General features: G+C 34.2%; 1 protein-coding gene and 1 pseudogene across 13 annotated transcripts in view; one reads left to right on the plus strand and one right to left on the minus strand.

Annotated features, from left to right (window-relative positions):
• Nucleotides 1-4845, minus strand: part of Nrxn1 (neurexin 1) — a 986324-nt gene extending 981479 nt beyond the window's left edge. For 5 of the 13 annotated variants that reach the window (XM_019206287.2, XM_019206286.2, XM_019206285.2 and 2 more), the window contains exons 1-3: nucleotides 4656-4845; nucleotides 1461-1490; nucleotides 687-698 (exon numbers count right to left, since the gene is read on the minus strand). In XM_019206287.2, the coding sequence (XP_019061832.1) occupies nucleotides 687-698; nucleotides 1461-1490; nucleotides 4656-4752 (139 nt within the window). In that variant the 5' untranslated portion in view covers nucleotides 4753-4845. The remainder of the gene's footprint in view (nucleotides 1-686; nucleotides 699-1460; nucleotides 1491-4655) is intronic. The other 8 variants (XM_010615819.2, XM_033763974.1, XM_010615821.2 and 5 more) reach the window with 3 other exon arrangements.
• Nucleotides 4846-24101: 19256 nt separating this feature from the next.
• Nucleotides 24102-24238, plus strand: LOC117286718 (annotated as a pseudogene).
• Nucleotides 24239-72089: the final 47851 nt, after the last annotated feature.

The following is a 72089-nucleotide window of genomic DNA, read 5'->3' on the forward strand; positions in this document are numbered from 1 at the left end:
TGAACACAACGTGGATGGTCCTAAATGGCAAATTAAACATGCTTCTGAGGTTTGTACGAACACCGGCAAAAGCATACATGCCTGACTTACCAAATGATGCAGGAATATATAGCTGGCTGATAATGCTCTTAAAGTTAGTGCACATAAAAAACAGGCTTGTTTTGCTTCTCTTTTTCATGATAGTGTCTTTGAGGTTACCATGGAGGTATTGTGCACACAAGACACAGCAGACAACAGATGAGGAGCCCACAGCAGTGCCATTTCGGCGCCACACATGCTTAGACTTACAGCTCACAGCTGGGGCAGGTGGGCTCCACCACAGCCAAATGTTTGCAGATGATGCATTTATGGTTACCGCATTCCACACAGAGCTACCACTAAATAATAATGCAGAAACTGACACCACGACCTGTAGCTAATTTCTACATATATTAATTATGTAAGCAGCTGACATGAAAAAATACCACTCCACAAAAAGCAAAAAAGATAGAAAAAGGAGAGGGTGAAGGACTGTGGAACAGAAACACTTTGATGAATTTTTCTTACCTTAAATGTATAAATATTCATTAATACATATACCTACCTCCCAGGGCTTATTATCAATGCCAAAATGACTAAATATATTTGCATAACTTAGACACAATGTAATTTATACAGATGATATTTGGAAAAAAATAATGTAATACCTTTACTTTTACCTATGCATTTGATGAAATGGTTCCATGAAGAAAGGTGTTCCAGACAAAGAGAGTAAAGAGGAGAAAAACAACAATAAGAATTATGAATATATGTAAATGCACTGCTCTCTGAAAATTAAACAAGACAAGAAAATACAGATAAGGTTTTAAAGACAAATGGAGAAGCAATCAGTACATTCTGAGAATTCTGCCCTTTAAAAGTCATGTGCATGCAGGAATTAGAAGCCCCATGCTGGTTATTAAACATTACACAAAAGGAAGGCACACGTAATTGTAAATGGAAGTAGTGTTGGTTCCATGGAACACTACATTCAGCATTCTAGGAGTCAAAAGCCAAAGATTCTGCATGTTTCCAAATTGCCATGCACAGATGAAATATGAACTCTTTTTGGTACTGTAGGTCAAACTAAGTATTTTCCTTCAGACACTTACAACATTTCTTAGCCTTTTTTTTACTATAACCATATGTAACTGCATATGCTAATAAATGTACAGAGATTTTCAGTCACAATTTCTTATGTCTCATTTATCTGCAGGTATTATAGTACAATAAATGAAAAATAAAAGTCACAGTAGCAAACCAAAATCAAACCATGAAATCAAAGCAAGGAAAACACATCAGAAAATATGAACAGAAGCTATGTATTTATTTTGCAGCCAGAAAATTTGCAAGCATGTGCCCATCTTTTGCAGAGATGGTTGGAAAGCAGCTACAAAACAACAAGACACTGAAGCAGAGTGGAAAAGGAACAGAGCCCATACCTTGGTCGCCCATCATCAGGTGCGCCAGACCTTGAAGGGAAACAAGAGCACAGTCAGCAATAAACAAGGGAGCATGGGAAGGCAGGTGGGTCACAGTGACAAAAAATGTTCAGTGACAGACATCTTGTTTCCTACGAGACATGTCTGTACCACAGATGCAAATAAAAAGCATTCTTTCAACCCCTGGTTGGAATGCTTTGGGGCAAAGAGTTATAGAACAGTAATTTAAACACAGGCATATGCTGCATTGCGTATTTCTTCTAAATATCATTTGGAACAAACATATGCTCATGATTTAAAATCTAACCAGTCCCTTAATATTACATATGCCCTTTGTGCCTTTTGATGACATTGTTTTGAACCTTGCCCCCATTGGACTTGTCATTCTTCAGTGATGAAATTGCATTTTTTAATATCCCAAAGGAATGCCTGAAATATGGGCTGGGTCTGATCTTTTTCCCCTCATCAAAAATGAGAAGTTTCATAATTAAATGAAAAAAAAAATCCTTAGTCACACTGAAAATGATAATGCAAAGATGTCTCCTTGCCTCACACATGTAGAAATTGACTAGGCTTATTCATATTAAAAAAAATCAGGACACATGCAGTTGTGAAGTTAGAACTTACTATAAAATATTATCTTTAAGAAACAATGCATCATTCTTAAATAGGCTCAAGTAGTTATTTAACATTTTATTTAAAGGTTAAACGGTGAATTGTTAAGTTAAACTTTAAGATACATTTCATCAAGAAATGTTTTTTATAGTATTAAAATCATTTTACTTATTTCCTGCTTAACATTTAACTTCAAAGTGAAGATCACTTCTTTTTAAAAAGTACTGCAAATGCTCCTTTAAAAAGGTCTTTCATTATCAAGATGCTATTGATTATTGAAAAGCAGTGAATATCCCTTACAGTAAGTTCATAAAGATATTTTTAACCTGCATATATGTCAAGAATTTGTGTAAATGGTGGAGCAATACAGAATGGATACAGTGTATTTTAGATTCCTAGTGCTATTTCAGATATACTTGAAACTTTAATACAGTGATAACACATTATGTATTAGTTGCACAATACTAAAATAATCTTTGCTTTTTAACAAGCTTAGGGGTATACAAACATCCTTTGGAGGCAGAAATAATTATAAATTCTCATATAAAAATAAAATATGGAAATAATTTAACAAAATAATTTGATGTTTCTGTAGTATAGTCTCTCTGTTTTGTTACTGTTTTTACCAAAAATGCACATAAGTAAACTAAAAGGTTTATAATCTGCTAATTACACACAATATTTTATAGGATGAATAAGTATGATTGATAAGTCCAGGTTTTGTAATTTTTCATTTAACTTTTAAAACTGATACACACACACACATATATATGTATACATACATATATATATATACACACACACATTTCTATTAACAATTTACTACTTTTTATAGGCTAAATGAAGGAATTATCTGTGATAATATCTAACTTTTAGAAAATACTGTTAGACATTTCTAATGGTTTTGGCATTGCATGAATAAAGATGAAATTTAATAAATCCCACAAATGCTCAACCTGCCCCTGCTGGACTTCTTGCCTCTAAGGAGAGCTCACTACATTCTCAAAGCCTTCTTATAAGCAGGAATATTAAAATTAAGACTGAATAAACTTTATTACAATAATTTATGAAACTATATTCTGAGAATCGTATCAAAACTTTGCATGGAATGAATGTGAGAACAGAAAGGCATTCAACCTAATTAGATTTATTTTTAAAACTCCTTGGAATGCAATTGGCTTTAAAGAAAAAAAATGCAACGTTTTACAGGATGGTTAAAGAAATATAAAAGAGATTGAAAAGGTATCGTTTACAAACCACTTTCAAACTCAGTTTATATGCACGATATAAATGAGACTGATTTAGAAAAATATCAGACCTGAAGGGTAATATCATCTTTATCAAGTATATGCTCACATGCCATTAAAATTGAAAGACAGAACAGAGCCATATTCAGAGCCAACAATAGGAAAGAAGATTTATTATTTCTTTTGAAGTTTTAGTCTATTTTACTTAAATAACAGAAATGGTTAGCAGCAGTTATAACACTGTCCATGAGAGAATCACAGAGAAGATATTGAACTCTGCTACTAATCAACTTTGTGTATCATGAAGTATCCTTTTATTTTGAAATATTAAGTCTTGTTAACCTTAATGGCAATTTATCTGTAACTTCAGGCAGGGGAGTCTTTTTAAGAAATCTTTTAATCTGTAGAAATCCACACATATTACAAAATGATTATATTTAAAAATATGACAGCAAAATAAAATGTCCTAAATGCTGTCTTCTGCAAAACTGATTATGGAAGAAGTGTTCATGCTATGATTATATAAAATGATAGAATGTGTGTAAGATGGAACATTCCCTTTCACAAATCTGTTGTTATATCTAGGTCCTTTTGAATGTGTATCCTCTGAAGATTTGGTGACAACACATTCACTAATGAATTTAAGTAATTTAAAATAAAAATATTGAAATGCATTTGTTGTATTCTACAAGAAAATGTATAACTGTCTCAAAATTCCTTGATAGAGAAAAATTTTAAAAGGTTAAACTAAATGTTATACTTATAATAGACACAGACTATTACAAATGTACTTACCAATAATCACACAGGAATGCTGTGTACCTTCCTTTCCATTGGCTGTGTTTTTTTAAGCTAAATTTGTGCCTCTTATTTATAGTCAGTAACTGATTCTATACTGTTTATAAATGAAACCATTTGAAACAAAGCAATAAGCCTGAAAATGATATAATGCCAAACATTTCCAACAGAAAAGAATAAAGAAAAACATGAAAAAAAGATCATGCACTATCTTGAAACGGCAAAGAAATACTTCCCCTTTTTTAAAAAGTAGCATAGTATCACTTTTCCATACAGAACACAGCAGTCAGTATATAATGGTTCATAAAAGATGGTGAAATCCACCAAGCATTGCTCTGAGACTGAAGAGTTTCATACATGGGAGGCTGACAGAGATCTGAGTGGGTGTGTTCTCTATGAAAAGTGATACATGTTCCAGAAATCAAGAAATGCTCGGAAAGAAACTGAACTTACCTTCTACATCCAAGATGTACTCTATCAATACTAAGAAATAAAAGGTAAATGAGAGTTGGAAAATAAGGTAGAAAGCACCCACCTTCCACATTGTTGTCTTCTGAAAGCACATGACAAGGAGGGAGAGAAAAGGAAAAACATTCATTAAGCAGCATGCAGACTGCACCCTGCCTCTGCATGTCTTCCGCATGCAAGGCATCAAACACATCATGCAGTGCTCCGTCACTCTCATTCAGGGCACAAAACCACAGGGAGCCGGTCCCTCTCACTGGCAGCATGTGCAGGGCATGAGACAAACTTCAGTAAAACTGCCATGTCCTGAACAAAGGGTTTTAAAGAGTCTTTCACTGCCCTGTGTAAAGTAAGCATTATTGTTATAACATGTTGCTACCAGGGACTGTCTAGGCAATTATTTTCAAGAGCTTCATTTACTTATTTATTCAGCAATTCTAAAAGGTCTTATTATCTATATATTGTATGCTAGTATAAAGTCGGTTGCTAAAATTTCCCTAAAAGTTACTCTGATTCTATCACACATTACCAGTTGGACATCACTGCCTTTTACTATTTCTAACAACTCAACTGATTTCCTTAAAGAATTTACACAACTAAAATCGACAACTCATTTGGTTTATTTTTTATCACAGTCATTTTATTGAAAATGATAATAGTTTAGTATAAATTATTAAAATGCTAACTCTTAAAAGAGTAGAAGGACTGGGGGTTTAGCTCAGTGGGAGAGTGCATGCTTCCTTAATGTGCACAAGGCCCTTGCCTCCACTCCTAGCACAACAAAGAAGGAAAAAATAAATGCTAGGTAAAAAGAAGTGAAAATGCCAAAAAAAATTGTGTGGGAGCTGTTCGTTAGACAACATTAATCATAAATTATCACTTTGTACTTCTGTTTAGGATGTGAATATTAATGTAGTTAAAACAAAACCAATGCTGAGTAGTTTCCCTTTGTACCTCCATGCATCCATGTAACATTTACATACATGGTACATTCAGTTAGTTTTATTTCCTTATGTGTACACACGTGTATGCAAAAACACATGTAAGCAGACTTTAAGTGTACTTCCTAAATCTAATCTTTCTTAAGTTTATGTCTGGTGTCTAAACTACCATTAGTAAGTATTAGAAATTCACATGTGATTTGAGACAAAAGGCTTGGCAGTTGGGCTACATAAGAAGGAAGAACCATCCTGTGGGCCTAGAGCAAGAGCACAGACTCAATATTTATGGAAAATTATCAATAGCTAGTTATATCCATGTTGACATTCTAGTCTCATCCTTGTATCATGTTTAATTGTATTTTATAAAGTGGTCATTTGATCAAAAGTATCTCCAAGAACAAAATAATATTAAGTGTAGAAACCTGATAGCAAAACCAAATATAAAAACATCATTTCATTAGATTCAAGAAATGTCTAATGGATTAAATTATTAATGAATTAAAAATCACCAATTATGTTTAAACTATATCAATTTGGAACTGAAATATTAACAGGTGTATTTACTGATGTAGTATTAGGGTACAATTGAAATCTTCTAGCCTTGAAAGGTGTGCATAACACTTTTTCCCAACACTTGGTTTGTTACGAATTTATTTCAAAAGAAACAACAAAATACTGATTGAATTATTTAGCATGTGCTCTCCATTTCTAGTTTGTTTTTGGTTTCCAATCTATAAAGGAAGGAAGAAGTAAAAAGGGGACTTTGAAATTACATAAGCACAAATATTAAAATTTTGTTTTACTGCTTTATAATGGAGTCAGTAAAACAACCTCAATGTTTAATATATACTTTAGTTTTATATTAACTGCTTTTTAAATTGTATTTCCTCTTTACAATGCTTTTCCAAGTAAGATTATTTAACGTGCAGCATGAAATAACAAAGTCTGGGAATTTTGAATAAAATTAAGGATCCAGCCAGTCTGTCAATGACTATGACAGTAATTAATTTCTGTTAGCAAAAGTCTGGCAAATAGAGCTGTGAGTAGCAGAGTCATAGTACGGGTTTTGGTAATGTGCTGAATAAAAGTGTAACAGAAAACAAAATAACTTGACATCCACTTTAGAAACATACTAAGTAGTATACTAGGGAAAGAAATTTGTCCATTAGTTAGTCACTGACTCAGCCCCAACCCCAGTGAGTGCGCTTTCCACATTAACTCGGGCACAAGCCACAAGTGGGGCAATAGATCCAGCCCTACAACCCAGCTTCTTTTCTAAACTCTTATTCAGAAAGAGAACAAACTTTTAACAAACAGGACTTCTCGGAAGTGTGTAAAGCTGAGTCCTGCCCTGTAAACCGATCCTGATCTGATTACATACGCATTAGGGTAAAAGGACGGGCAATATACTAATTTAAAAAACAGGACAAAAATTGGTGGAGAATAGACTTTCCTTGAGTTCCTATATTTTTTAGAATCACAAGATTAAAAATTTATCCCCCCAAAAAAAACCTCATTCTTTTTTCTAATTTCCTTCTGCTTTATCCACTTTTCCATTTTAGTTACTATTTGCTGCCTTCCAATAACTTAGGTCTGCTTAACCTAAAGACAGCCCTTGCAATGTTTCATAATTTGAACTTCATCATAACTGGTCATAGATCTAACATTTACAATCATCCTCCAGGTATTTTTTTCTCCTTCCGTCTAGTCATTTCTAGAATAAATAATGAATGGTGAGTGGGAATAGAATAGTTTTTCCACCATCACATCAACTTCTGGCTTCAGTTTGTGGATTGGTAGATTATCAGATGCTATTTTGTTTTTGCGCAGCTACGAGGAGAGGAGCTGAAATTTGGCACGCCAAAGTTAATGGAAAAGGAGTACGCTTTGGTTTCATGGAAGGAAGAAAGCAATACATCTGGTCTTACCTACAGACATTGTCAAATTAGGAAAAATTAAGTCTTAATTTGCAGAAAACCCTGGCTTCCTTCACTCTTGTGGCCTAATCCTTGCTGAGTAGATGAGTGAGCCTCTTTAAAAATCAACTTTACTATGATGAACATGCCACCTATAAAGACCACATTCTTTTTTTCTTTTGACTACCATAATGAGCCCAAAGCTATGGAAGGGCTACTTTAAATTTTCTTTCTTTCAGACAGTCATGCTTATGCTTCCCTAAGTACCAGAGTATCAGGCATGGTTACAAATGATGGCTGTGGGCTGACGTGAAGAGAAGCAGCACATTGTCAGAACTGTTATCCTTTTAAATTACTGCAGAAGAGTATCTCTGTATCTTTTTCTTTGGCTCTCAGCTTACAAGTGTGGAAGGACAGTAATTAAAGTTTATAATGACAGTGTTCTTTGCACATAATCTTAATTATATGTTCCTAGGAAAAGAATAAGAAAATGAATGTACTTGTTTCAGAATAAAGAAAATCAGAAACAATCATGCCCAATACACAAATTAAAGTTCGGAGTAAAAGGACATAAATAACTCTTTCAGTATAGTCAGTGTTTAAGTTTAACAATATTAAAGTCTTATCTAAATATATAGCAGTGGGCAATTTGGGTGCTACAGGTGACGTTAAGAGCTGGGCAAGGAGTGGACAGCCCCCACCCGGACATTCTTTGTCTGTGACTGTCTCCTTTCATTTTCCTGCATGCTCCTTCTCTGCACCTTCAAAACTGCCACTATTATAGGTATCACCCAAACCCATGTTCTCCAAGATGGCGTACCTGGCAGAAAAAACTAGTGGTAGCCACGGAACAAAGTTCAGATTCTTTCTAGGCCACTGCACTGCTTTTAAGAAGTTAGCAGAGATTTGGGAAATTAAATGCCAGAATAGGAGTCTCATTCCCAGGGCAGTACAGGATGGAGCTCTGGTTCACTTTATTTTTCTTTTAGTGTTAGCAGTGAAAGCCTTTAGAAACCCTCAATAGTCTAGGATGCTTCAAGCTCTGGGAAATGGAGGAAATCATTGAGATTGTAGATTGATACAGCAGTCAGCCAGAGGAAGAGAAACACTAGCCAGGAGCAAGAGGAAGTTCAAACAGAAAATGAAGCATAAAGGTCCATTATGCAGGAAGACATAGGGGAGGAAAGAAACAGCCCTGGGCAGAAATCTGGCGAGTTTCAAAGTATTTTTGTTTTGTTTTTTAATAGGCAGCTTCAGCTCCTTGTTCCAAATCCATTTAAATGAGATTCCAAGGCCTACCCACCCTGTCTGCTTGGAGCCGAAGTCCTAAGGAGTAGTTAAGGAGCCAACTGGAGCAGCCAGCCAGTTTACTTCTCCTTCCCTGCTGAAGAGTAAAAGAAGGGGCATCTGCATACGGCAGCAGCAGAGTGTTGCTGGCGTCACACTTGGAATTCTAAAAAAAAATTTATTAAAAATTTTTAACAAAAGTGTTTGGGTATTGAATTTAAAATGTTCCAGCTTGTTAATGGCAATTACGTAAATGGAAAGAGAAAAAGAAAAGAGATAAAAAGTAACACATACAAAAAGAAGAAATAGAAAGGATGGAGAAAGAGAGTGAGGCCTCAATGATAGGGCAGATTACTCTGGTATTTAAACAGTCTATGAGTTTGATGGAATTTAATAATTATTCAACAACATATTATACACTGACTGATTCACATAAACTATAATTTAAATTTTCATTTCAGTACTGATTATTGAAAGGATTTTTAAGTATTAGTTTGGTTTTTAATGCTTCAGTTTTTGCCTATAGCTAAACCTCAAGAGTTAACATTTCTATATTCATTTCAGTCACTGGACTTAGGAAAGGAATAGTGCTTTTAACAGTGACTGTTAAAGAATGACACAGTCTAATGAGTGCGTTCACGCCGCTCGGCTTTGTTTGTATTGCTGGCTGAGAAATGAATGCTTTCTGATACGGAGCCGACAGACAACATCCCGCGCTTACCATGCGCTCTTCCAGCCATTCTCAGCCACCAGGACACAACTCTGCAGAGCAAGTGTGTCAAGTGTACAGGGCTTGCTGTAAGACCTAAAGACTCCCTTCTACTCCGAGGAGCTTGAACAGCTGAAAGGGACTTCACGATGCTGAGTCTTATAGGCCAACGATGGCTCCTTATGCAAGACCCAGGGCCTTACTTCCGGGAGCCTTGAACAGCCCAAAGGGCCTCCAAGATGCCGGGACCTATAGCTCAGCGAGGCTCCGGGAGCTCGACGAGCAGCCAGAGTCACCCAGGAAGGAACACACAGGCTCGTTGGTAAATAGACCTTTATTAGTCTGGCCAGACACCGCTCTCAGAACTCAGCAGCTCAGAGAGGCCCCGTACAGGGGTTAGCACAGTTTTTTAAAGGCAAGGGAAGAGGACTGCAAGCACAGCAAGTGGGCCAGGGGTCAGGGGGTTGGTTTTCTGCCATCTATCTAAAGGAGTCAGCTCTAGGGTGCACCTGGCCTTTCATCTCCAGACCTCAGGCTGTTCTGTTCTAAGGAGGTCTTGAGTTGCTATCTTATTTACCCGTACCAGGCTTCCATACACTCTGTTTTAATCTTATCTTGGAGCTGGGTAGAAAGAAATGTGTGCTGCTATATACTGGCTAACTAGGGGTTACATAGCGGTTAGAGTCCCACATTGCCTTTCTAGGAGTCTGGAGGAAGTGTGCTTTAGAAAGTAGAACAAGAAAGTACTAGGACTGGAGCAGGGGAATAAACTTAAATATACTCCTGGCTCACCTTCTCAACCTACCAATCTTCAGTTCCTGGGAATCCCAGCACTGAGAACTGACTTTGTCTGTGGACAAATGAACAGCAGACACTCCCTGTGTATATATGCAGCAGAGAACATTCTGCAGTGTGTCCTAGTTTCTCCACCACAAAGATGGAGAGTAAATGTCTACCAAAGGAGAACAACAATTTGGCATTTGAAAGAAATAATCAACATCTACTAAGATGTACCTTTCTGTTTTTTTTTTTTAACAAATCACTTTACTACAGAGATTTTTCAACTAAACACATTCAAATACTTCTAACTTTATTCTTCTTGTCCTTAAATTGTCAGATCAGCCCCAAGCACAACTATTTAATTTCTCTAAGAAAAAAACAGAACTATTTTGAGATGAAGTTCAGAGAAATTTGCACAAAATATGACTAAATTAGGATCCAAAAAGTTCAAAGTTTAATACTTAACAACCCTAATTTACATACACTGTATAAAAAATAACTAATATGACCTTTCAATTATATATTCTTATATCTAAGAAAATTGAATCTCATTTCAAATTAAGGAATATTTCCTGTTATCTTCTATTTAATAAGACCATTGCATATGCAACAAATCATTTGGAGGAAAATATGCACTGACTAGAGTAAAGAAATTTTCCAGTTCTTCAGTTTTAGTTTCTCATGTTTATTTTATCAAACTCAAGATATCTGTACACTTAACAGTTTATGGCTAATTCAATGTTTCATAAAAGTCACTTAAAGAAAATTTTAAGGAAATAGTTTTAAAATTTTCTTGGCTAAATAAATTAGATCATTTCCAAGAATCTCTCATTTTATTAAAATATCATTAATAAAAAAGCAAATTTGGTAACCTGTTCAGTAAAGGTCATTTGTAAAGGAGGAAGATGGTTGTGAAAAAGTCTTTCACTTTTCCATCCAAACACTGAAATCATTTAGTTCAACCGCCTGTGAGATTAAATAACAAGGAATTATTGTTTTCAGGTCAAAATCAATCCAGTATCAACAATTTTATACAGTGAGATCTTATATTTTTAAGTTGCTGGTTTTTCTAAGAACTGTTATTTTCCACTGCCTAAAAGCAATGTTGAAATGTCAATTTAAACCAATTTTTTACTGTATCTTTAGAATTAATCAACAGAAAGCAGGAAACAATCGATGTGAATATAACTTTTTTCTAGCTTTAAAAAAATTGATTTTATTGGTATATTTCAGATATACAAAATGAACACATTCATCATAGGGGATATGTACCGGTACATGATATAACATTATTCTTTTTCTCAATCCTTTCCACTGCCTATAATCCCGCTTTCCCTCATTTACAAAAGCACTGTTTCCATTCTTATAAAATATGATTAATTGCTATGAAGATCTAAAGTAAATTGTTTTAAATGTTCTAGAGAAATAAAACTAAAAACTGCATTAGAACGTGGTTATTCTTGTCATTTTTCAATATGCTCTCATAAACATTATTGTATTTAAGCTTTATTAGTTGCCTCAGAATGGTTGATGCACTTGCCCAAGTTAACAAAATATAAATGAGAAGGCTCTTCTTGGGTTACACAGCCTGTTTCAAGGCTACTTTCCCAGGTATTTGCATAATTTCAAATTATATTTTTTAAAATGAACATGAAGAGTTTGACTATGGCTGGAGTGTGCTCCTACAATTATTAGAGAATACTGTACAAATTACTACCAGTGGTTTCTGTTTTCTTCCAGGACTCAAGGTTGGACCTAGGGCCTCCGTATTATTGAGCTTTTATTTTTGTTTGTTTCTTTTGTTTTTATAATAGGGTCTTGCAAGTCACTAATTTGCCCAGGCTGGCCTAAACTGGTGATTCTCCTGCCTCAGTCTCCCAGAGTGTTGAAATAATAGGCATGTGCCACCAACACTGGCTCTTTTTTTAAGTCAAAAGAACAAGGTGTAAACTATAAGGAGACTGGATGACTTTGCTGATCCAGTTACAAGAATGCAGAAAATATTGGGGAAAATAATTCTTTAATTTCACTGACTTCTGATACTACAAAAGTCCAAGAAAAGCATTCTTTCTATTTACTTGAATGAACTGTTTTCAGCACATGGGCACATCTAGAAAACCTGCGACTTACATTAACAGTAAATATGAGGCTTAGGCTTTAAAAAGTGTTTACCCAGCCAGGTGTGATGGCACACGCCTGTAATCCAAGCACTTGGGAGGCTAAGGCAGGAGGACTGCTGTGCGTTCGAGACCAGCCTGGACTACAAAGTGAGTTCCAGGTCAGTCCCAACTACACAGTGAGACCCTGTCTCAAAAAAACAAACAAAAAAAGTGTTTACCCAGTGTTATTCTAGTGGCTAAAAATAGAGAGGAGAGTTATTCCATAAAATCTTTGCTGCCTTGAAAAATAAAAAAAAAAAATGTTCATTGTATTCACAGCATTATCAAAATATCTGAAACAAAGGACACTTTTATTCAAAGCCACATATTTTAGCAGGTGAGGCAATATAATATAAAGTTGCTACATAAAGTGTTCTTGACCTTTCATTTTAGTTATAAAATGAAAATCTGGTAAAAATACTTTTTATTTTTTAAATTTAAATTTTAAATTTGAATCAATTCATAAGTTAAAAAATGCCCCAAGTAAACTGCCCAAAGTATAGCTTTCTTTTTAAAATGAAGTATTTTCTGTTATTAAACTAAGAGGAAAATAGCTTGTCCATAGGCGCAACCACTGCTGTCTTGGAAGATGTTATTTGTAGACTAGACTAGTATATGATACTTAATCCATGAGAATGGTAGCTCATGTGGTCGATAATGATACATAAAACCAAATCATCACTCATACAAGCTTTTGAGGTACTTTTGTAATTCCTTGTCTAATGTTTCCCTAAAATGATTAGGAACTGCTTAAGAAAACATATGTAACCAGAGAAAAAAATTCCTAGGATCAGATCTTATAAATCACTGAAGTGTTAATCCCATCATTTAAAGCAGTTCATTTTATGTTTAAAATGGCATAATGAAAAGATGATATTCCTAATTACTTCTTGACACTTATGTAAACTGTTTCTTATGATTATCAGAAAATCTGCACTTTTGGATAAAACATCCAAGGTAAAAAAATAATTTTCAGAATAACATCAGGTTATGACTCACTGTATTTTTCCACAAGATTCTTGGCAATACAAAATAATGTTATCACTTTAAAAAAATACTTCTTAATGCCCACCACATACACACAAAAACTCCTTCCTGCACATCAATACAACTCAATGTGCCATTTTTTACACGCACATTTGCACATATACATACCCAACTACTACTTAATTTCATAAGTAAATTAAAGCTTTTTTCCTTAATAGAAATATTTTTCTTCTATAAAAGTTAATATTAGTAGAAATAGAAAATGATGTATAATACCTTGATAATGTCATTGATAAGACTACATCACTGCAAATCTGTTAGTCTATTAATAATAAGCATTAAATAAACTTCCCTCTTAATTTCATTTGTACATATTAGAATCAGAGAGAAGCATTCTCTAACTACATAGCCTAACATGATGGCCAGCAGGCATATGGCTGACCATATTTCAATGAAATAAAATGAATACTTTCATTTCTTAGCTGCCCTAACAAGCCACATTCCACATTCCCGACAACCAATGCAGTCACTGGTTATCTGCATGCATGGCACAGATGAACCCTGGTGTCATCACAGAAAGTTCTAAAGGGCAGACCTATTAGGAACTTTTAAGGGAGCCACCAACTTCCCTGACTATATTTTTATTATAAAGCTGTGGATGGTCTTTACATTCTTTGTATTGAGGGAAATATTTAAAATTCATAGTGATGCTTTAGAAGAAAACATCAGTCCTGATTATAAGTAGTTACTGCACTTGTAAAATATGGAGACTTGTGTAATATTTCCATTTTAATTTTTTTTTTTTTGGTACCGGGGTTCAAACTCAGGTTCTTGTGCTTGCGAGGCAGGCGACAGAACCACTAAGGTAAATCCCTGGCCCCCATTTTAATTTTAAAAACAATCAGAAAATCACCCTAATAAAAACAGCACTGTGTTCAGTTTTTAAAGCCTTGGACTAATTCAAACTTTGGATAATCTTTTCGTCAATCCTTTTCCTGAAACACCACAGATAATAAGAAAATGCTGTCTTGATTGTATGTTAAATTTAGCAATCTAACATCTTTTTTATAGGCAACTGCCTCTTGCCTTCTCCCAGTGTTCATTAGGTTGCTCTATGTTACTGTCTTAAATTTACAGCCATCTTTAGAAAATAACAGTTTAATAACAGCACAAGTTTTATAATCAAGAAAAAATACCTTATACCCCACTGTCTCCTACAATGAATTTCCTTGCATAATGAGAAGTTAAATAATCTTTTTATAATCCTGAGTATTGCACCATAGGCAAATAAACTAAGTAGAAGAATAAAGCAATTAGCTTTTCTGCAGGACAGAAACAAGGAAGTCTGGGTGCCTGCTAATGGGCTGCTCCTGGAAAAAAAAAATCACCAAATAAAAACTGTGCATGAGAAAAGTAGAAAAATAACCTTGTATATGAAAATATTAATCAAGAGGCTGAGGCAGGAGGATTGCCACAAATTCAAAGCCAGCCTGGGCTAAGGAGTGAGTTCAAGGCCAGTCTGAACTACAGAGTGAGACCCTGTTTCAAACAAACAAACAAAAACATAATTGTGGGATAGCAAAGAAAAAAATGGCAAAAAAAAAAGTTGGATGAAATGACAGACTAGAGCAGGGATATTGCTCAGTGGTGCTGCAAGTGCCTTGCAAACACAAGATCCAAAGTTTGATCCCTGGTACCAAGAAAAAAAAAAAAAGCTTTGAAATTATAGACTAGAAGGCTCATATAAAGAATTAACAAGATGTACTACAATAAAAAATGTAAATGACCTCAGGGTATGTCCAGAATTTAATAAGTGTAAGCATGTTCCTAAGAATAGATGTTATTCACTGATTATAGAAAAGTACTCTTTTTCATCACAGATCAGTGACATCAAATCTCCACTATTACACAGTAATGGAAATGAGGCAATGTCAAATGGAAATGAAAATATATTTATAGCCTCAACCACTTACAGAATGGTATTTAATCCAGATACCCCTCACATATGTGCTGTTTTCTAGTAAATATACTAAAAATTGAGAAGGCCTGATATCGCCCAAGAATACTTCAGGTCATCTGATATTTTAGCTGAGCCACAGGCATTAAAGTGTCTTGATAGAGATTTAACAACCTAATCAGATGTTTACCTTAATTTTAGAAAAGAATGTATGTGGTTAAAAAAAAAAACAAGACTTACTGCCTTAGAACTTATACTACTAGCAAAGCTTACTCACATATAAAATTTAAAACATGACACAAATTTAACAGATTTCTGATATTATAAGAACAGAAAAGAAATCTTGCTATACAACATGTACAACATAAGGCTTAGCTAAGAGCTGCCTCTAAACATAACTTGTGGCAGTTCCTACCAGCTTAAGTAAGGGGTATGTTACAGCTGTCACAGAAAATGATGTTCACAATGTACACAACAGAAAGAGTAAAAAAGCTACCACTTTCTGAAGTAATTATCTTCAATTAAGAAATACTAATATGTTTCTGTTGCAGTAGAGGGGAAAAGAATTCTGAGCTAAGTTTGAAAGTAAAGATTTGGTCATTTTAAATGGATCTAGTACCAGAGAAAAAGAAATGAAATCAAAGTTTATAAATACATGAATAATATTAGTGGAACATAAAGGGACTTGAAAATTGTCACCATCAAAAATATATCATATCTATAAGATACTAGATTCTCACAGATCTTAGGCAATAGTAAAAATTATGTACTAATTAAATATTTCATCTTACTTTCCTTGAAGAAGGAATTGGCAAGGACAAGAACCCTGGAGTCAGGGTCCATGTAGAGTGTGCCGAATCAGTTTAAGGAATCTAAGTACATTTTTAAAACATTTCCCATTTGTAATGTTTAACTTGCTCCATACAGAGTCTTTGGCTCACTGCAAAATAATATAAAACCACTTATTCAATAACGATTACAAAGCATTTTATGTACAGATAATACCTTCTTCATGATGTCAGCCATGATAGTATTATAATTATGCTTCCTTGTATAAATTACATGCTGCGTAAGACCAGTACCTTCATGACTGCTCTTCTTCTGTTCAACTCAAAAGTATAGCCAGTACATGTACGAGGTGCTTAATAAATATGTTTCATTGACTAATTAATTTCCTATGCTAAGCTTGTGTTTGGCTTCTGTGAAGCCAGCAGTGGTATGGGGATTCTTTTCAAAGGCAATATTTCCTTGCCACAACAAATCTTGTGAAGTCACAGTCTCATGTTAGATACAAGGAACTTTACCAACTGGAAGTATTATTTTGGGCAAAGTAAAGATAAAGATTTACAGCAGAGTTCCCACTGAAATTATCAGGCAATTGAAGACTCATCAGTTTGGCTTTTCCACACACTTTTCTCCAACTATCATTCCCAAAGTAAATCGGATGATGATAAAGATACAATGGGTATACAGAATACAGTTATCATTTAACGCACAAAACATTTCCTCTTGTGTAACTTCATTTAATTATTAAAATGAGCTGAGTGATATCACTTAAGAAGAAATTAACTGTAAGATCCAATGGGGTAAAATAATGTTGTATTTTTGACATGCTACACTTTTCCAACACAGTGACTGTCTGCCACACAGCAAATAAAAAATATGAAAGATTATATAAAGAATGACTGGTAAAATCATGTCTTCTGATACCAGGTCCTATGTTCTTTATATTATTGAGGTTTACATAATTTCTAATTAACCACATATACCAAAAGGCTCATCAGTATTTTTGCAGAAAGGAAATTGTTAGAAATTTCAAATGTTTAAATGCAGGAAATTCCATTGAGATAATGAATGAAGAAGAAGGTTCTTTACAAAAGCAAACATCTGTGACTTCCCAAATGCAATTCTATTGTTCCATGATATATTTAGTAAGATACCAATAAAAAACAATTATTTTAACAAATTAAATTATCTTAATGAAGTTCTAAGAATTAGATTTATTTTTCATAATTTTAAAAAGCTATAAAATATATTAAAGCATAATGAGATGTATGTGGTAAAAGGAAACCTTTAACACAATTAGTAAAATTTTTAGTAGTATATGTGTTTACAGTACACAATGAATACATTTATCAAGAAATCAAATTATAATAAATGCTGGACCAAGGGGAGGAACCCCTTTCACATTGTTGCTGGGACTGTTACCTAGTACAAGCAATATACAAATCTGTATAAGATTCCTCCAAAAACTAAAAACTAATTTTATTTGACCCAGCTCTTCCCCTACTAGGAAAGAGTTGAAGAGATCATATTACAGTGATACATGCATATCAATATTATAGATCTTAAGATGATCTCAAAGTTTTAGTATTTCATCAATTTTACGTTATAAATTTTAAAAATCATAGGGGTAGGCAAAATGGCATTCTTTGCATTTTGGTCTAGAAAGTTAGCTTTCATTTACTTCTTGTTTGTTTCTTTTGTGTGTGTGTGTGTGTGTGTGTGTGTGTGTGTGTGGTAGTGGGGATCAAACTCAGGACCTTGCACTTGTGAGGCAGGCTGCAGAACCACTGAGCTAAGTCCCTGGCCCCTCATTTAGTTTTTTCTTTTTCGTACCAGGGATTGAACTGGAGACCATAAACTTGTGAGGCGGAGGCATCACTGAGCTAAATCCCCAGTCCTTTTTAGCTTTCATTTAAATTAGTCACTGTGGTATCTGCTATATAAATGTTAAACTTAATGTTGCATCCACTTAAAATGATTCAAAGCAACTACATAAACTACATAGAAGAGAAACATATAATTTAAAATTTTTCTGAGTGATTTTTAAATACTATCCTGATAAATACAACAAATGCCGCTGATTCCAGAGGGGATGTTCATTAGATTTATTTTAATTCTGTAGTTAAATTGGACCTGCAGAAGCAACTGAAGCATCATTTGTATAGACTCATATAGCTATGTTACATTTTTAACCAAAGTAATACTTATTTTGACTACACACAGATAAAAAGGGCTTATTTCTCTCAACAAAGCAAGCTTTGTGTTATTATCTGTTTTTTTTAAAAGAGAATCATTTTTGTCTCTGATTAACTGGAGAATAATAGTACGTAGCACATTACTGCCATTCTCATATTTGTTCTAAAATTTCATTTTATTTTTCATAAAATAGAAAAGGGTTTATGTCTTATCTATTATTTAATCCTATTTATGTCTCTGAAAGTGACTGAATTTACCTGTTTTACAATCAATAAATATAAAAGTACAATGGTATTTATAAATTTAGAGTTATACAATTTTAAAACTGAAACAATATTATTATGTTCAACAGATAACAAAACCAAAGGCCCACTTGTATACCATATAACTTTGGTCTCTGGATTACAACTTTGACCTTAACTCCAATAGAAAACTGCAAATATTAAAAACCAAATTACTTGGAAAGCAGACTTATTTTTGTTGAGCTGATAGCTGTATTGGGGGAGGGGGAGCTCCGAGGATCAAACTCAGGACCTTGTACTTGCAAGGCAGGCGGTGAAACCACTGAGCTAAATCCTTGGCCCAGGTGGCTGTTTTACTGGGGGGAGCAGTTTGAGGTATGATCTTGCGTGTAATTCAGTCTTGAACTCACTATATATAGCCCAGCCTGGCCTTGAACTGGCAGGGATTCTCTTGCCTCAGGCTCCAGAATGCTGGAATTATAGGCATGCACATCATGCTGGGCTAGACAGCAGACTTCTAGTAAACCAGATTAAAGTGGAATATTTATTCACTAGGAATAGTAATCCAAAATTTGCTAAAGTGTTTATTTTCTTCTCACATAAATTTTAAAACCAAAAATTAGAATTCAAACTATCTTTTTAAAAGATTTCTAAATTAAAAGGTAAAAAAAGGAGGGAAAAAAGGCAATTAACCAATATCCATGCACTCCCAAAAACATCTTAAATGACATATACCCAAATTTGCACATTAAAAAAAATCAACAAATTTAAATTTTCCCAGCCACAAAAAGAGACGGAGCTCATATATAATTTCCTTTCACAAATGAAAAAGTTGTAGCCCCAAATAGTTAAACTGCTGGAGGTCAGACAGCCCTTCTAAGAACACTGATATGCTTCTTCCTAGACCAGTGCTATACAATAGAGCCTGAATATAAATTATATATTTTATCAAACCATGAACCAAGTTAGGATCCTAACCAAGACTGAACCTCTCCACGTAACTGTTTTCATTTGAGAACCATATCCTAAGAAATATCCCACAGGCTTTGTAAAGGTATGAGTGAAAAGCAATTGTGACAGTAAGATTTCTGATCATGCAGGAGTTTTATGTAATTTGGTTGGGGGGGGCGAGCGAGAGAGCTCATGACCTAGCTCAGACCAGCCATCCACATAGGAGTAAAGACAAATGTAATGTGAAGCAATTCTCAGAAATTGTATGTGTTTTAGGGACACTCGGAACACATTAATAAAAGTGGGGGCAAAAAGTCCTATAGCTACATTACCTAATTCTTCCAAGGAACTCTTGCGTTAATGAAGTAAATTTTACTTGTGGAAGGCCTTGGAACTTGGCTTCTGACAATGAAAGAACAAAATGGACAAGAGAAATGAAGATCACCTTGCATCTCTGACAAAATCAAAATTAGCACTTAAAATTCAGCACTTAAAATATTCAGGGATTTGTTGCTTTTATTTAGACAAATGAAAAGGAACTTGCAGATCTTATTTCAGAATTGATTTTTTTGTTTCGATAAAACAGTAACCAGGTTAGTCTGGTGCTATAAAACCAGGGATATTAATTTAGCTTGCCAATTGTTATAAACAAGTATAAACACATTTTGAGAAAAAAACAGGAAGACCTACTGGCTGCAGAAATTACATTCAGTGGATTACAGTTCTCCTTTGGAAGGAAGTCAAAGCTGTATCTTGATTTACAGAGTCCCAGTTGGGCTCTATCACACACTGGCCTCAGTCCTGGCAATGGGCAGTCAGTTGACCCTGTGAGCCTTAGTGTACCTGCTTCAGAGATGAGAATCATATAAATTATGTACACCATACATCAAATTATTTCCTACTTCCATTAACTCCTTTTCTGTGAGAAAAGAGGACAGGAAAATATGTATGTGAAACTGAATTTTAATCTTAACACACGTAACAATTTTCCTATCCTATATACTACTTCTGTCTGGCAAAAGGAAATTGTATACTGAGTAACAGCAAGAACTTGAATGCCAACTGATTTCCAAAATGGTGCAGTATAATTAGGAAATTCATGAGTCAAATTCCTGTTTATGCCTGTGCTGTAAAGGCTAATCATTTGTTTGTTTTCTATAAGAAGGACTTGATTAAAGGCTCTAGAAGCAATAATTAAATAACTCTATGCTTGAAGGATGCAGGCTCAGCTAGCACTGTAGTGTGCTACAGCCCATAATTAATGCATAGGAATCCATATAGATTAACAGATGAGTTTCATTTACACCAATCGCACAGGCTTCTTCTATTTCAGTGTTGTCTGTACCCTTTACACATACTCAAAAGCAAACAGCATTCCAATATCTATATACAGTCTTTATACAGTCCATGGTCTAGATCAACGAGTTGGGAAACTTTTTTAGAAGGACCAAAAAGTGTTTTAAGGTTTGCAGGCCAGTGATCTCTTTTGCTTCTATTCAACTCTGTCACTGTACTGTGTAAGCACAATATAGAAACAAATATAGACAGTTGTGTTACAACAAAATTTTATTTTTAAAAAAAGCAGTGGGCCAAAATTGGCCTAAGGCTATAGTCTGCCTAATCCTGAAACATACTTTGCTGGTTTCTAATGTAAAACCTAATTTTTAGTAGTACAATTTATAGTATTAGCTTAGAAAACTCAAATATTATTAGATCAGGTTAGGGCAATGGAAGAGAAACATGATATGAACACTTGACAAGTTTCCAGATCTAAATTACTCTGCTTCCCTGTATATGAATTAGAAAAACTGTAACAGATTGAATTTGCCAAGAGTTTAAGAATCAAATGAATCAAAGATTGGAAATTTTTTAAAAGGTATACTTGTACTTGTGAAATATTATTTTTCTTATAATATTGACTATCATGGTTGCTCTATTCAGCTGTTATGTTTTTAAACTTATAGAAGTCACATCTTCTCTAAGATAACCTCATAATAAAACTCAAAATTGATCTAGTAACTTAGAAGCCTATGACTCCAGTTCACAGCACCACTTCTTAAAGTCCACCCCAGGATACCCCAAAGTACACTGGTTCTGAGAAATGTTTGTCAAGAAGTCCTTGACTATGAGTTTTAGAAAGGCTTTACAAGATTCTAAAAGCATGAATTTACACTGTGAGGATTAGCACTACAGAAATATTTGTTAATTAGTTCTTGATAAATATGTTTGGAATGTTTACCCTCTCTTTTCATTTTGATTTAACCTCTTCTTTCATATTGATTCACAATAGATAAATACAAACAAGTTGTCAAGATGACCTGAATAAACTAAGTATGTGTCTTGATTCAACTCACAATTTCTCACATTTATTTCTAGAAGGATTCTTTAGTGTTGGGGTATGGCCTATTAATACAGTTTCCCAGAATACATATTGGAAAAAGCTTTCATGTAGATTATTTTTGAGTAGTGCACTCCTTCACCCTGGGTGTGGAGAGCAGGAACAACTAAACTCACATTTAACAGTATATGAACAGAAATACTCAGCTGCTAACTTACATTTCATTTGTGTATCAGACTTGAATTTTTACTTATAATAATTACACAGAAACCAACCAAATCTGAAAAATGATTTATGCAGTATGAAAATCACACTCACCTCAATCAATATCCTTTTTAAAAGATGTAAAATATATTCTAAACATCAAATATGTCTGATTTGAACTTTGAGAAATGAGAAGAAATATATGCACTAGAGACACTATCAAGTCATAGAGACTTAAATAACTTTGTGCCGAAGGCAGTGAAATCCATTAAAATACAAATGCTGCTCACTTTTGCTGAATACTGCTTAAACTGTCCAGCAAGAAAGAAAATTGAAAAAAAAATGCATAGTTCATCACTTTCCTATACATATGGCTTCCAATGGCTGGCTTTCTTTGCATGTTACTTAATCAAAACAGGCCATCCTGGTCTCCTGCCAAAAATTTACTGGGCAGTGATTATCTGAGTTATAATGGGTCCTTTATGTTGCAGTTTTTTTTAATTTGAAACTAGAAATTTCCTCTGCAGCAAACATTTTTGTCTAACTATGTTTGTTTGTTTGGTACCGGGGATCAAGCTTGGGACTTTGTGTTTGAGAAGCAGGCCCAGAAAGACTGAGGTAAATCCCTAGCCCCTAACTATACATTCAGACACCAGAAAATGCTGATTGTAGAAATAACATATAAATTAACCAAAAATCAACTTAAACTGTATCTACAGAAAAGAAACACAACATTCTTTTTTCTAGTGTCTAATGGTTTAGCACAGTCCCTAATGTGCACTAAGCATTCAATAAATTTTAGGGGAATGAATGAAAAAGTGAATCAAAAACATTTTTCAAGTATTTGAAATCAAACATATAAACACTATTATTTCTATATCATTGATGACAGACTAATTTAAAATATCTTAACATGCATATCCAATAATTCAAAAGTACTAAAACAAAATAATAATCTCTTATTACAAATATTCATTTCAGTATCACAACCACTTTTTGCCCATGCACAGTAATGAAGGACTAAGAGAAATATCCCAATCTATGATACACATATATGAAGCAGAATAAAGTTTTATTAGAATGTTTTGATTACACTGTGAAGTCTACTCCTCTTCTCTGAAGCATTAAGAACCATCAGTGCAATCCAACAACATAAAATTCCCTTGCAGAACAACTGAACAATTCCCCATCAAATGCTTGGACCCACTGATATAAAATCTAAAAAGGACCTCCTACATTTATATTGAAATATATAAGCATAATATCAACCACATAGTTGCTACATTTCTTTTCACATTAATGAAATGAAAAGAATTGTGTTTTCATCCATCTAAGTATCAATTTGATAAGTTTATACAACCTATCATATATTGATTTCATTTACTCAGATAGATAACATGGTCAGTACCATATTCCATGCTGATTTATGAAACATTCATTTATCTCATAATATGCTAAAAATCATTTTCATGACAGTTTGACAAATTATTTATTGTATTTTAAAATTTATTAAATTGCAAAATACACTTCCTCAGATGGGCTTTTAATGCATATGGTGAGATACCGTATTTTTTTTTTTTGAGTGGCAAAAAAAAGGCATTTGTCTCAAAGTATACTTTAAAAGATTTCCTAACGTGATTTTGTTGTCTTTTTCCGTAATACACTTCTTAGCATTTTAATACTGAAAGTATTTTTGTCATCATATGAGTATTCTCTACTATGATAGAATTAAACTCTTCCATGGAAATTTAAAAAGATCCAAACTTTCACAAAATTAAGACAGATATATAATTTCTGAATATTTGTATACACTAATTAGTACTAATTTATAAACACCCTTTATAACAAAAATGGCAATGTAACAAATGAAACAATAAACACTTTGACCAAATTTTACAAAGAACACAATTACAATTTAAACTATTTGAAAATACAGTTTTTCAATACCTAGAATGTAAATGTTTTAAATACAGTTATGAGGAATAAAACTATGGAAATCAAAATTACAAATATTAATAAGCAGACTAATATGTTCTGTATGTGTTTGTTTCTGTGAGGTTCATGGGGCTTCTCGGCCTTTTGGCTAAGATCAAGTGTAGTATCTGTGAGGTTCATGGGGAATTCTCCATAGGGCAGTGTGTCTTTTTCATTACCCCTACTTATAAATCATCTCCTAGATTTTTATGAAAATAGACCTCTAATACATCACGTATACAGTTTTCCATCTTGAAAATTGGTCTGGATCTATTGGAATCCACTTCACTGCCTCAGAACTCAATGGCATCAAGAAGAATTCTGACAAGTAACAACCTTCCTTATATGGGACAGTCATATAGTCATTTTACAGTAGGCTTCTAAGGTGAGAAGTCCAACTAGTAACTCTTGAATCTCAGAGCAGCCACACACTCTACAACTCTCTCAGGCAGTTGCTAATTGAACCCAGTTACTTTCTGTCTATATTAGTCAAGATGGCAAATTGCAGTACTCATGAGTTAGAGCTTTTGTCATAAAAAGTAGTACTGCAAATAATTTACAAGTAGGGGTAATAAAAAAGACACATTTCCTCCTTGAGAATTCTCAGAAAACTGAATAGACATTTCTATGAATTCAGTATGGCATGTCAACCAATTTTAGTTCTGCTATTGGAGGACACCAAAAAAAGAAAAGTATTAGTAGATGTTGTTAACAAGTGAGCAGAGCAAAAAAAAATACTAGATTTATTCCACACGAGAGTAAATAATAATCAGTCAAGAATTTATTAACAAACAGACTTGTGTTCAGGATTATGCAAATAAGAACTGAGAGGAAACTGGAAACTTTCAACTATTATTGCTATCTCTTCCAGTTTATTTAAATTACAAGTAAATAAACTGTAGTTCATATTCCATATCTAAAATAACACTTAGGGCTTAAAAAAATGGAAAATATCACTATATTCAAGCATACTATACTGAATTGAAGGATACAATTAAACAAGGTGAAAGTGTGTTTTCAAATGTGTCTAATTTAGCCACTTACCTTTCAAATCAATTCAGGTGTTTCCAAGAAGCAGAAAACGACATCAAGAAACAGACAGGGCTGAACAGTGTACACATACACATACTGAAACACACTCTCTAAAAAATTGTTAAGATACAGTTAATAAAGTTGAATTAAGGAATATAAGGGTTGCAGAGGGCCACCTTTCTGATTTCATAACCCCACTGTGTCTCCAGGACAATAAATCTTCCTGACAATCCCTTTTTCCTGATGCAATACAGGCATCCTGCAGTATTCCCCTGAGAACAGGATTCCAAACAGGATATATGATAGGTTTTCTTCCACTAAGGCCTTCATTCTCACTGTTTCTGCAAGGAAAGAATTTTCTGACATCTTGGAAAAATTAGGAGCTCAGCATGAAAACTTCCCTGCAGAGTTTTCACTTGCACAGCCAGAATCCACCACACACTAACGTGCTCACCTGCACTTTGCAAGTCAGATGATCCCACAGACCAGTGCTTTCAGGAGAGCCACAGATGGGGACTGTTTGGTATTATTTATGCGTATTTCACCCGTTTCTCCTCAGAGTGTGTAGGTACAAGAAAGATTCTGAGAAAAGTACAATTCATGTGGAGTTGCACCACCCCCTGCGTACTTTTCCCATTTACATAAACCCAAAGACATAGAACAAGGATTTGCATACAAGTCCTGGTTACTTACATGCTACGTAGAGTAACAGTACTGGAACCATCACCTAAACTAATGTTATGAATGGTCCCCCAATTTTCTCTCTCTCTCTCTCTCTCTCTCTTTTTTTTTTTTTTTTGGTAATGGGCATTGAACTTGGGACCTTGTGCTTGACAGGCAGGTGGTGGAACCACTGATCTAAATCCTCAGCCCTCAAAATTTCTATATTTATTTCTTTTTTCCAAAGTGATCTGAGAAAGTAGCTGTATTGTATCTTTGTTTATGAAACCTACTGACCTAAATGTGCATCAAAAATTAGCTTCATAAATAGTTCAAATAGAAAAGCTATACCAAAGGGAAATAAATGTATAAGCTTTGACACAGTAACACAAAACTAAAAATTAAAAATTTACAAGTATATCAAATTATATACCTTGTTCTCACCAGTTTCTCAGAATATTCTTTTGACAGTTTAGACTGGCTTTCTTTGGAGAAATACAGGTAACTGTGAATCTTAGTGAACCCCGACTTCTCCCACATGAAGGGTAAAAGAAAGCAAAATCTGAGCAGTAAATGTTAACAATTAATACCTCATATGTGTGTTTGAATATAATTATCAACATTTTGGGATGAAAAATTATTTCTTGTATGAAGTGCTATATACATTTTATTATATTAACCTGTAGCCCTCCTCTCTATTTACTAAAAGCCAATAGTATTCTACTTCCTAAAGCACCTGATTTGAACCTGAAAGACAAAGACTTCTGGGTAACAATAAGTATTGTCATTAATTGTGCTCTTGTGATAAGCCAGAGTCTATCTTAACAACTTTACATAAAGCACATCTGGTTTAATAACTATAGACAAAATAACTTTAATTTTAATTATAATTTCTATTTTACAGAAGATAGATATGAAATAGCCTGAGAGATCTGGACTCTATGTAGTAGATGTTCAGTGAAATTCTTTACTAGCTACTTGCAAACCCAGCAAACATAACAAAACGTTTGTTTCACAGATACATGGCAGAGGCCTGAAACTTAATCAGGACCTTAGTTGGGAACTCAAAAAAAGTGAGATCTCTATATGTCAGAAGTTATATACTGGGGGTTACTAGATTTTGATAAAATGCTCAGTAACCACAGTTGGAAATGAAGCTTGGGGAATTATAGTTTCATAGTTCAGGATATTCCCTAGTAGGTGTACCTGGTGTTCATCATTAATACTGAAAAGGGTAGATGAAAAGAGAGGCTGAAGCTGACCAGTGCATGAGTAGTATGAGTTTGAATATGAGAGGAAGAATCTGGTATCTCAAATGAAGGCAGGAATATAATATATTTTGCTTAAATTATGATTTATTTATAACAGTATCTCTCAAAGCAGGGGGTTTGGGTAATAGTAGCAACTCCGAGGCACAAATCTTGTCAATTGGTGCTCTATCTGTATATATGGATTCATTCAGTGGGCAGAGAACAGAGGTTGTAGAAACCCCACAGTCCAAAAGACAGTCCCCACTAGGTACCCATCTAATTAAATGATTTGAGAACCTAATTCAGTAAATATTCATCAAGTATTTTTTGTAAAGTTTTATAGTTCATGGATTCCCTTTTTCAGAATGTGATCACTACGTAAACTTGGGGAGGCTTAAATTTTATTTGGTTTGAAAATTTACCAGGAGTTGTTCACATATATTTCAAAAACATATGTCATCAATGTAACACCTCTCACAGTATGAGTCACGAATATAACCTACCTCTATTAGTGTGCAAATGTGACTTCATATTCATGATGCTTCTACATTTAGGCACAAGCAACTGACAACCTCTTTTGTCTTCTACTGCACTCATGCCTGTACTTTCATATATTGTAATACAAATATTTTTATTAAAATACTTTGCATATCTATCATCAAATTATACTGATCTTAAAAGTTCTGTTATAGGGCTAGGGATTTAGCTCAGAGGCAACATGCCTGCCTCACAAGCGCAAGATCCTGAGTTCAATTCCCCAGTACCGGGGGGGAAAAAAAAAGTCTATGGTGTATAATCTCTGCTATCTATGTAACTATATTGTTTTTCCTATGAATTTCATTTTTAAGGGCCAGGGATTAAACTCAGTGGTTCGGTGTCCTGCCTTGCAAGCACAAGGACGTGAGTTCAATCCCCGGTACCACCCACGAAAAAAAAGAATTTCATTTTTAAGATAATAAAATGAGACCTTCGTGACCTTAATGTACTTATTCTGAGACACTGGTTAACATCTATCTTTTCTCACACAAATAAAAAAATCAAATTGATAAACTTAATACCCAGAGTTTACAGCACTGGATCAAATAATTTAGGAAAAAATGAAGCCAACAATGTAAAAGCTTTTTAACATGATCTGTTTAATTATTGGAAAACAGAATGAAGAATGCTTTTGCCCACTGTGTCCAAGTTCTTTCCAAGATTTTATTAGCTGTTATATGCTAGACACAGTTATGGGTGTAGGAAATGCACAGGAAAATGAGTCAAACATGATTTATGATGTCGTGGATTTCTCATTTTTAAAAGGAGAAATGGGAAATAAATTTAAAATATACTAGAACAGCAAGACCTCTGAGAAGTGCAGAATCATGCTTCAAAGAGCTTACTGTGAGATAACAGAACAGAATTCAATTTGGCGCCAAATCTCTTTTACTAGTTGTCCTGTTTGTCCCTTTCCTCATTAATACCAGATCACAGTGAACTTCAATTTAACTCTCCCATTTGACCTACTCTCCCAGTTTAATTATTTTTCCAGGAGAAGCTGACTCATCAACATGATAGTAAGCACCCAGAAAGGACCTTGTCCTATGTCTCTTTCTTCCCCACTATGTGCCCAGCAGATCTACAATGATCAATGTAAAGGAGGAAAGAAAACTAAGAAAGTTGGCACTGTGACCCTAGCAAGAACAGGGGAGGCAAATGGGAGAATTAAGAACTAGAGCCTGAGTTTCCCTAAATAATTCATTTCCATTTCCTGATAGAATATATATCATGGTAGGTAAGGTCCTATCATGGACATATGATTCATTCAACCAGGTTCAGAAACTGATTTAGCCATTTATTATTGTAACAAGGCAAATTCACAACATCTCTGAGTCTTAGTTTCCTAACAGAGAGCAAAGAAAGCCTTATGAAGGTGTCAAAACATAATGTTCCAAAAGCACTTAGCCCACTGTTGGGAATACAGTAATAGTTCAACAAATATAGCTCATTGCCAGTTCACTGGTTTGAGCTATGCTTTTATAACTAGAATCAAATGGTCCAGTATATTATAAGGGATTGGGTCATAAGTAATAATGCCATGTGAAATGTGGACTATCCAAAAACTGGAATTAAGAAAAATAATGCCACATTAAGAAAAAGCGATTCCCATGATGTATCTTAATTCAACTGACAAATAAAGGTCATACCAACTGTCATAAACTGTTCTACTGTACGTAGGTTTTACAAATAAAATTTTCAAGGTAAGAGGTCTTTCTTAAAGACAAAATACAGGGATTGATTACAAAAACATTTAATTCCAGCATCATTGCTAAGTGCCCCAGGTAGAAACTAAGTCCACTTTCCCTTACAAAAATGCACATAAAAGCCCACACTTTTAAAAATGATACTCAAAGAGCTTACAAATTCATGTTAATGGAGGTATACCTTCTTCCTCTTCATGAGGAGACACGTCAAAATCCATTTGTAGAAATCATATACCCCCAAATCTCACTCTCATTCTCATTACCTCATGTTTACGCTAGTGTGTGTTTTGCCTTTATAAAATAAAGTCAAAAGCCAGCGTAAAACACTGCTTAAATGCAACTTTAATAAACTTAAAGTTAGTATGCTGTTCTTCTGTCATTAGGTGGACCACTGCATGCAGCTTCCATTCCTAAGCTGCCCGTGTCATACCAAGCTCACTGCAGAACCTCAGAGTATTTCAATGTGGTCACCTCTGCCCATGGAGGCTCACTGGGGCACAGCAGACAGCCACAGGCAAGAATTAGGGCACAGAAGATTCAACTGCATGCAGTAAGTGGCAGAGAAAGTTGCAGAAGTGCTGGGAAAGAAACTCGCCATGGTGGGTGAGTGATCTAGCGGAGCCGAAACATAGATACAACCTTGACTGCATACATGGCTTTGGTAGGATTCAATGCTTAATTTCAGTTCTTCATAAACTGGGGATTGAGGTAGATATGCAGCTTCTATAATCACATCCCACATCCAGCTTCTTCACTGAGAAAGGCCCTCAGCAACTTTCACCAGGACTCACTGTCAGAACAGGAACAGCAAATAGAGAAACGTAATGGTGCCACTTGACTGGGTCAGAATACAAGGTGATTCCAGGACCTGGAGGGTAACGCTTCCAGATCAGAGATAAACAGACTCAGCCATGAAGGCTGACACAACGGGCATCTACACGTGCGTGAGGAAAGACAGCTGGGGAGGTACACAAAAAAAAGACAGGTGCAGGGGTGAGGGTGCCCTGCTTCCGTGTGGTTTTCCTGTATATTCTCTCCATCTCTTTCCCTCCTTCCATCCCTCCCTCTTTTCTCCCTGTCTCCTGCAAACACACACACACACACACACACACACACACACGGATTCAACAGCCTGGATAGGGAAGTAGATTTTAATCCACAGCTGGTCTGGGTCACTACTCGTACAATAAAAAATACAAAGTGAAGTCTGCACATAATTATATACCAGAGAGGTTGTGAACAGGATGAAAATCACAGTTCACACAACTGTTGGTAAATAAGAACCAGGAGAGGCAAGGCTTAGCCCTGTCTGCCACTAGCAGAGTACAGTTGCAGCTTTTCAGTGGAGTTCAAAGAGTAATTATAGAGAAGTGAGTTAAACCCTGAAAGTTGTGGTTATGCAACATTTAATGAGATAATCTGTTTAGTCATCATGTCTCCTCTATAAGAGGAAAATTTTAGATTTTTTAAAAAAGTGATGTTTCAAATACACCATTTTAAGTGAATTTTACTTTAACGAACAGGCATGCATGAAAGCCTTACAAATGTTCACTTAAGTGAAGTCAGAGGATCATAAATAAATGTAACTGTCAGAGATAGAACAGTGCCAAATCTATACATGAGGAAACATCACAGAGAAGGTAAGCAATTGATGTACTGCCAAACAGTTAGAGAAGGGCTAGGGTGAGATTTAAGAGCAGTTCCTTTGGATGAATGTGACAGAGCTGTATTTTACATCACCCAAAAATATTTTTATAGAAAATGATACATTTCATCCTCATCCAGTACTTAGCACAGATTCTAGGAAATACTAAGTGTCTGACAGTTAATCAATGAGGGACTATGTACATTAATGAGTGAGCTCTGTAGCCTATCCAAGCAGGACATTGGCTGCAGACATGGACGTGAGAGCACAGCTTTCCCAGAGAAGCCACAGGCAAATGTTATGTTAGTAAAATTCATAAAACACACATGTAAGAAAAGAGTTTTGCTAGTTTCTCTCCCTACCCTAGAAACTCAGATCCTCTTCCTCAGATCCTGGAAGAGAAATGTCAGCTGTTGTTAGCTGACCTATACTACTAGTAGCTTCTTTATTAAGGTGATGAACTTAAAAGGTAAGACTCAAAAACTGAGATCTGACATTTACAGACCTCAGTATTCAATTTACTGTTCTCTGCGCTTTACACTTTGTAACAAACACATCTCATCCAAATACAAATGGTATTCAGAAGTACTAATATCGGCTCATATTTACACATGGGAGAAATCAGGTCCCTTTTCTAGAATCAGCCGGCAGAGGCAATCTGACCCCACAGTTCATGCTTTTTCCACAACATGACACTATCCCTTGTTATAGGAAGGGGGCCCTGAAGGATGTCATTGCGAGTATGGGTAAAATAATTTAACTAAAATGTTATCTATGCTTGGACTGTCAGAGTATTTTGCCATGGCTTCTTTCTGTAAAAATTCTCTCCTTAAATCTATACCCTTATACAAATCTCTAGTGCAGAATTCAGTAGAGAATTTGTTCACCAAGATATTGCATTTAGAGGGCCAGGGATTTAGCTCAGTGGTTCCACCCCCTGCCTCGCAAGTGAAAGTTCCCAAGTTCAATCCCTGATACAGGAAAAAAAAAAAAAAAAAAGATAATGCATTTAGTCATCAAGGTAAGTTTCTTTCAAATTTTGATTCTGGTTCTTACTAGGCCTACATCTTTGCACAAGTTACTTGATCTCTCTCATCTTAATATTGCAGGAATGTAAGAGGGGAATACTAACTACTATCTGTACTATCTTTAAAGTTGTAGCGAGCTTGTAAAGTTCTCCAGAAGTGCTAACAATGTCCCGCATTCCTGATTAGCATAGCTGGGAAACAATGCTACTAGCATCTGTGAGGTAGAGGCCAACAAGCCTGAAAAGATCCTGCAACACCCAGAGCAGCATCCACATCAAGAAAATTACAAAGCCCAAGATGCCAGCCAGTAAAGCAAGCTGAAAACAGAAGACCTTGTTTGCAACTGGGTGTAATATTAGCAATCATTAAATGGACACTGTTTTTTGTGGCTTAGCTCAGGCACAAAATTTGTAAAACAATTTAGGCTGAAGCTTTAATAAAATAAAAACATTTATTCTTTCTTCCATCTATGGTAGAAAAAGTCACTGCACATTAGATACATGTTTGAGTTCTTTTGTGAATTATTTTTTCTGATTCTTCTATATACTACATGAAACTAAAATTTAAACAACATTTAAAACAGGTGATAAATTAAGCTGTTCTTATGACCCTGAATCTTTGTGGTTTATAGTTGACTGATAATATACACTGGGAACAGTGGAAAACATTTTAGTAAGGAAAAAAAAAACCCAAAAGATAATTAGAATTCTTTGGCAGTGAAACCCTTCTACCCCTCTCTCCGTTTAGGAGGTAACTTGTGACATTTTTAAAGAAGAAAACACTAGAGATCACAATTTTCTACGTACTTGTTCAAATGCTCTGAGTGTCTATGTTTTGGGGCCAAAGATTTTCGTTATTTATTTCTAAAGGGATTATCCCTGGAAATCGGACTACTTTCCTAGAATACCAGGAAAGATGACAATCAGGAAGTACGGTCAAGGGAACAGGAGGTTCCTATGCTTAGTAGAGAAAACAAAGGCAAAGGAACACATTCTGTACCATGGAGTTCAACAGTAAGTCACAAGTTTTCTTGTACCCAGTACAGTGTTAGACAAGTGTAAGCATCTGAGAACTGCAAATAATACTGGCTTTTGTTAAGTAGAATCCCAAAGCCTTCATCCCAGCTCTCAAGAGTTACCATGAGTGCTGTGTGCCAAATAATAATTTGCATTTGTTTTTTTCTCTTTCTGCTAGAAATATGTGCTTAATTTTTAAAGTAAAAATAAAAACTGGTACATGATGTTGTAAATGGAATTTTTAAAAATTCATTTTCAAATTATCTGTTGCTGTTTTATAGAAGCCAACGCATTCCATATACTGATTTTGTATATCCTGCAAGCTTGCTGAATTTGTAGCCATAGTAGTTTGTGTGTTTGTATATGTAGGTGTGGTTGCCTTGGGATTTTCTGTACAGAAGATGGTGCCATCTGCAAGTAGACACAGCTTTATTTCCTCCTTTCCAATTTGGTGGCTGCTTGCCTTCTCCCCCTTAATTTCCCTGTGTAGTACATACAGTAAAATTTTCAAAGGAAGCAACAAAAACAAGCATCACTGTCTTGTTTTCAGTCTTACAGGGAACAGCAGTCTATCAATACTCGATTTAAGTATGATCTCTGCTGTACATTTCCCGTAAGTGCTCTGCATTCATTAGGCTCAGAAAGTTTTCTTCTGTTCCTATTTTTCACCGCAGTGATGTACTTGCAACACTATTCTAAATCTGTAGTCATGATGACATGCCATTTTATGTATTGCTGAACGTGACTGGCTAAAATTTTTTCCATTAAGTTTATTGGTACATTTAAGGAAAACAATGCAGTTACATTCATCATTGGGACCTAGTACCTTTACATGATAGGTCTTGGTTCTTATTTTTTCCCCATTCTCCTGCCCTCCCTTCATCCCTTTACCCTTCCCTATTTACAAAGACTCTGTTTCCATTTTTTCCTTTTTTCATATTTTTTCTTTTCCCTTATTTCCTTTCCCCTAATCTTTCCATTTCCCCTTCTATTTTAGATCTTTTCTTCCTACTTCACACTATCAATTATATCGTCTCAACCTGATTTACACTTTTAGTTTTTCCACACCAGAGAAACTATTCAGTATTTACTCAAGTGTGTCCTACTTATTTAATATTACTCAGCCATAAAGAGCGAGAGAATAGATTCATTCATAGGAAAATGGATACATATTGAAGATATACTCCTAAGTGAAATAAATAAGTCCCACATGTGTAAATACCGAATAGTTTCCCTGGTGTGAATATTCTGCAACAATGCATAAGATTCTAATAAGATTACTGACATTTAGAAATGGGAGGAAAGGAGCTAAAGGTGTAGGGAAGGTGTGATACGTAGGGGAAGAACAAAAAGGGAAAAGAAAAAAATGTGAGAGAATGAAAAGATGAAAATAAAGTGTTTGTAGATGGGGAGGGGAGGAGGGGGTGAAGGGAGGGCAGAGGTAAGGGGAAAAAAATGAGAATCAAGACTTGCCATGTAAAGGTACATGATCCCAACAATGAATGTAACTGTACTGTATCCCTAAATGTACCAATAAACTCAATAAAAAAATAAAATAAAATAAAATAAAAATAACTTAAGAGTTATGAACTCTATGTATCCATTTAGCTATAAATGTTTCTAGTTTATCGTTCTTTATGGCTGAGTAGTACTCCATTTTATAGAAAAACCACATCTTGTTTAGAAGTTTTGCATGTATATTCCTGAGAGACAGTGATCTCTAGTTTTATCTAGCTTTGACATTACTATAATAAAAAAGAAAGCAATAAGTGTTGAGGAGAAAGTGGAGAAACTGGAGCTCCCAGAGTTTGCTGAGTAAAATGTAAAATGGTGCAGTCACTTTGAAAAAAAGAATTGCAGGTTCCCAAAATATGAGATACTACATAATCCAGAAATTTTACTCTTACACATCTAAGAAAACTGACAATATACATACAAAAATTTGTTTACAAATGTTCATAACAGCATTATTCATCACTGTCAAAACACAGGAACAACCCAGATGTCTATTAACTATACAGCAAAACTTTTTTTCAGCCAAAAAAGGATTGGAACACTAATATATACTGTATCATAACATTTTGTTAAATGAAAAAAGCAAAATCTCATATATTGTCTAATTTCACCTATACGAATAAGGAAATACATAGAATGTAGTTTATTAGCTGCCAGGGGCTGGGAGAGGGGAAGGGGGTTAGGATTGTGATTGTACAGAGTGTCTTTTTGGATAATGAAAATATTCTTGAATTAAAAGTAATGGTAATTGCACAACATTACAAATATGATAAAATCTATTGAAGCATGCACTTTGAAAATGAACTTGTACATGGATTATTTCAAGTCACACACATACATATTCATCATTGATCTTATTTTCAAGAAGCATGAAATTCAAAATTGAAATTAATATTTCCTTATATCTCACACTAACATCCTGTTTTGCTGTTGCTATTTTAAATATTTTTATTGGTACATTTTAGAAAAACAATACAGTTACATTCATCATTGGGATCTTGCACCTTTACATGACAGGTCTTTGTTATTTCTTCCCTGTTCCCCTAGTCTTCCTTCCCCCACTTCACCCTTCCCTATTTACAAAGACTTGGTTTCCACTTTTTTCCTTTTCTCTTGCCTTTTTACTTTTCCCCTACCCCTCCCATTTGCCTAATACTTTTAGACCTTTTCTTCCTATTACAAAATATCAAGTATACATTTTGACCCTTATTTACACTTTGTTTATCATACCAGAGAAACTATATGGTATTTACACATGTCCTATTAATTTCACTTGAGTATGTCCTCAATGTGCATCCACTTAGCTATAAATGTCCCTAGCTTCTCATTCTTTGTGGATGAGTAGTACTCCATTTTATAAAAGAACCATATCATCTTTATCCAGTCTCCAGGTGATGGGCAATTGGGCTGTTTCAAATTTTAGCTTTTACAAACTGTGCTGCTACAAACATGGGTGAGCATATATCACTGCTAATATCCTGTTTTAACAAATGAAGAACTGAGATTCCCAAGAAGTTATATGACTTGCTCCCTAAAAACTCAGTTACATGGGAATTTGTTAAAGTGCTATTCATAGTCCTAAGGTGTTTGCACAACCATTTTCTTACACATACAAGTTCTCTGAAGTTGAAAAAAGTGCAGCTGTTGTACTTGCGTGATTCCTCCCTTGTTCTAAAAGAAATGTTTTTTTTGCATTTCACTTTAATTTTTTGAGTTACAACAAATGCTCTTTGATTCTTCTTATGCAACAGACAAGAAAACAATAAGCATCAGTCACATGTAACCATAAGAAGATTTTAGTAAAGAAAAAAAACAAACAAACTTGATCTACCTCTGGGACGCACTAACTCTCCCTATCAGGTGGAGACAGAAGCTCATCGAAGAATTTAAGGATTCTTCCTCTAGTCTTTCTTTCTTTATTCGTTCTTTCCTTCCTTCTCTCTTTCTATCCCTTAATTCCTTTTCATTTTAGTTCTTCCTTCCCTTCCTTATTTCCTTCTTTTCCTCCCTAACCATCAATTTGACTTTTCCCAACTAGTCACCGCTTCTAAGGATAAATACAATAAAAATGTACTCAGCATTTAAACAATTTAAAACTTGCAGACTTGTTTTAAACAAAATACTTCTGCTTTTAAAAAATAATTACAAGGGCTAGGGATTTAGCTCAGTGGCTCCGCCACCTGCCTCACAAGCACGAGGACCCAAGTTTGATCCCCAGTATCAAAAATAATAATAATAATAATAATAATAATAACAACAAAAACAACAACAACAAAAATGTTTGGAAGAACTCCAAGCTACTGGAGTCAGTGAACAACAGGAGAGGAAAATTATAATCTGGAACAGAGGAAGTACATACGGCATCAGTGCAAAGACCAGACAGGTCCATGAACTTCTAACTGCTTACTCTCGGAATTTACCTTAAGCGTCTCAAGCTTGACCTGGAGAAATATTGTGCCAGAAGAGTTTTCAGGAATATACACTTTGTATCTGGACCCATTTCAGAAAAAGGCTAGGGTGCTTCTATCATATGTGTTTTTAAGATAGTTTCTAAGAAACTACACTGTACTAGCTATACTCCAGTTCTATCCAATTCAGTTCTTGCATGAGTTGCTTCTAATAGCAGGACTAGTGATCTTCAGTCTCTTTCACCGAAAGAATAACGCTTTGATGATTATATTTAGACTACTCCATTTTAGTGAATTTGATAAAACCAACTAAATTTGTTCTGCTTTTAACTCTGCACTCAATGGAACAAATGTATTTTATTTCTACTCTGGAAATTCTGAAGTTGTGTGCACACTAAGGAATTAGAGGCCTGCCCTAATGTTATGCGCATCAGCCTGTTGTGAACAGAAATCGACCCTAAAATTAAGTGCATCTCAAATATGCACACACCATATAGTAGCTTTAATGAATAAACTGAGCTGAAATGACTTTATGACAGCCATTTTGCTACCAAACTATCGTTTGGGAATTCTGAGTGAATTACATTTGCCACAGTTTATTTAATTAAGGAAAATAAACATTTGTGTTAAAATATGAAAGATAAAACAAAAAGCAATAAATACTGCAATCATTTTTTAAAGTAGCATGTCTATAATTAAGGACTGTGGAAACTTATTTCTAAAACATTTCATGTTGATTTGCAAAAGAGAGTTCCTTCTTACCTACTTCCCCTGTAATCCAGTCATGGTTTTCTAAACACAAGAATTTTTCAAGGCCTGCTTAAACAGAATTCCAGTTGCACGAGAAATAATACCAAGAATTAACAAATGGGATAATACCAGATTAAAAGGCTTTGCACAGTAAAAGAAAAAACCAATAGACTGAAGAGACAGCCTACTGAACAGGAAAAAATTTTGCCAGCTATACCTCAGAGGACTGACATACAGAACATATAAGGAACTTAATAAAATTAGACTCCGCCCAAGATAAATGAGTCAATCAAAAAAAAAATAGACAATTGAAATGAATAGGCACTTCATAGAAGAAGAAATACAAATGACCAATTAATACATGCAAATATGTCTAGCATCTTTGGTCATTAGAGAAATGCAAATCAAAACAATATGGAGATTCTACCTTACTCCAATAAGAATGGCCATTGTCCATGACTCAAAAAAACAACAAATGCTGGCTATGCTGGGGGCGGGGAGAAAGAACATTCCTACATTACTGATGGGAATGTAAATTAGTACAAATAATATGAAAATTACTCATAAAACTAAAAATAGAAATTCCATCCAACCTAGTTCTACCTTTCCTAAGTATCATCTAGAAAAGCTAAAATCATCATATAAAGCAACAGATATATACAAGTTTACAGAAGGACAACTGACAACTGCTAAATCGTGGAAGCAGGTTATATGATCACCAACAAATAAATGGATAAAAAAAGTGTAGCAAATACAGTGGAATATTACTCAGCCTTAAAGAATAAATCTGAAATGATTTGTAGGAAAATAGATGGATCTTGGAACCACATGGTAAGTGAAATGTCAATCATAAAGGATAAATATTACATGTTTTCTGTAACATGAAAAACAAATATATTTAAATAATTTGAAGAGCAAAATAAAAGAGCCATGTGGTCAAGATGTGATTTGTTTATGTATCAAATGCCCTAAATGAAAGTCACCACTATGTATCATATAGTAATAAAAATTTTTAAATAATTTTTGAGAATGAGTGAGGTATCACTATGCTCAACTACCCTATTTCTGGTTCTTATATACATTTAATTACACAGCCAAATATTTTTGGAAATGATCAAATGGCATATTTGTAAATTACCTCATAAAGATTGCTTTTCAAGACACAATTTATGCTTAAAAGTATTTAAGAATAAAAAGCAGATTATGTTTGTTACAAATGTAATTCTCAATGTCAGCAGACACCCAGTAAATGTTTAACCAATAGAATAAAAACAAAGTCAAACACAAACTAAAACCAAAATAATATGCTTCCAAGAAAATTATCATTCATCATTTGGTTCTCAGTAACTAAATTTTAACTTATAAATCAAAATATGATATAAAATTAATACAATATAAATAATTTTAATTCTAAATTTGGTCTCACTGTAAGCATTTTCAGATGAGAACTACAGAATTATAGCAAGTTTTGGTAAATGTTAGGTAGCATATTTGGGACAAATGAGCAAGCATCTTTTGGCTACTAACTATTTATAGATCTGCTCAAATGGAGCTATGACCTTTCAAAATAAAATGTCCACTGAACTATAATTACTGTTTAATATCCATTAAACAGATTATTGTGTTCAATAGTCCTGTGAAGTGGCCAAGTATATATTATATGGATCTTTTTTACAAATAAATGTACGCTATCTTGTATAAAAAAGAGTGGGCTAGGGGCTAGGGATTTAGCTCAGTGGTGCCGCTGCCTGCCTCGTAAGCGCAAGGTCCAGAGTTCAATCACCAGTACAAAAAGAAGAGTGGGCTATCTTCTTAAAATACAGACTCTTTTTCAACTTATAGTTGGCCCTAAAATTCTTGACAAGTTATCTGTGACGCTGATGCATTTGGTTCCTAGACTACATTTCACGGAATACTTGAACCCCTGCAATACAATAGTTACATGTAAGATAGATCTTCCTTTGTTTTAATTTAAATACATGTTCTAGAGACAGGGATATAGCTCCCTGCCTGCCAAACATGAGGTCCTGATTTTGATCCCTGGTACCAAGAAAAAAAAATCAAATAAATACTGTATGTTGACTAAAGTTGTAGCTGTTCATCTCATCATATGGTTTTATCAGATTCAAAGACAACAATAGGAGGACAAAACACACTTTTTAACACTCAGAGCTACAGAGAATACTGGGATCTAGAAAGACTGATGTAGAAAAATATATATGATATGATCCATTTGAATCTAGCCATACCATTTGGAGAAAATCTATGTAATATAGTTGATCAGACCACATAATTGTAACCAATGATTCGGGTCCCTCAAAGGTTTATTCTACTTGAGAAAACAATCCAGATCCAGGGCACCTGTGGTGTTGAAGCAGCAACAGCAAAGGGTGAACAGATTGTTAACTCCTATCCTCATAAGAGAAAGAGTAATTAAGATATAGATACAGATATATATATATATATATATATATGCATATATATATATATATGCATGCAAATATATAGAGCCTTTGGGAACAGGGCTTAATCTTGTATATGCCATCTGTTACATTACAATTGAGAATATGGAAGGTTTTCTACTAGCTATTACAGCTAAAGACAATTGCTACAGTAGGTGAGGCCTTTTAAAAAAAATTAGTTAATCTTGAAGTAAGAAATCTAAAGATTTCAGAATGAGCTGGCGTTCACCCTTAAAATATTACCTACACATATGAATAAATTCTCATACTGCTGCTGACTTTCCCAAGAAAGCAAAATATTTCATTTACACGAAGATTTCTCATACTTGCACAAAATATTCAAGGCATGTTGATGTACACTATACTGCAGTTCCACAGTTGAGATGCATCTGTAGCTAATCTTAACAGAAGGCCCATCTCACTTCAGTTTGTAATTCCCTCTATCCCTGTTTTTCATATCTGTTTTCTAATTAAAATTCTGATTACTTTTCAGAGTCTCCCTTGAGGTCCTTGTTTCTTTTTTATAGTGTGAGATCTATGGAAGTGCTTTAAAACATGAGAACAATAAAGGATGGAATATCTCCTTCTGGTATGCACCCTGGAAACTTATTTTTCTTTGCTTTTTTGTTTTTGAGACAGGGTCTCACTATGTAGTTGAGACTGACCTGGAACGCCGCACTATGTAGCCCAAGCTGGTCTCAAACTCACAGTGATCCTCCTGCTTCAGCCTCCCCAGTGCTGGGATGACAGGCGTGCACCATCATGACTGGCTGCACCCTGGAAATTTAAATGAGCCCTCCTCATACCAAGGCTTCTCAGTCAATGGTCTTTTCTCTACACCCACAAAGTCAACAAAGGTTAATGCTTGCTTTTCTTTACTTCCCAATGTAATTGTTCGTGGCTTTGAGAGGCACTCTTCACTGCCTTTACTAGGTGTCATTTTCTCAGTGGGATTCCACATCCTGATGGTGACTTAACAGTGAGTCTTACTTCAGAAACTGTATCTATTATTAATATACTGTCTCCAGGTTTTTAAATTTTCTTGAATGTTGATTATAAAAACAAATTATATCTCATTGAGAATTAAGCTCACTACTTTATTATTTTTGTACCCAAATGATTTCATTTTTCCAAATCACAAGTGAATACTTCCTAAGATTTCATCCACTTCAGGCAACCAGAAAGTAATGAGTTGGTTTTACACATTTAGTCCTACGAAAAACATGAGAAGATGGTAAAGCCTAACCAAGATTACCAGCATTGTACAAAACATCTTACTCATGTTGTCAGGCAATTACAGAATGACTTTCTAAAAGAGTATTTTATAACAGATTTTTTTCCAAGGAAAGGAAATTCTATTTTCTTCACATTAGGAGTATATACAAGTCTTAGTTGTATAGGAGGTTGAGAATGTATGTGGTAAGTGCAAAATTTCTTTCTTTTGTTCTTTAAACTGCCTAGAAAAGGCCCCATTAATCTATCAATTTTCACCTCACTACAACATGTGGTGGGATGCTGTTGCCCATTAATAATACCATTCTGATGTTACAGAAACACTGGCTCAGGCCCAGCCTATTTGAAATGGAAAGGCTGTTGTTTTCCTTCCTCTTGCCTTCAACCCTTCCCCTCCCTTTCCTCTCTTCTTATTTTCCTTCTTTCTCCTCGCTTTCTTCTCCTGAAAACATTCCATTGTGGTCAAATGGGAAAATATATACTGTACTTTTTCTAATGCATCCTCATTGATTAAAAAAATCCTTCCATATTAACTTTCTTCCAACAGTTTTATTAGTTTTATTTCTAATATTCCCTAGTTGATGAATTTATCATGTATGTGTATTTGTTTGTGTGTATGTATGTTTTATATATGCGCTTACACAGACACAGAAATTTCTTCAATCATTAATGAAGGTGCTGCACGCTGCCTGTGGAAGAAACAGCTCTTTGTGTGTAGGTAATAAAAGCAAGATATGATGACTTTTCACCCCGAATATATAAACTCCCAGAGTGACTGACTGGTAGGATTTAACATTTAAACAGAACTTACAGTTGACTAATGCAGAATTCATATCTTCCTAAGAAAACTGTATCTCAATAATTTTTTTTCCTATTTATTGACTAGTATAGAAAGCAAGGACTTCTTTCTATTCAAAATACCTTGCAAATATCTGACTAAATATGTGTTAAATAAATTATAACACTCCAGCAACAGGCATCATTCCAGTTTAATTTCAGCTCAAATAATACTAGAAAAAATAGATGTCATTTCTTTTCATCAATACTATAGCAATATACTAATGAGGATTTTCCTTTTTGCCAACTATGCAGAAGAATGAACAATGAAGGCGTTAAGATCTAGCTATGGTTATTTAGAAAGGAACCATTACAAAATCCTTGTCAACTAAATTATTGGTACATTTAAAATTGTCCACTCAGTAAAATGTTCAGACTGTGCAGGAGAAAAATCTCAATGTTACTAACTCAAAATTTCTGCCATAGCAAAGCCATGTGTTTAGAAAAAGAGCCAACTGGTATTTTGCTCTGAGTAATGGGAAAGCTGTGACCACCTTCAAAATAAATCCATATGTGTCAGGCGGGCACGAAATCATTACTGTTCCCACTGTTCTCTGGTGGTACACTGTAGAATAGGAAGTATGCATTCTGTCCCTCCTCTACTTGAAGGTGGACAACTCAAAAATTAGCCTGGCTTCTTGGTTTAAAAATACATCATGTTCCCTCTCTTTTGAGTGGGTCATATTTTATGAAAACCTGGTTTACAAATATCCAGCTATACAAAAAAAAAACAAAAAACCTGAATCAGTCATTTTACCTCTAAAAAATGCTTGCATTTTGTAAAAGAAACCCTGCTTCTTTGGAAAACTACAATTCAGTTACACTCATTTTACATTAATTTGAAAATTTTTACTGAAAAATTTTTATTGAAAATTTTAAAAATTACCTTGAGGAAAATATTAATAAATGCTTTATTTAAGGTGAATTTTCATCTTGAGGTATATTCCTACAGAAAAACATTACTATACATATTAAATCTTGTCTAGTTTAACCTTCCATGAAAGTTACTTAAGAGAAAAATTCCCATTGATGCTTGTATAATAGCTCAATATTCTTTTTAATTTAAGGAAGTGATGGATGAAAAACATTCTGGATTTTTTTTTAGTTTATGTAATTGTATTTAAAGATAAGAACTAATAAACATATAATTTACAGTTTCAATTTTAAGAACTGAGTATACATTAGATTGATATGCTTCTTGTTAAACACCTAAGATCTATATCTGTTAAGAAGAAATATAAAACCTTCATAGGCATTCCAGTCTCACAAAATATGATCATCCTTAATATACTTCAACTGATTATAGAAAGAAGCACACATATACCAAGCACATGTACATAATATGTTACACACATACATGCACAATCTATGCATATTTGTTTTATTTACAGTAACTATTTTATTGAAACTCTTTTTATATTAAAGAAATTTTAAATTCTTGAATACAGTTTTTTATTGCAGTGGAACAGTATAGTTCTGAGGTCACTATGAATACAAAAAATATTAGCTATATTAATTATTTACAAAAGTAAAGCACTGTCATAGAAGGTTATCATATTGACTGAAAATCTGTATAGATGTCTTCTTTAAAATGAGCTTCTTGAGGGGGGCGGGGAAAAATAAAATAAAATAAGCTTCTTAAAATCTGTAAATGCCTTTTGTATTAGTCATTCAATTATATCTTTATCGATCATTAATTTCAAATTGATGTTTTTAAATAAATTTATACTATTAAAACTTGAGTATTAAAATAGTAACTCAGAAGATCATTTAACCATGCAGTTTACCTATCCTCTTAGCTAAATGGTTTTAAAAGTTTGGCTTTCTCCAATATTTTATAGAAATAGTAAAACTTTTTCATAAACTTTAATGGCACATCAGATATTTGGTCAAGAAAAACCGATGGTTTTCAATGACAACAAGAAATTGGTAGATCCTAATAAATTCTGCAAAAGAATATCTACTGATACAGCCAAAGTAAATGAAAAATGTATACCTTGTGAGAGGAAAAACTTAAAAAGTTTATTTAAGAACTTAAGTAATTTTCTGGTTAAAATTGACTTTGGCATCCATATTAGTTTTAAGCTTTTTACATGAATATGAAAATTATTTAATGTACTTAAAAAATAACATATTCATACAAGGTTTTAGCTTTATGCACCTAAAAATCTAGCATATTCATATGAAGTCCCCTGAGGCCAGCAAAAGGTTGGCCAGTACTCTTCCACCGCATACTGACGTCTCTCCTTATTAATTTTTATTTCAGAATTCATTTAAATTGCACCTTTTCCTAGACAAAATGGACATGTTTAAAATATAAGACACATGATACACCACATTCATTTTTGTATATTATTTTCCTCAGTATTGATGAAAAAGAAAGCATCTACCTTTTAAACATTTATTTAACCCAGTTTTTGAACACCTCCTCTCCAACAATTTTGGAAAATTAAGACTGAATCACAAATGCATTTACCATTAAAGTACTTAGGCATCTTATTCATATGAAAAGGAAATGACATACAGGTATGATCCTTAGCTGTTGTGAAATGTCAACTGCTGGAAATTCTTAACCATCTGCCCGTAAGCCAATTAAGTCTTCTACATGGCGCCACCTCCACTTTCCCCCCAATCCCAACAGATTTTTACAAAAACTAATAACATCTGCAATTAATAGCATTCCTGTAGCCAGTAAGTCTAGCCTGTTACTTTGTTTCTCCCCTGACAGTAATAGAGCTCCTTATTATTTTTTTTCCCTTGGGCATTTATTAGGCAGGCTGAGGAAGAGGTTAGTCCTCTGGAAAAGAGCACAAAGCCCAACACTCCTTGAATGTTAGCCACAGTAATGGACATCACACTAGTGAGGCGTTGTACGTTGCCTACTATGCTACAACTTCCCAATTAGAAATTATTTTAATGTAGTGGCCAAGAATTTAGTAACTTGTCATTTGATAAGACTGAAAGTGGCCTTTATTCGTCATCAGCCGAAAAATGTGAGCCAAGTGCTGCCTGACAGCTGCCTGGGAAGACAGGAATGGATAGTAATGAACTTAATGGATGAGGGAAATCTGTTTCTATTTCCTTGGGAAATGTAGTGTGTTATTATATATTACTCATTTTGCTATTTAAAAAATGAATATAAGGTATTTTTACTTTACAAGATAGCATCCTTTTCTAAATTATATCACCCTGTATCAGGTACTACTCCGCTGGATATATTCAAATTGTATGTTTTATTTAGTTAATCATCTTCTATGACAGTTAACTCTAAATATCAGTTTAAACAGTCAAAAACTTAGAAAAAGTTATTGAAAGGTCATTCCCCAATTTCATTCTTCAAAAAGGTCATTCTCCAAAGTCAGTTTCTTTCAAAGTCTTTAAAAATTTTTCTCTTTAATTCCATCACTGTTTTAATCATACATTAGGTTCTTGATCTTTTCATAACACTATTTTAGATATATAATTTAAATTTGTTAATAAAATGGAGAGATAATTTAAGCATTTAAATTTAAAAGGCAAAATAAGTTTACATGGACTCTTCTGGTATTTCACAACTCTATTTACCCAACACAGACAAATTAAGTGATTTGAGGGCTGGGGATTTAGCTCAGTAGTGCTGTCTCCTGTCTCACAAGTCCAAGGTCCCAGGTTTCATCCCTGGTACCGAAAAAAAAAAAGTGATTTGAGGCCTATATGTGTCCCTTGTAACACTTTCCTTTAGAGAAAATTTAGTGAAATCTATCAGCTCATCACAATTCTATGGCTACTTTTAGCCACTTAAGGTAAATTCATCTGCCTCTTAGTTCTGGTAAATTCCCAATATAATATTTCTTATTTAAATTTTTTTCTAGACTGTCTTATCTTTTTGATTGGTAGGTATTATCTATTCAAAGTGGTATTTCAATTTGCGCGGGGGAGGGGCGGGTACCAGGGATCAAACTGAGGACCTTGTGCTTGCTAGGCAGGCACCAGAACCACTGAGTTAAATCCCAGGCCCTCAAAGTGGTATTTCAAAACACAATGACAGAGCGCATAGATCAAAGCAGGATAATTAGCATTTTCCTTTTTCTATCTTTATGTTTAGATACTTAGAGCTTCTGCCCCCTAGGTCTTAAAAAAAAAATACCTAACAGGTTACTGTGGCTCACAGTCAACACTCTGTGTTAAGCAACACCAGAACCTCTTTCTTCTATCCGTGTCTGGGTACGTGTTATCCAACCTTGCTTTACCTTTCCATACCAAACTTGAGTAATGACTATTCTGTATTCAGGCCAATTTTGTTTTTCAGCTACGTTTTTTTGTTTGTTTGTTTTGTTTACATTACTGTTGTTTAAGAAAACAGCCACTGAGAGTGTCCTGAAAATTAGAAGGTTTCACTAATTATTAAACATCCAAAATGAAGAATGGGAATGTGCATTTACAGAGCTGTTATAATTAAAAGAACTTATTTACCCTAAACTAAGTTCCAAATGATAAAACAGTCAAGGGCTTGGATAAAGAACTCTTCTTTTGGATTTGCAATTAACAGGGTTGATACTGAGTAGGTAAAGTCACTTATTCCTCTGGGCTTTTTTTCTCTTTGGCAAGAGGAAATAACTCACATTATTTCTAAGGTCTTTACTGCTAGAAATCTGATGAGTCTATATTATTACAGTTGGTTTTTATGCTTATTTCACAGTAGACTTAAATTATGAAATGAAAATAGCAAAGGCTAAATTTAGCACGATAATAACAGCAATGCATGGCACTCATGAGTAATGCCTACATCTCTTAGTAAAATAGTTATGAAACTCCCTGGGGGATGACATTTTACATTAGGAAACTAATTTTAAAAGGTAAGATTAGGTTAGGGATTTAAAATAAAATAATATTAACTCTAAGAATAATAAATCCTTCTGATAAGTGAATAAATGACTGTAGAAAACGATGGCAAAACATCCCAGAAACTTGCCCCTGGACACTGTCTTTCACTATCTCTTACTCAAAGTATTCATGTTCTTTTCATTCCCGTTAAGAAAATATCATCTACATTTCAAAAACGACTATGCTTTCAAGAATTATAAATAAGGCACACACGTGTAAATACTGAATAGTTACTCTGGTGTGAAAACCCAAGTGTAAAAAAGATCCAAATTGTATAACTGAAATGTGAAATAGAAAGAAAAGGGTTAAAGTTGTAGGGGAAGTTGGAAGGGGGTAGGGAAAAGAACATAAGGGAAAAGAAAAAATAAGAGAAGGGGAAAAAATGGAAACAAAGTCTTTGTAAACGGGGGGTGTAGGGGGTAAAGGGGCAGAGGTATGGGGAAAAAATGAGAACCAAGATCTGTGATGTAAAGGTACAAGATCCCAATGATGACTGTAATTGTACTGTATACTTAAAAAGTACCAATAAACAATAAACAAGAATCATTATAAATTGATATGCTTAATGATAGTCTGTGCACTGATCTTTTGCACTAAAATCTGTTCAGTGACCTTTCTCACATTTCTTAAACCCCCCTCATACCCCATCCACTCAGTATCAAGAAGCAGAAAGTGACTTCCACTGTTTTCTGACCACCCATTCCCATTTGTCTCCCATTTTGTCTGCATTCCCTCCTATCTAAATCAAGGCTTATGTTTAAGAATAAAATATTAACAGCCCTCAACTCTATATTTAATGTCATCAGGAAATTATTTGTTAAAATCAAGACATCTAGCATCCTAAATTTTGATTACATATCTACAGACTTCAGGATTTTAAGGTATAACAAAGTATATTAACTTCCATAAAAATACAAAGTAATTTATCTGAAGGTGAACACTAAGAAGGCAACCCCATTTCACCCAAACATTTAAAAGCCCCAACATAAAGAATTACTCTTAAATTATTCTTGACTGAGTGTTAATCATACATTTTTTAAAATAATTAAGATCAAGTAAAGGAAAACCAACAATTGAATATTTAAATACCACTAATTTGTCATAAATGGTAAAATGTTAAAATACAGGGTTGTCACATGTCAGCTATGGTATAGTGCTAACATTAATAATATTCCCTTTTCTTCATGTTTTATAAAACCAGATACCACAGACGTCTTATAATGATTTAAAGCTTTCCATGAGTCTAAAAAGAGTAATTGTGGGCAGGTACCAAGGATCAAACACAGGACCTTGTGCTTGCCAGGCAGGCACTGAGTGAAATCCCAGGCCCCTAAAAAGAGTAATTTAACTAAATTATATTTTTTTCTAGAAATTGTTCTGAATTTTGCTTTTATCGATATTATATTTTCTTCCAAACTTAAAAATCATCATCTTTTTCAGGATCTTTTCCTTTATTCTCCATGAAAAAACCAACTGTACATTTACTGCACTAACCAAGACTTGAGTTCACTTGCAGAATCTTTTGTATCTACAAATCTCAATTTTACATTGGCCTAATATGTTTGAAAATATAATATACGATTACTTGAAACAAAGGTCTTACAAAAGAATGGGCCAACTGTTTTATACCTCAGGATCTACGTCCAAAGAATAAGAATATTTGTGCAATGAGTAAGTAAATAACATAAGTAACTAAAGTCATCAAGATACCTCAGATATTTGAGATAGATAAAATAAATAAATCCCCTTCCTTCAGAGGAGAATTTAATTTTCTTTGAAAATATTCCACCTTCCTCTGTATTTTTACACATCTTCAGATTCTGTCACCTCATTTCCACACACATTCTGAGAATGATCTGAGGTCTTCACAATGTTCTGTAAATATTATACAGTTGATACTTTTATTGTTTTTCTTAATAATTTATTTTCAATATAATATGCAAACTTACAATACTAACTTACACAAGCACTATTTTTTTCTCATGTATCTTTAAATGGCAATGTCCTTTTGCACTGCTCATTTAGCAGGTTGTGGAATGGGCCATCTGGTTGAAACCATGCACACTGTATTTTCTCAAAGACAAATTTTTTTACCAGGGATCAAATTCAGGACCTTGTGCTTATGAGGGAGACACACTGCCACTGAGCTAAATCCCCAGCCCTCAAAGACAATTTAAATATGATTTCCTTTACTGGGAATCTCAGTAAGGAAGAATGAAAGGGAGATATTCCAAAATTTTAAAACACTACTGTTAAATGTTACCATAAAGGGTGGTAAATACCGGCTAGACAAACTGTCCAGAGACAAGCAGAGGTACACATGAATTGTGTACCATTCTTCCTAAGGAAGCCAGTTCTTCGGGGTAATGCTTTTCTAATTATAGTTCATTTTTAAAAAATCACATACATTTCAAAGATATCTGAGCTTAATTCATTCCTTTGGCAGCTAGACAAAAGCACCCAGTAAGCACAGTCTCACACCTGCAAGCAGCTCATATATCATTAGGGAGTTTTATCTTTAGATTAAATATCTTTTAGTTCCTCAATCATTAACTGCATGCCAAACTTGCAGTGTATGTATTATGTTGTCTGTTTTACTCTAAGTATTTCTCAGAGTTCACATGAAATTAAAAAAGGAAGAATGAAAGAATGTAACAGTCTAAGTGAAGTGAAACTAACCCAGAGTGGCACAAAACCACTACCATCTCCTTCAATGCCTCTCTAAATTCTGGTCATATAGAGAAAATAATTTAAATAGAGAAGAACTCACACTCAACCTGTAAGTATAAACAATGATACTGGTTTAGAAAATTTGTAAGGTTTCTCAAGTTTTTAAAGTATCATTAAGTTGCAATAAAAGAAATAACAATCTTAATTCATTTCTGAACAGGGAGACAATCTGGGCTTAACAAAATATGTATCATAAAATGTAATTGTAAAAAGTTTTACTTTCATAACTTTTTAAAATTTATCTCAGTCATTATTAAAATTTATCTCAGTCCTGGACTACAAGGAGAAAAACAACATGGTTACTGGGGCTCTCTAGACTTTTATATTGCAAGAATTAAGATTAACTGAGCCCTAACATGGGATAGAATAGAATGAAATGTTAGAGCACAGAAAGAATAAAATACACAGTCCTTGCACTAGACACAATCCACCCTGCAGAGACACTCAGCCATCAGATATTGTGCACTCTGAGGCCCCTCTGCTCTTCTGCTCTGAGGTGCAGGTTCCGCAGGCAGACAGCCATGCAAGGCTCCCAACCTGAAGCATACTCCATTACTAAAGCTGCCTTTTTCTTTCTCACTATATGAACACAGTTTGACTGTTTCAATAAAACTTGTGGTGATTAATAAAAACTTCTTGTACAAAAAAACAGCCCAGGAACAAGAAATGCGCTCCTGTTCCACACTGTTCCCATTTAGACCGATTCCCTCACAACTACAGGACATTTGTCTGATAGATTCTTGGGCTTGCAAGGCAAAAAGAGACCAATACCTGGGATAGTACTTTTTTTTTTTTTTCTTTTCTTTTTGGTACTGGGGATTGAACTTGGGTCCTTGCGCTTGCAAGGCAGGCCACCGAACCACTGAGCTAAATCCCCAGCCCTGGGATAGTACTTTTTCAAGCTTACACAGCAGGTTATGAAGTAAAGAGGTCAGGACTTGTGCTAAAGTAACTGCCAAGAATAACATATTTATCAGAGTATGAGATGGTTATACTTAAGGAAAGGTTCTCCTAAAACTGCCGACCATTTCATTGTCTGGTAGTGGAGCTTTTACATGGCAGTAAGCACTGAGTTTTATCCTCATTACAGACACACAAGAGCTCCTTTTTTAATGAGTTGACTCTTCATGTTTATGGCATTATCATAATCAACACCTCAGTCTCATGGGCTGGGTCAACTTTTTTCCACCTTTATTCTAACCTTCAGTCTATCATGAAATAAAGGTGCCGTAAGTATAATTTTAAAAGGTGATTTTCAAACATTCTAGAAGTACAGCTTCTAATAAGAAAATCATTTTGTATGATGACAAATTCCATATATGCTCTCACATGAAGTCCACACAAATTCATAATGAAATTTCTTTAAAAATATTTTATCTTTCTCCCTTAAAATGCACTCATATCATTCTGCTTCACTGAATCCCACTCCACAGATGCTAGTCATTAGCCAGTAAATTAATGCCATGATTCTGTAAAGTAATGGTTCTCAAAATGTGTTTCAGAGGCTCCTGTGTGCCCTCAAAACTCTCTTGGGGATACATGAAGAAAGAGTTCTTTTCATAACAATATTAAAATATCATTTACCCTCATTCTCTCATGAGTGCATGGTAGAGTTTTCTAGAAATTACATGACACATTGATGTCATCACTGATAGCTAAAGGAAATATTTGTATATTCTTCTGTTCAACATTTTTCTCAGATTGTAATTTATAACATAAGTAGGAATAAACATCTATAACCACATACACCACAGCTCTTTGTGCTTCCTAATAATTTTAAGAGCATAAATGTTCTAGGAATGCAAAGATCTTGAGAACTGCTGATCAAAAGCAAACTTCAGTCTGAAAATCACTGACTGAATCGTTGCACAAATGCAACTCCAGACATAAACTTTCCATTGTCTGCAAAGCAAATGCAAACTGGCACCAAATGTCTTTGAGGAGTCAACTATGACTCTATCTCCTAGGAAAAATTACTCTAAACCTTTAGTCTAAGGCCCCTAAAAATAAATCCTTCCTACTTTCTGCCAACATAAATCTTATCTAAATAGATTTGTGCATTTTTTTTTTCACTCTGTGCTATCCTCTTTCTTTTTGAGAATGGATCCTTCACATCTCTTTGAATTCATACAATAATGTAAATTATATGGCTCTAATTTCCCAGTAGGCCTGAAGATCCATGCTAGTCTCTGAGAACAACCCATCCTTTTGGCAGAGCTATTACAGCCCAGTCTTGCGCAGATTACATGGCAAAACCAACCCAAGATCTCTCCAGGGAGACAGCTCAGTACCCGGGAAGACGAAACCATGCTCTTTTCCTTGAGAAAGGAACGAGAAAGCCTAAATAAATGCGGCTTAGAGGGACTGTGGAAAAATGCTGTCCATAATATTTTTAGAAGAGATTTTATCCAAGTCTATCCTTGATTAGAGAAGTGTGTAATCTCCCTTTGTCTCACACAGCTCCCAATTATGCCTGTGGCTTGGTGCAGTGCTCTGTAAAGCTTCTATGTTCGGAGGAGGACAGTTTTCAAAAATCTCTCCGTTCTCTGTTAAGATTCATTCTGCTATTGTCCTATGCAATAAATTATTCTCTGTGTGTGTATTTTCTCCACTACAGAATCAATAAATGCACAGAGAAACTTATTCTCTCTGCACCTAAGTGGAGATTCTTTCTTGTTTTACCCAGAACTCTTAAGAGAATTCTCATTTTTGTATATTTTTACTTGAACATACTTTTCCTATGAGAAACCCCATGCTGGGTTATTTTAACAAATTCCTTACATCTTTTTGAAATGTTATGTCATACATAGTTTTTCTTCCTTTTTGTTTTAGAGAGGAAATACTCATTCAAACCTTCTCAAATGCTATCCCTTTATAATTTGGAAAGGCACATAACACATACATATAAAATGAATATGAATCCCATGTTATTTAAATGTACAGTTGGAATTTTCTGAACTAAAAGTATTTCAGAACCAATTGTTTAACATAAATACTAACAGAATAAAAGCTTAAGGATTCTAGCTCTGTAATGGTGGAAGATAACAGAAACCAGGAATCGCAACCTTATGTGCATTAGATGAAAACCAAGCATGTCCCAAACAGTAATTAATTAAATTACATTCCTGAATTTCCTGAGTAGGCTTTTCTGCACACACCTGGGTTTCACACTTAAGGCACAGTCTAGAAAAATGCACTAATTCTATTACCCCCTTCATAAATTAAAAATAATATTAGTCAAAATTCAGATATGCCTTTTCACATTGAATTTGAATGTTTAACAGGTCATTTGAAATTTTCAAGTGACCTGTTAAATAATAAAGTATAACAATATTCTTACAGCTAACATTTTTAATTAAACAAAGAGCATAACAATTACAGAGGTAAAGAAAATTTTTAGTGAAAATGGCTTAAGTAATAATTCATGAAGCTTAATATTCTTTGGATCATAGGATACTTTACTGCGACTTAAATTCCACTTATAGAAAGAAAAAAGGAATGTTTAAAAAACATTCATTCATCACTTCTCAGCCTTTTGGTTAAGATCAAGTATAAAAAATATTCATTATATACCCCTTGGTTTGTTTTACAGATGTAATTACTGCCATATTTTGGGGTAACATCATTTTGTTCTATTTTTCCATAGTAAAAAAAAATCCCATTTTTACTTAGTTATGCAAATATTTACTATGCATTTAATTGCATTTTAATATAAACATTTTATACACTCTATAACAGTAAATAGCCAAAACTTAATATGACATCCATACTTTACTGCATCACATAGACTTTTGTGAACCACTTCAATTATTCCAAGTATATACATGTGTATCTATACATGCCTCAATAAAGGGTAGAATGTGAAGTCATTTAAACTCTCATTCAGGAAATACTGCAAATTGAAATGAAATAATAGTTGATATTAGTGTAAAAGAATTTCTCTATTCAGCAGAAATATAACACAGCCTGAAAGTAACATTAGCCTGTCCATAGCATTAAAGACACTCCTACCCTCTTCTGACCTATTTTCCAGGATCTAACTCAGGCTAAGTTATATTCTGACTGGAAACCAAAGCCAGTGTGCATTTATGTCTCCTCAACTCATGTCACTATAAATCTGCTTCTTTAAAAACTGTTGTATTAGAAATGAGTATGCAAAGCACATAGTGCCTTATTCAAAAAGAAGTTTCATCATTACAAGTGATGTACTTCTTACAATCTCTTTTTTCTACACTGGAGATGATTGAATCTAGGACTTTGCTAATGCTAGGCAAGCCTCTACCTGTATTATTAGTCCTTTTGTGTTAGAAGGTCTGAAAGAAAGAAAGCACCTAAGAAAGGAAAGCTATATACTCTCTTTGTTCTGAATATGGTAGTATACTGATGTCTTTACTAAAATAACAAGGTCATTTCCTCAGCTGAAAGTTGGCATCAGAAGGTGTAAGTTTTCCCACTCATACTATAAAAACCCATACATTATTAAGTGTTTTGCAATGGTTCAAAAAATATACATTCATTTAAAGCAAATTAGAAAAAAACTAAGAAAAACATTATCTGTAATTGCAATGCCCAGAACAAGACACTATTACAATTTTGATTTTAATCTTTCTGAAGACTATACCATAAAAACTGTTGTAATACAGACATATTAGGGATAGATTTTTTTGAGATGGAATGACACTTTTAAATGCTTTTTTGTATTGGTAATAGTAACATATTTCATGACAACAATGTACATTTGTGTAATCTGCATCCTTATTGTAATGTGTACATAGTTATTAATGAACATAAACATAATTTCATTAAAAATCTCCCACTGTATATGCAATCTCTTTCCTTCTAACTTTTGATGTTGTAAAAAAATGCAAGGATGAATATCTGATTACTAGAATTTGCATATCTTTCTGTTTTGAGTAGAACTTTTGGCTGATGCAGAGTGTCAATAATCTTTATTGCCTGAATGACTAGATGGTTTAATAAAGCAATAAATGTGGGTTTTAAAATGTTTAATTAAAGGGACATGACCAATTGACAATCAGATTTTAAGTCAAGTCACTTCATACTTTTCTGTATGAATTAGGATAAAAAGAAAGATATGAAATTGTTAAATGCCTTTCATACCTGATGCTTCCCTAATATGTAAGACCTTGTGAAACTACCACTAATATTCAGTGTGAAATAATATACCCAACCAATGTCCTGATGGAAATTTTAAAGTTTTTAGTATATAGTGTTATGTAAGAAAAAAATTTAAAGCCTATTTTATATGTATCATGTTTTTCTCTGGAGTATTCTCAATTTAATAAATATCTACTGAACATTCACACCTGGTGTTATGCTAGTCACTATGGAGAATGTGAAAAAGCTTTGTTATAGCTAAAAATACACGTCCTTATATGGCCACCAGTATGTTGTTTTATGAAGGAAAAAAAGATTTTCTTCCCATCACGAGAAAAGTCTGTGGTTTATTTTCCAGCTGAGACAAATTGATAAAATGTTTACAGCAGCTGGAAAGAAGACAGACCTTCCTCACCCATGGCCAATGTGACAACTCCATCGCTATTCTCAGCAGTGTTCTCCTTGTTGAACAAATATCTTGGAAACTCTCCAGTTTTCAGGTATTCTCATCTTGGGATACTGGCCAGTTAGTTATTCACAGTGAAATAAGAACAAAAGGCCAGATGTACAACATATAAGAAAAAAATTTATTTCCCTTGTGATTGCCTTGACATGACAGCATGGAATATAATCTATATTTTCAACTGTACATTATTTGCTAGATTGACAGAATATACAAAGGATCAACTGAATATTTTCAAAAAGATATGCCTATAGCCACAAAACCATGTACCAAAGTAAAGAGCGTTTACTCTGCTTCAGTTATATCTGGCAATGACTGTTTCCACCTAAAAAGCCCAGCAATTGTCCATAAGGACATTGCATAGTATCTCACATGGCAATGCTTCTATTTCAGCTATGAGAAGCTCCTCAGTAAGCAACCAAGGTCATTCAATATATCCAATGACATTTTCCTACATTATTTCCCTTAAATATCCACTTTCCTGAGAAGGGGATGAAGCATACACAGCAGTTTCAAACATCTTTTTCTCTCAATTTTAACACAGATTTTCCCATGGTTGGAAGCCAAATATGAGCAATATTTCTCTTTGTCCTGTGTAAATAATGCCATGAAACTGCTAAATGAAATAGTGAAACTGGGAGGTAGCCATAAACACAAATAAGCCAAAACCCTGTCTAAGCTAGTTTTGTACATTACTCTCTTAGTTTTTGTACTATTTGGTATGGTTTTACTAGCCTTGAAATCCTTTAAGTTACAAAAAACTTGCTTAGAATTCTGAAATGCTACTTTGTTTATACATTTGTTTATGTAGAAGAGTTTTCATCTTTGTATTTCATTTTTCAAATATATGACAAATTTTATTAAGAAATAGTAGAAATTATGATGAAATCATCAATGTAGAATATTAATTAACACTGTAAATTTTAATTAAGAAGCAAATTTAGAAGATAAAGGGAAAAGAAAAAATGTGAAAAAATGAAAATAATGGAAACAAAGTCTTTGTAAATACAGAAGGTTGAAGGAGTAAAGGGAGGGCACGGCAATGGGAAAAAACAAGATATATAAAGGTACAAGATCCCAATGATAAATGTAACTGTACTGTTTGCTTTAAATGTACCAATAAGCTTACGGCAATGGGAAAACAAGATATATAAAGGTACAAGATCCCAATGATAAATGTAACTGTACTGTTTGCTTTAAATGTACCAATAAGCTTAATGAAAAAATGTATTTTCTTTACTGCATCAATGTATTATATATCACAGGTCTACTATACAATAAAGTTTTTTTCTTGGTACCGGGAATTGAACTCAGGTCCTTGTGCTTGCAAGGCAGGCCACTGAACCGCTGAGCTAAATCACCGGCCTACAATAAAGTTTTGATGTGATAACGGCACATGTGCTAGATCTCATGCTACATGAAAAAATGTATTTTCTTTACTGCATCAATGTATTATATATCACAGGTCTACTATACAATAAAGTTTTTTTCTTGGTACCGGGAATTGAACTCAGGTCCTTGTGCTTGCAAGGCAGGCCACTGAACCGCTGAGCTAAATCACCGGCCTACAATAAAGTTTTGATGTGATAACGGCACATGTGCTAGATCTCATGCTACAGAGATTTCCTGAATTTTGCCATAAACATATTTATTTCAACTAAGATCATACTGTCTGGACATTTATTCTGCAGGTTTATATCCACAAAGATGACAGAGAGTAAAGCAATCCACATAAATCTCCATGTATTCTGCTGTTCTGTTTAACAAACTACCCTAAAGACTCATTAATACTTCCAGCCACAGAGACCTAACATAGTATTAAAATGCATATGCAGCATAAAAATGCCTACATTCAGCACCAAGATAAACATCTAATATAGGCTTCTCCTATATCAGAAAGGTAAAACAAATTCGTATTAATTGCACTCTAAAAAGAAATTATGGTTCCTCTTTTTGTTATCTACCAGTAATGAGTGGATTCAAAAGAAGAGTCAGCTGATAAATCCTTTGCATTGTAATGTCTTGGCAGCTTTTTGCTTAGAAATTAGAAAAGGAAATGATAACCACTAACAAAAGGATTTCAGAGTTGAGTAAGGATTTTCTCCTAGTGATAGGCATTTTTGTAAGCCAAAAACCTAATAATTAATTGATAAGGATGAGTGTTTATCTGTGTATATTTATAATCTATGCAGAAATAAAATTAAATATTTTAACAACAGTTCAATGTTATTAATAGAAACAAATCCCGTTATCTTTAAAAAGAAAGAAAATAGAAGAAATCCCCTGAAAATAACTGATATACACTCTATTAATCCTGAAATCACAAAGAACATTTTGGTTTACATCACTCATCTTGGTAGTTTACAGAATCAACTCTAATTTCATCCTGGTTGGAGGAGCAAACTACATGAAGCTTGAAATAACAAATATCAACTAGGCAAATATCTAGACAAAATGATAATAGAGCTTCTTATTTAGCCTACCAACTTCCAATTTTTAAAGTTCAGGTATATTTACTAAAAATTATTTAATAAACACTAATACTTTACAATGATTCTACAGGAATATAATTTTTCAGACCAAGTCTATTCATTTACTTACAGAGATAATTTTAGAAAACTCTGCTACTTTTAGTTTTTATTAATGAAAGCCCTGTCTTGAAGCAAGCCATGCACCGAGGCTATTGTTTCTGTACATCATCAGTAACTAACTTGGATAGCTGTTCCAAACCTTGGCTAAGGGATGACTCCAACCCATCATCATCAAAAGGCCTTTGATATTCTTAGCATTAACACAGTGAATAACACATGGGAGTATTTCATTGAATAATGAAAGTTTACCTGAAATTCACTTTTCAGAAACAACTAGAAAAATTCATAACCCACAAGTGTAAATAAAAAACTGACATTGCATTTAATTTTTTCATGTCACACTTATCTTTATATAGCTTTCTTTAGACTAGAAAGATAATGAAAAGAGAACTATTCAAAACAGTAATACCTCAATGTTCTTTATATCTACTTGATCATTTTTACATGTGCATATTTTAGTTTAAGCCATATACACTTAGTAAAATGACTCAAAGTCAAAATGTTGTTCTTGCCTTTCCATCCTGCAAATATATTTGGTGTTTATCATTGGCAAAAACGTAATTTATAATCCCCTAACTCATTTGGAAGTCATGAACCCCTTATGTCCTTTCCTAATTTATTTGCTTATTCAATCATTCCTTCTACTTTAAAAAATGAAGATCTGTTGACCAAGGAGTGTTAGTTACATAAATCTATTCACTCAACAAGTTATTAAGGTCATTGTTCTCAATCAAATATCACTTGCAGTTGTTATATTAGATGTTCATACTTTCAAATCAAAGCACAAGCACTAATTATTAATGTGTAGTATAGATGGCTTACTGTGTGTTTTTTTCTAGTTAACTACAACCAAATAAATGCTCTTAAATATATGTCTCTATGCATCTCTTCCCAGTAAGGGTGTGGAAGCTACCTTCAGAATTCTGAGGGACAAGAAATCCTTATAACTGTCATCTGGATATGAAAACAAATTTATTTTATTTTCTAGAACTTGGATACTTGTCCATCTCCCGGTTCAAACAGGGTGGGGTTGTACCCTCTTTTAATGGACACATGAATCAATATCTTCCATGAGTACATGATACAAACAAATTAAGACTTTACACATTGGTATTTGTCTTAGTCTTTTCTCATACAATAAGAAACCACGAGTATTGCTATTTCTTCGTGTCCCAGGTCTGTCACCCTTCCGGGGAAAGGCTTCACCTAAATTTGCCAATGCACTTTGTATATCAAGGTCCTTTTCTCAGTATATCACAGAAAATTCTCAAAACATTGGGAAATGTCAGTAAAAATATAACATAAAAATCTATTCATTTTAGCAGAATGCATTTCTTCCCCTAAATCTGTTAGGATGAATCTTGTCCATGAAAACAAATTTTATAATGACCTCCGTGCCTTTTAGTTAATAGAAAGTAGTTTGTAGGTAATAAATACCTCTCCATTCAAAACTCAACACAGTATGGTAAAGAGTCTTACACAGCTACCCACAAATATTTATTTGTTGATTGTCAGCTAAAACAAAAAGTGAAAAGTCTCTATTTCCTTAAAGAAAGTATTTCCAAAATGAGAAATCTAAGTATCAGAATGACAACACAAATATTTAAATAATGGTCAGAATATTCATTTTAAAAACCGGAGTTTAGGGCTGGGAATTTAGGTCAGTGGTGCCACACCTGCCTGCAAGCACAAGGGTCTGAGTTCAATTCCCAGTACTGAAAAAAAATTTTTTTGGAATTTAAATTAAGCAATCTAAGCCATTTAATTTATAAAAGGGCAAATGTAGACAGTTACAGACTACTGACAGGTGAAAGTATTTTAAAGTTTTGTAACAATAGTTGACTTTTTAGTACATTTGAAAAACATACACTGCCAAGTTATATTCACTATAAAGGGATAGAACTTCCAATGGCACATACCAAGAAATAAATCCATGGCTGCTATTCATGTTTAAGGCAGGTTTTATGAAACTATGGTCTTTTTTATCACCTCACTCAAAGATCCAAGTACAATATACTTACTATCTTACGTAAATTTAAGAAAAATCTCTTAGAACAATCTCTACATTACACTGCCCAGACCAGGGCCCCACATAAACTAGGCAAATGCTCTACCACTGAGCTACATCCCTAGCCCCTCTTCTCACCCTCCGTGGTACTGAAAGTTGAACTTAGGATCTTTGCACTGATCTACTTTCCTAGACTTTATTTTTTGAGACAGGATCTTGCTAAATTACTGGGCTTGAATTTGCAGTCCTCCTGCCTCAGCCTCCTAGAGTGCTGAGATTACATGTGTGTACCACCATACCTGACTTTCTGTTTGTCCTTATGTATGTCTCTCCACATTTATGTAGGTAATTCCTTCAACATATATGCACCAAATAAAAATGCCCCCAACTATATAAAACAAATATTAAGGAACATGAAAAACCAAATAAGCACTAATACAATTGTAGTGGGGGATTTAAATACCCCACTATCACAAATTGACAGATCTACTAGGCAGAAAATCAACAATGAAATAATAGAACTGAACCAAGCTTTGGAACACATGGACTTAATAGATGTTTATAGAGTATTCCACCCCCAAAAACCAGAATATACATTCTTTTTGGCTGCACATGGATCATTCTCCAAAATAGACCACATACTGGCTCACAAAACAGGTCTAAATAAATGCAAAAAAATTGAAGTCATCCCCTGTTTATTATCAGATCATAGTGCAATCAAACTAGACATCAATAGCACAAGAAACTATAGAAACTTCACAAGCACATGGAAACTGAACAACACTCTCCTAAACAATCAATGGATTACAGAGGAAATTAAAGAAGAAATTAGACAGTTTTTACAAATAAATGAGAATGCCAATACAACATACAGGAATCTTTGGGACACAATGAAAGCAGTTCTACGTGGAAAATTCATAACATTGAATGCCCACACTAGGAAAACAGAGCGGGCTCAAATAAACAACTTAACGATGAAACTTAGACTCCTAGAAAAACAAGAGCAAGAAAAACCCAAAGCTCGAACAAGAGAGGAAATTATAAAGATCCGAGCAGAAATCAATGCAATTGAAATTAAGAAAACGATACAAAAAATAAATGAAACAAAGAGCTGGTTTTTTGAAAGAATAAATAAAATTGACAAACCCTTAGCTAATCTTATCAAAAAAAGGAAAGAAAAGGCTCAGATCCATGCAATTAGGAATGAAAAAGGCGAAGTCACAACAGATCCGAAAGAAATCCAGAGGATCATGAACACCTACTTTGAGAACCTGTACTCTAATAAAACAGACCTGCCTGTTTTTGTCTGATCTACTAACAATAACATTTAAATGTTATTAACCACAAAACAACACAAAACAGAATATAAGAGAGTTTAAATTATCTACTATCTGGCCCTTGTACATAAAATATCTGCCAAGCCCTGCTCTTTAGTATATATGTCTTGTTATTATATTTGCCTTGCCTATTGTATACAGAGTATTATATTAGATTCCAATGAAAGAATATAAACAGAAACAAGTTTGACTTTTCCTGCTGAGTCATAAGCTAAAGGCTCTATCCAGGATAAGAAGAAGTATTTCTAAAATATTTAAAGTATGATCTTGATTTTTTTCTTCTGTTTTTGTAATTTCTTACCAAATATAAACCAAAGAGTCTGCATATACAGTAAAAACTTCATTGGATTATGTGCTTAATATGGATACAGAATAAAGATATGCTCTTGTTTTAGCCAAGATGTAGTTACAAAGAAGCTTCTTTTGTGAAGATGAAGAATATCAACTAAATGGCCGACAATGATTTGAAAAGAAAACACTTAAAGAGTTGCAAGCCTGTATTACATCTCAAATTTTATTTATATTTTAATAATATCCACTTTTTAAGTACTCTTCACATATATTTAGAATTTTTTATTTGTACAATATCATGAAACAGGTTTTCCCAAGAAGTTACTGGGAGATTAAATCAAAACTGCAGGAACAACATTTGTCAGTTTTCTTTCCTGCTCTAAATTTCATGAAGTAGAAAACACTTTTTAAAATGCAGAAGAGTACCAGAAAACAAAAGATAATTTTTTTTCCTCATAGCAACCAGTGAAGGTATTAAGGGCTATCTTAACTTGTAAAACATAAAGGGGAAAATGTGCAAAGTAAAATTCCCAAAGGCATCTTAAGTACAAATAGGACCAAGGTGTTGCAGAACTGGGAGTGAAGAGCACTCCAGACAGCCGTACTCCAGAACACTGCACAGAAACAGCCTTCCGACCTGTGCTAAGAAAGACAGCACTGTGCTGCAGAAGGCTTCTTCTCTGTAGCAGAAGCAGAGAATGCAGTTGCTGAGGCGTGGATCTAGGGCCTCTAGTCACAGGACTTATAGACAAGTTACTGTCCTAAACACTTCAGCAGCTCCTTCTCCTCCGCCTTCACCATCACTGTCAACAATATTTATTAATCCCGTCAAATTTTCAACACTATTCTAGATAATTTTATGATTCTCATTAAATCTTTATCTTCATGAAGAAGATAACCTTTGAGACAGAGAGCAGTTTATTAACGTCCCCAGTCATAGATATTAAGGGATAGAACTGAGATCAAAGATAGGTTCTAGCACCAACTACTTAATCATTAGAATACACTGTTCTTAATTTCAACACATAAAGTAGTTGCCGCTATCTCCAACATCAATGGCAGTTTTACATTAAGGTTGAGTTGAAACCAAATCGTTATTGTACATTTGAAGACCATCGTTACGCTAAAAGAGGCACTAATTTCAACTAGAAGAATTCACACTGGATATAGCAGCAGAAATACAGGCAGTACAAACTCAAATTTGGATAAATCAAAGAAATATCATTCAAAAGAAAAATAAATGGTATACTAAAAATAATTATGAGTTTCTAGATTAAAATTCTAAGAAACAGATTGAAATTAGATACAAATATAGCTTACGTGAGTAAGCTGAGATGGAGCTAAGAAAATTCATGAGTAAGAAATGCAAAGACAGATACAGAAAATATGAATGAGGAAACATTTAAGAAACATGGAGATGACTTAATTCTCAGACTCATCCAAATCTCCAGGCGGAACAGAAAAAACAGATATGACAAAATAAAACTGCCCAAATAAGACACAGAAGTTTACCTTGTAGGTTTTAGAAATACTGATAAACACCTTGATAAAGTTTTAGAAAACTCAGATAGATGAAGAGAATAGTTCAAAAGTGAAACAACTTTTGAGATGTCTTCTGAAAATCCAAAAGAGTTCCAGAGAGAGAAAAATAAAAATGACCTTTCTTTGAAGAAAAATCATATTGGCATCAGACTTATCTTCAACACTGGCTAACAGGGATCAAGGGATAATGACCTCAAGCATCTGATTTTGAATCCAGAGTTTTGTACGCAAGCAATCCAACATCAAGTAGTATGTAAAATGAAACTTTAAAAGTTTAAGGTTGTGAGAATTCAGAAATGCTAAAACCAAAAAAGCCCCTGAAAGAATTCACTGAGGCATGCTACAGCAACGAAGAAAAAGAACCCAAGGAAGATAATGGCAAAGAAGAAAAAGACATTTCAACATTTAAAAAATGAAAATGTTTACAGAGAAGGAGGAATTGGGAAATGAAAAGTTGTGTCAAGAAATACAATCCAAAGAAATAAAAAAGTGGCACACTTATCCGTATAAAAAATGAAATGAAAACGAAAACTTCAAAAGGAAGGGTGAAGCCAAAATAAACAAGGTTTAAAAGGAAGGTGAGATATCTGGCAAAAATTTGCCCCATTTATAACTGATCAAGTGCCACCAAGCATATAAAAAGTTAAAAAAAAAGTAGGTAGAGACATAAAGCAAAGTTACACAGAAAGACATGGAAGTGCTCAATAAATATGAATCTTATCAGTAACAGAGGAAATGAAATTAAAATAGTAACATACTCTCTTCATGTGACCTAGAATAAGTAAAACTGGTAATATTGCCTTTTTGAGATGCAATAACAAATGATATATGCTCTGTTAATTCAACAATAAATGAGAAGAGCGTCTTCTAGAGTGATCTGGCAATAATCAACTGCTAGCAATTTCATTGTTATGAATTAGAAATTTTGTTCACATATGAAGAAAAGTGTTCATATGAGTTAAACATGGACAAATATGTACAGGATTTCTATTGCAATTAATATTTAATAATGAATTAACAAATCATGTTCCATACTACAAAAACTATGCAGATTTTTAAAATTTAGATAAAATTCATCAAATGTTCAATACATAAGAAATGGGAGAAAAAACATCACACAGAAAAACATTTGAAAGGTAATCATCCTGATTTAAAAACAAAAATAAATGATACATATATAAATATATATGTGTAAATTTGCTGAAAGACTGAAAAACGGCAGCCATAAATTTTGATAGTTTAGCTATGTTGAAGACAATGTAAAAGAGGCAAAAGTAGAAAGATTTTGTGTTCCCTCTTACAGTATATCTGTATGTGTTATCTTGCACAAAGTACAACTGTGAGATGTGCAACGAAGTAATTATGTTGGAGAACTGTTTTAAAAATTCAAAATTGACATCATGTTCACTATCAGCATTAACATTCAATTTATTTGTCATAATTTTAAGTTTTAACAGGTCCTTATAAGTTAATAATTTATCAGATAAATAATGGATAAGTCCTAAATTTTTTCTAACAGTACAGATATATAACAGACTAAAACTAGATTAAAAAGGAAAAAAACACCCTTCAAATCTGGATGATTTTGAAGTCTTCATTCTCTTCTGCCAAAGAACCTCTTCCCTAATACATGAAGTCATTTTAGATTACTGTAGAACTGAGGAAATGTATGCTCTATTTCCCACATCCTGCAATTGGAATTTGTGGTGACATATTTTGAACACTTAATGCTCCCAGAAGATCCTGCTACAAACTTAGAGCAAAATGATGAACAAACAAATCAGCACATTTGTGCATGTCTTGCACTTGTTTTAGAAATAACAATCTTACCAAGGGAAAAGCCCAAAGTCGTATCTTCATGATCAGTGAAGTGGCTCCCACTCTGCATTCAATCTGCATGAGTACACTTGAAGCAGTTTCTCAGAGAGAGGATGTACATGTCCTCAGTTATTTTGGAACACGTGCTGTTTGTTAGGGTAGAAGAGCTTTTCAACGAATCAATAATAATTTAGGATCTGGAGATTTCTTTGGGGATTAATGGATAGCTAAGTAGAGCTATTCATGCCAAAGACCGTTAACCCCAATTGGTCCCTGTCCAGCTAGTTGCAGCTGTTGAAAAGGCCTACAAAATTTAGACCTACTTTTTTAGACTTTACTTCAGTGATTCTTCTTTTGCAAGGAATGAAAGTGGATTTATCAGGCCAACTACTATATTCTATTAAACTCAGAATGTAAGTCTAAATTCGGAAATCTGCTATAGAAAATAGAAAAGTTCACAAATGCTCAGGTCTATGAGGGAAGTGAGACAGTTTGGAGGCAACAGTGCTTTCAAGAATGGATTCTTCTGTAAGGGCACTGTGTTCCCTACCGTTTAGCCTGCAATCTATAAGCATTTCCGTGTCAAATGGAGGCACAAACACAATAATGATGTACGTAATTTCCAGTTCAGCACCCACCAAGCAAAGCCCAAGCATCTAGCAGCTCAAGATTTCTTAAATCTTTGACTGTGGCATTTTGATCTATGGCAACAGCAGAGACTATCAGGGGAAACATATACTTTGGGGGAATGTGGGTTTCTGTTCTTAATCTGTCATCATTCATTTGTTTACTCCTTGTTTTATTCATTTAATAAATTACTTTCTGATCATCTACTTTGAATACCATGCTAGGAACTAAAAATACAGCATTGTATTCTAAGACATACTTAGCTTCTTCCCTCAAAGAACTAATAGACTGGTTTCCTGAGTAAACTACTGAGCTTCTCTGTGCTTATTTTTTCTGGAAATTCTTAGCTGACATACACTTTAAAATGTGATAAATAAGATATACAAATGATATCTGATATTTTTAAATGAGGTGAATGGGATATTCTTTGTGATACCCTGTCACCACCAGTTTTCTGCAAGGTAACTTTCCCTAAAGCTAAAAAAAGAAAATCTAAGCCAGCCTCAGCATCTTCGTGAAAGGTATATTCGTCAGGATGGGGAACTGATTATAACAAGAAGCCCCGGGATCTGGTGTATATTCCTGATATTATGTTCAACAACGTGATCCTACTGCAATGGTCATGAATAAACCTTAAGCAGAGCAGGATGCCTTTCAAATGTCTTCACTCTTATCCTAGTGCTCTGACTGCTCACTGACCCATCTACTCACTTTGTAATCAGACTTCACACATGTCAATAAGGCCTTTGCACTCAAAGAAGAAAGACTTAGAAAACAAGACCAGAAAACAGTTTCACATTAACTATGTAGTAAATTTCCAGAAAATAGATTATCTAATATCTTGGGAATGTGATTCAACAGACACATTCTTCTGAGATTAAAAACAGCTTTTACAACACAAGCTATTAAAAGGCAAAGATGCAGTACAAGCTTTTATTGTTAACTCTGTTCTCATAACTTCAACTTCAACAAAGGAGCCCATTAGAAATGCTTTCCCAGGTCATGGCTGCTCTGGAATATCTGCCATTATTTCCAGGCCTTGTGCTATTTTTACTTATAAGATAGTACACATGGAGCATTAGATTAAGAGAGTGCACACATGAATCTTTCCATCTAACTCAATCCAAGGGAAGGTATGAGAGATTTTTAGAAACCATTCAGTTTCCCTCCATCATCATGAAGATGTGTCACCAAATAAATTTGACATGAGGGAAACCACAATCCTTCAACCAAATAATGACTACTGATTGGCCAACGCGATTAGGACCCAGTGGTAGGCAGCTATCACACCCGTATGATTCTTTCTGTTTGTTTGTTTGTTCGTTTTTTCTTTTATTTTTTTTTTTCACACCAAGCATCAAACTCCAGTCCTTGCACTGCGCTTGTGAAGCAGGTGGGGGAACCACTGAGCTAAATCCCTGGCCCCCCACATGATTCTTTTACAACACACATACATAAATACACAAATATACATGCACACACATACTCTCAAAAAACTAGCTAGCGTAAGTAGCATTAGTGTTTACTGAATTCAACTTCTGTATATAGTCTTACTCCTTAAATCAACTACTAAGGTAGAAATGACCATTATCTACATTTTACAGACAGAAGTTAAATAACCTTGTAATTGGTAGAGAAAAAATAAATGAAAATCTTCTGCCCTCAAAGTTTTTCTTTACCTATGCACAGCAGGGCTTTAAAAGACTTTTATCCTTACAATTCAGCATACAGTAGGTAGATAATAGAGAATGTCAACTGGTATATCAGTGAATCTGAAAGCACCAATATAAGCTCAGTGCTTATACAAAGCATAACTCATTATAGCCAGAAAACTACCTATTATGAAAATGCGGAGTTGGCAGGACCTGAAAGAAATCAAGAAGGGTCTCATGAGAATTAAGGAGATATAATGAAAATCAGGAACTTGGTTTAATGAGAAAGAAATTCAATATACTTGCCTCTCCTTCAATTCTTTTTGTATTTGGCATATTCACTTAGAAACAACTCAGTATTTCTTACTGTAGTTCTTTTTACACATAGCCTAGAAATCTTTCATGTGGGAATGATTACCAAAAGGATGGATTATTAGTAAATACACATGAATTAATAGAACATACAATCTTGTTAAATGCAACTAGACGTTTTTAGAAGTTACTGACACACCCATAGGTAGAGCAATATTAAGTTGAATTTACCAAGTGCATGAATGTAAAGAATCGCTGGATTTTTATTTGTCACCAAGAGTTGCATGGACAAAGCCATCTCTCGAAATTTTAAAATATTATAAGAAAATTAAATATGGACATATGAGGAACAGACTTTTTAAAAAAATAACATGCCAAGTTACAGGAAAATATTGGAAATATTCATATATTAGCAGGAGTGCCTTTACATGGAGGGAAGTTAAATTATGGTCATAGGGAAAAATCAGTAATCACTGAAACATTAATTTGGAAGACACCATAAAGGATAGCCCAAGTCCTTCATTTTACTGAAAAAGAATGACAGCGGATATAACTTGGGCTATATGGATATTTATATAGGTAGCCTCGAGCTCTTTCCACAACAAAACGACCCCAACTATTTTTCATGAGCTAAAATTTATCCTGGTAATTTGTTTCTTCTGTTTGCAGTTGCCTTCATCCTAACTGTTATTTTGTTTTTAATTTGCTTGAATTAATAATCTTAATAGCTTTCCTTTATTGGTTGGTGACTAAAATTTGTTTCAATCTAACTGTAACTAATCAGCACATAATAATGAGACTATTATCCAAATTCTTTGTCAGGCCCACTTTACAAGTGGCGTCATATCAATACCTCATGCTAAAAATCTTTTTTCATTTTTGGCAGCCTGACATGTAACTTGAACACAAATACAATGTTGGATGACACATAACAAAGTTTACTCCACAGACCATCTTACCACCCAGAAATCTCCCTGGAACAGTTTTGCTTTGTTTTGTTTTTTGATGATTCTGGGTACTGAATCCAGGGCCTCAACACTGCACTATATCCCAGTTCTTGTTTTTTGTTTAACATTTTGAGATAAGGACTCATCAAGTTGCTGAGGCTGGACACAAACTTGCAATCTGCCTATCTTGGCCTACCAAAATGCTAGAATTACAAGTGTATTAGTTGCTTGGCTTCCAAAACAGTATTTACAAAATATTTTTCATAATAATAATTACATATAGAACATTTTTTCTTTGTTCATTATTCAAGTTATTTGTTGGCAACAGGAAAGATTATGATTATACTGAAAAGGGAACCCCTAACACTTTCTAAATTTTTGTTCCTTAACTAGTACGTATTTTAACCTTCAACTCCTTTTCTATTTTCTCATTGTTTTTGTTATAACTCATTCTTCCAGAACACCTACTTGTATTCTCAAAGTATACACCAACAAAACCTAAATACAACTTTTTAGATTTTTGCCTACCATGTTCTTTCTGCGAAAATTATAAATGGTCCATATTTGTCATTCATCAAAGCCTTTCAAAATAGGGGTTATCATTAACTCTACTTACAGGAGAAAAGACTGAGCCTGGAAGAAGTTAAACAGCTGATCACTTATGGAAAGCTGAGCTTTAATGAAAGGGGTATACTCTGGAAATGGACTTTTGCCAATGTCACCGTTGTGTATTTACACCTGCTAAGAAGGCTACAGTATCACTAAGCTACAACACCTAATGGGACCACTATTGTATATAGAGGCTGCTGTTGACCAAACCATCCTTACCCACCATATGATTGAACTAAATTTCACTGATAAACACACTCATACACAACCTACTTTCAAATACATTTTACCTTCTATTCCTCAAAAGAATACATTCATTACAAAAAATATATAGGCTTAGATATGGAGATGACCTACACTCATTTCAAAGCTATATTTTATCACCAACTCAAAAGCACTCAGGTTTTCTCAGGTCCTTACATTAACAAGATTTTCCTCTCTAGGGGAGAACACTGCCAGAGAGGCACAGCAGAATGCATAAGACAAAGATCTAAGATATCTACTTTACAGCAAACCTCATCATAGTCAGAGAAATGACACTTAAAAGGCTTCTCTCACAAGGAGTATGTCTCATTTAAATGCAGTTCACCAACACAGAATGCATTTGTTCTGTGCCATGCACCCCGGAAAGGCTCAACAAATCTGCACAGATAATTATCAGGGTGATAGATATTACAAATTACACCTGTAATACATAAATGTGAGTTTTAAAAAGGTATAATTCAGAGGAGAGTGTTAATAATATTCAAGAATAACAACTGCAAAATTAACTGCATGTAAGGTGCAGCCAGCAGAGAACACAAAATAACTAAAACTTTACTGGTAGTAAGATATGAACAGGAATGCAGTTATATTTCAATTTTTATTCTTCTAAATTCACGATCAGTACGCTTTCAGTTTTAAACACTGAAGTAACTGAAGCTTGAAGAAAAGTGCGCTCAGTTCAAGAGAAATACAGAGCAATAATCTCAAATAGAAAACATCACATTAGAAAATAAATACTCTGATAGGAGCACTTATACATGAGCCAAAACTCTCAATCACTCCATCGCTTATTATTAATTTGAAAAAGAACTGCATTGCTTTTAGAAGTTAGCAAAAGGGATGAAATGAGAAACAACAAACTGCCAAACTGAAAGGGATCTCAGAGATCATTTAGTCCCACCTCCAAATTTTTTTGAAGAGGACACTGAGAGTAATAATGACTACCCCAAGGTCACTACCTGGTAGAAAAGATCTCAGAACAGCCCAAACCTGAAGGAACTGCATTTGAAAATGGGTGAAACTTGGAAGGTATCAGTGGATTTGAGTGGGCTGTAAATAAATGCTGTATCCCATATAGAAGTTTATCTTTCAGTCAAGGATAAATGAACTGCAACTCCTGGCTTTCTGTGAACAGTCCAGCTCAGAAATCCACAGCAATACTTCTTGTGTGACTAGCAAAGGCCTCAGCCACTTTAAATCCTGCATGCTTTAATCTTGACATTGTCATCTGGATGCACTCTCAGGAAAGGAAAGGGAGGGATCTTTTTTACCTTTGTAAAAAAATTCAGGTGACTTTGGTAGTTAAGTATTTAAATAGACTGGTCTTCAGAGTCCAAATGCTGGGGATCAGGCTATTACACAGAAGGAAAGTCTCGCCTATGTGGAATATATGTATGACTTTGATAACAGAAAAATGAGCAATTTCTGCAAGGATAGATCTTAGAAATAGGAACACCTATGACTAAAATGAAGATGGAAAAAGAAATCAATCACTTCTCTGAGATGATGACAACCGGGTGTGTGCCAGGTTGGAAGAAGTGGTAATTATTTTTAAATCTGTAATTCTGTTGCATAAAACTACAAATGAGTATGTGCTCTGCTTAAACAATATTCAGTTGAAGGAAATAATCAACTCATGTCCTCTTCCAGGAAAAGCCCAGACAGTTATCAGTGCAAAGACGAGGCAAGAGAGAACAACATACTTACCTTCCTCTTGCCACATGAGCTCAATTATTATGAGAAAGCACTGGGCCAGCCAAGTAAATAACTTGAATTTTAAAAACAAAATTCAAATATATGTATGTACTCTCCTGCACGTTAACCATGTATTTAACACAATTAGTGTCAGAGGCAGTAGTGATAATGATTTTACAAACTTTGGAGGGGGGTAGCAGGATCAAACTCGGGTCCTTGCACTTAGCGAGGCAGGTGGTGGAACCACTGAGATAAATCCCCCGCTATCAATAGTGATAATGGAAAGGACACCTAGACTAAAATCCAGAAAACCTGAGTTCACATCGTAGATCTGCATTTACCTTGCTTCTAGCTTTCAGCAAGTCAAGAGATTCAAGATTCTAGAGTCAGAGAAAAAAAAAATCTTAGAAATAAGGGAAAATTCCTTATATCACAGGTGGAAAACTGTACTAAGACTAACTCCAATGCAGACCTCTGCATCACTTGTAGAGCTAGAACGCAGTCAGCACTCCATCTACTCTCCTACCATGTCAGCTGCCTCTAGGAGAAGAGATGGAAAGTTAAAAAACTACATTTTGCCGAGTCCTTTGATATTAGTGTTTTTCACAATACCTAGGTTCTACCAAATGCACTAGAATGTGAACAGACACCATGAGTCACATAGTGTGGGACTCCAGACAGTGGACTTATACAGCAGTGGGGTCTGTTATAATTGTACTCTGTTATAAATTGTCATTTGTACTCAAGGAGTGAAACAAATCAATGGCATTTTTTTCTCTCTCTTGTATGGCACTTGGAATTTTTAAAGTTATGATGAGACATCTGAATTATATGGTTGCATACTGCATGTGAAATCACCTTGATTTCTTTATCTATATAGTGTATTTTGTCTTTATTCAATTTTATGTTCAAATGTTTTTTTCAAAGAAATAACTCCAAGTTTTCAATTTTCAAGTGGAAAACATTTTTATTTAGATAATTTAATCTAAAACAAACTATGCAACATTTTTGAAGGCCAACACATAATGGAAACATTTTCTTAAGTAAGATGTGGACTGCTTATGCACATTTATTTGTATTTATATGCTGAAATGCAATGAAGAGTTCAGAATCTCTAGATGACAAGAAATT

Source organism: Fukomys damarensis, unplaced genomic scaffold (assembly GCF_012274545.1).
Source record: "Fukomys damarensis isolate Sample0158 unplaced genomic scaffold, DMR_v1.0_HiC HiC_scaffold_2, whole genome shotgun sequence".
In the NCBI taxonomy this organism is placed as follows: Eukaryota; Metazoa; Chordata; class Mammalia; order Rodentia; family Bathyergidae; genus Fukomys; species Fukomys damarensis.